The sequence below is a fragment of the Arachis hypogaea genome, chromosome 3 (assembly GCF_003086295.3).
Source record: "Arachis hypogaea cultivar Tifrunner chromosome 3, arahy.Tifrunner.gnm2.J5K5, whole genome shotgun sequence".
In the NCBI taxonomy this organism is placed as follows: Eukaryota; Viridiplantae; Streptophyta; class Magnoliopsida; order Fabales; family Fabaceae; genus Arachis; species Arachis hypogaea.
Window position 1 is genome coordinate 10,992,088 of NC_092038.1, and position 70,852 is coordinate 11,062,939.

General features: G+C 30.3%; 6 protein-coding genes and 1 long non-coding RNA gene across 8 annotated transcripts; 3 read left to right on the forward strand and 4 right to left on the reverse strand.

Moving 5' to 3' along the window:
- The first annotated feature begins 11,896 nt into the window (after positions 1–11,896).
- LOC112789468 (21 kDa protein) lies at positions 11,897–12,858 on the forward strand. The gene has a single exon (XM_025831378.3). The coding sequence runs from the start codon at positions 11,984–11,986 to the stop codon at positions 12,602–12,604; it is 621 nt and encodes a 206-aa protein (XP_025687163.1). The 5' UTR covers positions 11,897–11,983; the 3' UTR covers positions 12,605–12,858.
- Positions 12,859–21,257: 8,399 nt separating this feature from the next.
- On the forward strand, positions 21,258–22,168 carry LOC112769535 (pectinesterase inhibitor 4). The gene has a single exon (XM_025814046.2). The coding sequence runs from the start codon at positions 21,354–21,356 to the stop codon at positions 22,014–22,016; it is 663 nt and encodes a 220-aa protein (XP_025669831.1). The 5' UTR covers positions 21,258–21,353; the 3' UTR covers positions 22,017–22,168.
- Positions 22,169–32,728: 10,560 nt separating this feature from the next.
- Positions 32,729–33,091, forward strand: LOC112769543 (pectinesterase inhibitor 9-like). Its single transcript, XM_025814053.3, has one exon. The coding sequence runs from the start codon at positions 32,729–32,731 to the stop codon at positions 33,089–33,091; it is 363 nt and encodes a 120-aa protein (XP_025669838.2).
- A 7,991-nt stretch (positions 33,092–41,082) lies between these two features.
- LOC112789469 (pentatricopeptide repeat-containing protein At4g25270, chloroplastic) lies at positions 41,083–43,199 on the reverse strand. Its single transcript, XM_025831379.2, has one exon. The coding sequence runs from the start codon at positions 42,878–42,880 to the stop codon at positions 41,297–41,299; it is 1,584 nt and encodes a 527-aa protein (XP_025687164.1). The 5' UTR covers positions 42,881–43,199; the 3' UTR covers positions 41,083–41,296.
- Positions 43,200–43,655: 456 nt separating this feature from the next.
- LOC112789470 (UMP-CMP kinase) lies at positions 43,656–47,002 on the reverse strand. Of its 2 annotated transcripts, none has more exons than XM_025831381.3 (9): positions 46,745–47,002; positions 46,558–46,626; positions 46,224–46,263; positions 45,649–45,766; positions 45,411–45,567; positions 44,959–45,039; positions 44,769–44,876; positions 44,281–44,346; positions 43,656–44,102 (listed from the first exon to the last, which is right to left on the reverse strand). In XM_025831381.3, exons 1-9 carry the CDS (start codon positions 46,817–46,819, stop codon positions 44,082–44,084), a joined length of 735 nt encoding a protein of 244 aa, XP_025687166.1. In that variant the 5' UTR covers positions 46,820–47,002; the 3' UTR covers positions 43,656–44,081. The 2 variants fall into 2 exon arrangements, with proteins under 2 accessions (XP_025687166.1, XP_025687165.1); XM_025831380.3 differs by having other exon boundaries at positions 43,656–44,105; positions 46,745–46,992.
- A 2,037-nt stretch (positions 47,003–49,039) lies between these two features.
- LOC112789472 (probable serine/threonine protein kinase IRE) lies at positions 49,040–56,431 on the reverse strand. The gene is made up of 17 exons (XM_025831386.3): positions 55,992–56,431; positions 55,830–55,897; positions 55,529–55,705; positions 54,062–55,417; positions 53,703–53,875; positions 53,243–53,492; positions 52,880–52,972; positions 52,650–52,790; positions 52,445–52,537; positions 52,134–52,335; positions 51,733–51,818; positions 51,128–51,216; positions 50,470–50,521; positions 50,319–50,375; positions 50,068–50,223; positions 49,834–49,914; positions 49,040–49,668 (listed from the first exon to the last, which is right to left on the reverse strand). Exons 1-17 carry the CDS (start codon positions 56,407–56,409, stop codon positions 49,579–49,581), a joined length of 3,582 nt encoding a protein of 1,193 aa, XP_025687171.1. The 5' UTR covers positions 56,410–56,431; the 3' UTR covers positions 49,040–49,578.
- Positions 56,432–65,868: 9,437 nt separating this feature from the next.
- LOC140183717 (uncharacterized) lies at positions 65,869–67,201 on the reverse strand. The gene is made up of 2 exons (XR_011879533.1): positions 66,855–67,201; positions 65,869–66,165 (listed from the first exon to the last, which is right to left on the reverse strand). It is a non-coding gene; the product is annotated as an uncharacterized lncRNA (long non-coding RNA).
- Positions 67,202–70,852: the final 3,651 nt, after the last annotated feature.

The following is a 70,852-nucleotide window of genomic DNA, read 5'->3' on the forward strand; positions in this document are numbered from 1 at the left end:
TTGTTTTTGATGAGTTTGTTTATAGCACCGTCTGACTTTCTTCTGGTCGGCATGACTATGTTATCATGTATACAAAACTTGACGCAAAAGTATATAGTAGAAACAGTGGTACCAGATATACTTAAAGAAGGTCTATCAGAAATGAAACATAGACTGACAATTTACGAAGAAATATAGTGTAACACCTTACCACATAGAATTTTATGCTTAAGTCATAAAATAGAGGTGGTGAGTTATTACAACCTCTAAAAGTGAAATATTATATAAAATATAATTGAAAGGAAGTTTTATCTAGGAGCCTTTGAAAAAAAATTAAAACAAAAGTCTTAAACTGAAAAACGCAACACTCACGTAAACATTAGCATAACCGAAGCAAGATAAGAGTAAACTAAGCATGGATATATATACAAGAGAGTTCCAAGATACAGATAACAAAGCTTCTGACTCGGCTCGTGAAGATGAACCAGCCATAGCATATAGGCATATATACATATATACAAGAGAACTCAAAATAAGCCCAAAATATAGTTTCCATAACCTGTTTCTCCAAATCAACTTCTAAAAGGGATAAAACATCATGTACATAAATAGTGGAGATAATAAGTATCTACATATTTACTTTAGAGGAAAAAGTAACGTAATCTGAACCCTTGATAATATAAATGGTTCTAATCATTTTAAATAAATAAATAGTAAATAAATGCATTAAAAGAGAATCAAAACGTTAAAAAGAAAAAAACGCGCCACTTTACAAAGATTGCGCGCAGAGTTGAATTTCTGTAAAACTAAATGCGTACAACAATAAAATTTGTATTGAGTAAAAAATAATGAAGAGGACCATACAAACATTGAAGACGACAGTAGATACTGAACCAAAAAATGGTAGTTATAGAGATGATAGAATTACCAAGTGAAACGAATATGTTGGTTCCATCTATGGACACTAAGATGATGGTGTCCCTAATAGAGACGAATTTTGTGTTGTCACCTACTAGAGAAACGACGATAGGATTGCTTAGCAAGTCAAACATGGAGGTGTTGCTCCCTAAAACTAAAATGGTAGATTTATCAAAAAAAAAAAAAACAAATGAGTTGATGATCACAATGATACCACCATGGAAAGGTAATTTTTTATTGAATAATTTCAAATTTCATGGCAATATATTTGATAAAATTTTATTCAATATATTTTTTATATATATTTGCCGAAGATTGTCAATTGATTATTCAGAACATGGAAAAAACTCAAATTGCACAACACAATTCTACATTAATTACTTTTTCTAAGTATGTTTATAACAATTATATTTAGTACTCTTATTTTAATACTCTTATCTTTGTATGTTTATAACAATTATATATATTTAAAATTTTATTATTTATTTTGTTCAGGCCGATCATAGCAAAAAAAAAATACCAAAATTAGGCATGGAATTTGACATGGTACTAGAAGCCATGATAGAATGATGGGTTTTGATGTTCAACAATTGTATGCAAATAAATGCAAGGTTGATAATTTTGTGAGTAGTTTTAGACTTATTTGTGCAAGGTTGATAATTTCGAAAACCAGTCATATGATGCCATCACAAAGAAAGATTTCAGAAGTACAAGCATTGCAAATAGATTTGGCATGGCATAAGACCAAAGGTAACACATGAACTAACAAGTTTACAAGCGGGTGGTAAAGATGTTCTTGGATATACCAAACAAGACCAAAAGAACTATCTTCGAAGCAAACGAAAGCGAGACTTGGCCTATGGTAAAGCAGGTAGTTTATTAAAGTATTTTGATCGACAACTACTTGATAATCCTCGTTTCAATATGCTATACAGTTAGATAATAAAGAGAAAATAACAAATATTTTTTGGGTTGATACAAGAATAGTTATTGATTATGCTATTTTTGGTGATGTAATCACATTTGACACTACATACTGCACAGACAAAGAAAATAGAGTATTGGGTATTTTTTGTGGATTCAATCACGATCGAGAAATATTAATATTTGGCGCTGCTCTTTTGTATGACGAATCAAAAGAATCTTTTATGTGGTTATATTAATCATATTTGGAATCTCACATGCACAAAAAAAAACCTAAAACTATTTTCACTGATCAAGATCCTGCTATGACAAGTGCTTTGGTAGAAAAATGCCTGAAACATATCATGGATTATGTGTCTAGCATATTATGCAAAATGCTATTAGACATAGACATTTAGGGAATAAGTTAAAAGATGGTTCTTTTATCTTGGAAGATTTCAAAGCTTGTATGTATAATTCTGAAGATCAGTTTCAATTTCAAGAGACATGGGATGCATTGCTTTAAAGATACAAAGTGGAAGATAATCCTTGGTTAAAAAGTATTTATAAAGTGAAGGAAAAATAGGCACATTGCTATATGAAGAAGGCGTACACTATTGAAATGCGAAGTACTCAATTTAGTAAAATTTTTAACAATAATTTGAAAGATTTTATGCGGTCAAGTTTAGACATAATACATTTTCTCAAACAATTTGAGCGAGTTGTTGGTGGCAAGCGATATAAGGAGCTACAAGCTGAATAAAATGTAAGACAAAAACTTCCTAGACTTAAGATGATTCACTCGCCATCATTAAAATATGTTGCACAGGTATATACTCCTAGTGCATTTGATTTATTTTAAAATGAGTTTGATTGGAGTTCTGTTGCTTATATTGTTTCTCGTAAAGAGAGCAATCAAATGTCTGAATATTAAGTTGCCATTTTTAAAAAGATGGAGAATACACCGTATCCGGCAATGTGAAAGATATGATAATTACTTGTAGTTTTGGAATGTTTGAAACAATGGGATTCTTATGTTGTCATAGTTTAAAAGTTCTAAATGTTTGGGATGTAAAGTAAATTCTGGATCAATACATTATAAAGAGATAGACTAGAGAAGTAAGAGAGATAATTGTTCATGACTCAGAGAGAAAAGTTGTTCAAAGTGATACTAGAATGGATGCTACAGCACGGTATAAAAATATATGTTCTAAAGCTATCAAATTAGCTGCTCAATCATCAGATTTTGAAGTAACATCTAATTTTGTTGAGCAACTTATAGACGAGGCATATAAGAAGGTAGATTCTTTTTGTAGACACAACCAAGATGATGATGTTTCAAATATTTTGAATGCAAAAAAAAAATCGTTAATAGCTGATGGAGATGCGTTAGAAAGATTACTTGAAAATGTGAAAGGAGAAAAGGTAGAAAAAAACTCAAGAGTTAGATTGAAAAACAATCAAATAAGAGAATGACATTAACAAAGAAACATTCCACCCAAAATTGTCAGATTGTAATATTTTTTATTTCTTATTATTATTTTTTAACGTTTTTAAAATTTTTTGAAGTTCTTCTGTATTATTATTTTTCTTATAAAAGTGTTTACATTGTAAGCTGAAATTTTCACTTCAAATCTTGAAAATCAAGCTGTTTTGCCACTTTATTTATGTCAACACATCACTGATTAATCATGGAATCAAATTATAGCATCAGATAGAGTCAAGTTACAACACCAAATTTAGATAACTAAATAATAGAATGAAAAGCTATTTATTTGAACTTTGCAATTTTTCTCCTAGAATTTATAATGAATGACTTTAAGGAATTTGATATGATTGTTTTGTTTATATTTTTTACTATTTGTCTATTCTGATCATAACATATTTTCTTTCACTTTATCATATTTATTGTTCTACATCAATACAATGAGAATGATAAGTATAAGCTACTTAAATTAGGATTAATAAGTCACACATTTAAATTTAAATTATAACATTAGACATAAAACAAGCATCATAAACACATAAAATTACACAAAAATATAAATAAATTAATTTAATTTATATCAATATAAATTTATTAGAGATCTATTAAACCAACATCACATCATTAGTTACTCTAAACATCCTTTAATTTATTCTCAGTTACATTATTATTTCAAATATGAAAAAAAATTAAGTACATTTATCTAAAAGAGATGGAGTATATTTACATGAGTATTTTTTTTATATTAAAATAAAAAAATTTTTTGACCTATTTTAAATTAATTTATTTTGTTTTTTACCAGACTTTTCAAAAAAATGTTAAGGATTCAAAAAAGATAAAAAATCACTAGTAGTCACCATTAATTTTTTTCATGACAAAATTTTAAATGTGAGTTACAGAAGATAAAAATAAAGAAAAAGATAACGAAGACAACAACAATATCATGGAAGAACATGATAATAAAATATAAAAAGAGAATTAAATGTTGTGAAAAAATAGAATCAGAAATAAAATTTCTCTTTTTTGCGGAAGAAAAAGAAAGAAAAAATGAAATAAAAGAGAAAGAAGATGAAATAAAAAGAAGAAATCATGCTAGTCTTGGAAGGTGCTGCAGTTGTCACACGATCTCCAAAGAATCTTATTAAAAAGTCCTCTTTTAATTTCTTTTAATGTATTTATTTATTATTTATTTATTTAAGATGATCAAAACCATTTATATTATCAAGGATTTAGATTGCATTACTTTTTCCTTTAAAATAAATCAACAACTTCAGAGGAGCCAAACATCAAGCCAAAATAAAGCCCAAAAGTACAAAGATCTTTGCTATCAGAAGCTTCCAGTATGCTTCAGTGAGGTGCCTCACGTCCTGCATCTGAAAACCATAAAAATATGTATGGGGTGAGAATGAGAGATTCTCAACATGGTAACAGTACCCACATCTCTAACATATAATGTCTCGAAAAAGGTGAAGGCGATTCTAGAACTTTCAACATATGATTTATTTAATCTTATAAAACATAATTAAACCAAAAATAGATTAGGCAACTAACTAAGGATCTTCTTCATTTTATCTAATACTCTCTTTCCAACTCCTCCGAACCTCTCAACCGCCACTGGAATCATTTGTTTCAAACACAATTATTACATGCAAGGAAATCACAATTAGGATTCAGATACAGCAGATAAACAGATAGCAAGTAGTTTATGCAATCAGTTAAGCATTCCAAACAAACACACCAAACAAACATATAGATACATATGATGCATGCCTATCCTATGGCTAATGAGTTTCATCTGTTGGTTATATAGCCAACCTGACAAGTCCTGGTAGCTAACCATTGGACTGTCCTTCTGTTGTGCATCCCCAAATCTCATATCATAAACATTCATAATCATATAACACACACCGGTGTATATCCACGGGGATGAGCTCATCCGAAAAGGTCTAATTGTCCAGCCACACTTACGACATAGGGTCAGCAGAGTATTGAGTCTCAACCTGGAGCACGTGATGGCAAGTCATTGCTTTCACCCAGGAAAACTCGTATCTCAGATATTTGGAAGTGCATCAAACTACATAATCAATCAATAATCATACAATCATTATCAGCTGTAATTCATTTATCAATATAGTCCTCTGGCTCAATACATAATCAGCACTTCTGCCATTATCATCGGTGAATTCCTATCATCATCCACAACCATGTTTCATCATTATTTTACCTATTTCTTTACCAACAAGCTACTTTCCTCACAGTTCTAATTATACTTCACTATCCAAATTCACTTACCAGGGTTTAAATAAGAGTTAAAAAGGTTTTGAAAACTGGAGGAATGCATTTAGAAACAAAAATCAATGTTTTGGAAGAATAGGGGCTCGCGTATGCAACCCCTGCTCGCGTACGGGAGGAGTGCAACCCGTAACGAATGCTCGCGTCGCGAGTCATCTTTCGCGTACGCGCCTTTGCAAAAATTTGACCTCTCGCGTACGCGTCACTAGTTTGCATACGTGAACCCCTTAACCTGAGAGTATTGCTCGCGTTGCGTGCCATGTGGTTGCGTACGCAACCAAGGAAAACACCACGTCCGCGTACACGACACACATCCCGCGTATGCGAGCCCTCTGGGCAATGCCCAATGGCCGCGTCGCGCATGTCCCTCGCGCACGCATGTATAGCAGAAGTTTCAAAAAGCTGCTAAGTCCAGGATCTCTATTTTGCACACCAAACTTTGATCCCGCGTAACTTTCTCGTTTTAAAACATTTTTCCTCTATTCGTCAAATGGTGTAAACCTCTCGAACCAATTTTTCTTTTTAGACACGTTTGATAAAAATCGGAGGTTCGGAGACCAAGTTATGTTCCACCAAAGTTGATCAAAAATCATAGTTTTTATTAAAATTTACAAACCTCAACTTTCAAAACATACTAATTTCAAACCTTTCAAAAACCAACCCAAACCTTACCATACAGTATCAAGCACTTCCAATTCATATTTTCAACTTCTTTATTCATCCCCAACCTACCAATTCTCCACTTTCATCAATATCAACTTCAATAATTCAAGTTCAAATAATATTCAAATTCACTAATCATTATGCATATCAACCAATATCATCTACAAAGTTACACACATTATTCATGAGAGCATCAATCACAACTTCCAAAATCACTAACCACATACATAATACTCAAACTCAACCAACAACAACATAAACAATTCAATGCTTATCTTATGGTCAACTAACCTAAGTTTTTACGACACATTATATTTTAATTAAAAGAAATCGAAACCATACCTTGACCGATTTTCCGATAAATCGGGAATACCTCACAGTATACCACACCACAAGTTTGTCAACCTCAGCCCCTCTCCAATGAACCTATCTTCCAAAACTTGATCTCAAGCTTCTATTTTCTCAAATTGACTCCAACCCACAACCAATTTTCAATCTAACATTATAATTACCACTATAATTAATATAGAATTTACTAATGATGAGTTTGGAAAACTCTAAATTAATATTTATATTAGTAATGACTAAAATATTATTAAAATAATTAAATACAAAGTTATTGATTTGATTTTCATTAAACATATTTTGATTAATAATTTTGTGTTGCAGGTTTTAATATGGGCCGAAAATAAAAAGGAAAATTGCAAGCCCAAGTGTTTCATGAATATATTCAGCATTGATGTTTTGTTTGTTATGGCTGAATTATTGTTCTTATTATTGGGCCAGAATTCAAACTATCATAAGCCCAATTCATCTTGCATGCTTGGTCCGAAATCCTAAGGCAATGGGGCACAACATTGTTTTATTAAAAGAAACCCATTCCTTTGATTATGTGTTGCATGCTCCAACGGATATCATTTTTTTTGGAATCTAAATTTTATTAATTGGAGTTATTGCAGTACATGAAAACTATGAGAGAGAAAGTGTGATTGACATGATGGTGATCATCAATGCTACACGCTATTCAATCAAAGGGAAGTAAAAGCAACCCATTTTAATTAATTTATTCAAACACACTTTATTGCTTTTCTTCATCCTCTCTCTTCTCTCTCATCTATTTTTTCTTCTTCCTTCGGTCATTAACCAGGAAGCCATGGAAGCTACTTGGAGCTACCGAAAGGAAGGGAAAGCAAGCCTAAAGACCATCGAGTTGATGGCACGAAAAAGAAAAGGAAAAGTATGTTGTGGCTGAGATTATCACCAAATGTGGTAAGATTTAGTGAGGTAATCTCGGATCCTTCATACTCAAAAAGAAGAAAGAAGATTCGGCCAGCAAGGTGAGATTCTTGAAGCATGGCTTGTCTTTGATTTTGCTCAACCACCACAGGAAGTAGCTAGAGTGGCGAAGTGATGGTTGAGGCAGAGATTGAAGCAGATGAAGTCATCATCATCATGAAGCATCAAGGGCCAGAAATCCATCTTGGAGAGGAAGCCAAGGATGGAGAGCTCGGATTGATGAAGAGTGATGATCAAGAAAGGACTAGAGGTAATTGCATGTTGGGTTTTGCATGGTTATCTCTTCTCTCTCTATGTGGCCGAACCGGTTCTGTTTTTTGAAGGAGGAAGAAGTTGGTTTGGGTGTTGGCTTCAAGTGTGGAGGCTTTCCTCTTCTTTAAAAAGAGAAAACAGTCACTGTTTGGAGCAAGGAGAAAACTTGAGAGTGCAAGGCACAGAGTTCTCAGAGCTACCTGAGCTAACAGATTTCACTTCTCCTTTAATGTATTCTGTTTAGTATTTTTCTGTTTAATTTTTTCATGTCTTGAGTCTCATGGAAAAAGGCAAACAGTGAGGTTTGTAAGAAAAAGCCATAGAGCGAAAAAAGGCAGAGAGTGAAAAATTAAAAGAAAAAGCCATAGATATCTTAGAGTTCCTTTGTACATCTGTGTTGTGTTTCATGATTCTGTGGGAATCCCCTTGTAAGTTGGGTTAGCACTTTACAATTTGTAATCTGGATGATTATAGTGAAATTCCATTATTATTGTGATGGAGACTGGATGTAGGCTGCACTGCACTTAGCAGCTGAACCAGGATATATCTGGGTGTAATCTTCTACCTCTCTTCCTACTTCAATTCTGTTTTTTACTGTTCAGATGAAAAATAAAAAATGTCTCGTGTCAAGTGACGAGACAAAATGAAAATGTCTCGTGGTTAGGGACGAGCTAAAAACAGAGAAGTTTCCTCTAAGTCCAGCAAGTGGTAACAAGCGAAAAGGGGGCTAAGATTCAACCCCCCATTCTCTTAGCCACTGAAACCATCAACTAATTTAACATTAGACAAAAAGTTTGAGGATGCTTACCTAGTCCACAGCTCAAGTGAGCCAAATCCGACAATTTCCGCAAGTTAATTCGAAAAACACCAAACCAACAAAATCTCAACATACACTCTCATAAATTTCAAAAATTAGGGGCAGAGAATCTGACATGGAAAATGAGATTTACCTATGAAATTGTTCTGATGGATTCGTAAAGCTCGACGTGGTGGTTGTGTAGCTGCAAACAGTGCGGCAATCGGAGCTCAGAGTTGGAAGTTATGGCAATTTGATTTGAAGCCAAGGGTTTGGAGTTGATAATCTCCCCCCCCCCCCCCTTTCATGTTTCCCAGCGTGAAAGTGATGAAGAAGAAAGGTAATGAGCTGAAACTCATGTGTTTAAGTATATTCGGCTAGGCCTTGGGCCCAATACGGGCCGGTTTGCTCGATTCGGTTCGTTCGGCCCAATCTTAGGCCAAATTTTTTAAAATTAGTGTCAAAATTCTTGTTTTAATTAGCTCTATCTTATTAAACTATAAAATTTAATTTTCTAGAATAAATATTAATTATTGAGTTAATTATTTACTAATTATTCGAGTTTTATATGTAGCGTGTCCTAGGTTGATATATAAAATGGTAAGATATATAAAAGCGAAGCAATTCAAGTATATAGAGTAGTGTATGCCTTATAAGATGTCATGTCGTATTAAAAATTAAAGTAAAAAAATTATATAAGTAGATTAGGTTATGCGTACCGATTGTGTTACCGTGGTATAATGTCTTATCGATTTGATTTGTTACGGTCATTCGTCTTTCGATTGTTTTCCGAGGTAATTTTGAATTTTTCTTTTTGTACAAAGGATTGCAAATTCAGTTTTGAATTCGTCAGTTAAAACTAAAGCACGGTCATTATTCCCAAGGTGTGGTCATCACCGCACTGTCATTATTACCAGAACTTCTTTAGTCTTCCTCATCACTTTGTTCGTTTTGGTTCACAAGTTCGATTAACTTTTGGATTTATGCTTTCGGTGATTCCTTTATCACTAATAGTTTGGCTATAGTAGGGAGTTATGGAGGTGGATTGTTTTGCTTTTCTACCATTGATTAAAACCTATAAAATAGGGTAAGTCATTGGACAGAAAAGATGATAATTGGGTTAAGTAAATTCGACCTTACGGTGGACGCCAAATGTTCCTGCGTAGTAAGCCGGGCTTGAGGTGTAACTCGTCTTGATCAGGGATTGAGCTCTCGTTCGCCTGAACTGGGAGAGGTATACGTCAACTTCAAGAGAAACGACGGCATTAGGCACCTGCAAAGTCATTTCGACGCTCAAGTTTGTAGGAGTAAAAGATAAGTATAATATTACTCAGAGTGAGTAGCGTCCCTTTTACATAGTTAGAGTTTAGTATTTATAAAGTGTAATCTTCTATAGAGAAATTGAGATATTTACCTGATTTTTCGGTAACTATTTTAGTTTGTTTCCGAGTGAGTTGTTATCAGCGAAATTGTTTCTAAATTGAAGATAAGTCGCGTTTATTATTGTATTTGAATTTCAATTTATAGACATAATTGAACCGAATTATAACTACCGGATGAATTAGCAATAATCCTTGTAACTAATTGTATCTCACATTTTTTTTATTTTTCAGTTTTCTCTAAAAAAACTGTTTATATTTTTCTGCTTTAATTTTTCTCTCAATTCCATCACCTTGTTTACCTCGCTCACCAAGTTTTGATACCTTTTACTAATATTAGGATTGATTTGTTTAACGAAGAAAAAATCTAAAAACTAGTTTAGAAAATTAAAATTGATTAGTTACCAGAATATTATATTAAAATTTTTTTAAGAATTAATATAGGGTATTACTCTAATCTAACATTTTGAAGGAAACGTATAGGGAGGGGAAAAAAAAAGGAAAATGATATATACATCCAAAATACAAGATCAAGTGGACGCACGATTTGAAACACCTTTGTTATTTGGATAATCATAGTCAAAAGGTTGTTCTACATTTTGTTTCTTTCGTAAAATTATGATGTGAAGTCTACTTATTAATATATTCCACCACAATTTTATTCTTCTTCCTATTATTGAAAACATTACAATTTGGTCATAAGCTACCAATGCACAAATAAATAATTATCTACATACTCTGTAATATACATAACCAAAATTATTATACAAATATCATTTTCGTATTTGGATTTGAAACGTGTAAGTTTATACATGATCTTTTGGCGCTCCGAAGCAGGAAGTGCGTCCAAATGTATTCAACTTGACGGATAATATTAAAAATAATACTCGAGTCTAATATGAAAGATCAGAGCAATATTAATGCAGTAAAAATCTTATATTTGATAATTAGTTTTGACACCAAACAAGATTTTGAATATCAACTTTTGTTTTAGTTTTCGATATTTTAGAAACTTCGATCTATAACTTTTAGCAAGGAAAGTAGATGAAATAAAGAAAATAAATGATAAATTTGGATGGTTTAATATGGTGTCCAATAGAATACAATAAACTTTTCTCAAAATAAAATATCCAATAAAAATTAAGTAAAAAAAACTACATTTTATATTAACTGTATAAATAGTTATTCAAAAGAACAAATGTGATTGTACCATAATACAAAATATTTTATACTTTAATGCATTAAAATTAAATTTTATCTTAAAAAATGTATTAAAAAAATATTGAGGGGGCAATGTGATATGTTGCATTCAATTGGGCCTAGGAAGAGGCCCTACCCACATGCAGCATGCAGGTCAGTGTTTTAGCCTTTAATTGAGGGGAGCCAAGAACCCCACCATTGGCCCCAATTATTGAAACCGCACTATGTTCTGCGTTCATAAAAAAAAATCAGAGTATCAATCAGTACCGTACCCCTCTTAATTGAATGCCTTAGTTTCATCTCCAAAAAAAAAAAAAAAAAAAAAACACACACACAAATAATTAAAATTATGAAACCTAACACAAGTGATAGTTATCGGAAAACGTTACGTTTTGTATTTGATCCTTTAATTTTGGGATCATGTATGTAACAATTTTTTTTGAGTTTCTTATTCTCTGAAAGTGAACTTCTGTAAATATATTAATAAATATTCGATAATTTAGTACAAATAAAATTGAAGACTGAGTTGATTGATACAAGTAGCACGATATGGGCCACAAATTGAATAGAATTCTTTAAACAGTGGCTCTAAAATATCTCCCTAATGGTTTAATTAATGTTGTAATATATAGTTAACTAACAAGTAACACGTACAATGAAATCCTAACAACCCAAGATATTTCATTTTCATATACTTGAGTGCTATGCCTATATATATAGCTTCATTCCTTCCCAAATTTTTCCATCAAACAATTAACTACATACATTCTAATTGTGTGTGTGAGAGAGAGAGAGAAGAGAGATACATAAATAATTAAGATGGAATATGCAATGATTCGTTCTTCTAACTCCAAGTGTGTTGCGACAATCCTTCTGGTAATTGTTTTAACCATCATAAATTGTGGTGAAGCGAAAGGGAGAGAATTCCGACAATCAAACACAGTATTCATTAGAAGCTCATGTAGCTCCACAACATACCCAAAACTATGCTACACTTCGCTGGTGAAGCATGCGGCATTCATTCAAACAAACCCTGTTCTTCTAACGGGGACAGCCCTCAATGTCACTCTTTCCTCGGCAAAATCGACCTCGGCCGCCATGTCCACGATGGCGAGGAGCGGCGGCCTGAGTGGGAGAGACGCGGCGGCTATGCAGGACTGCATGGAGGTGCTGGCTGATTCCGTGGAGGAGCTCACAAAATCGATTGGAGAAATGAGTCATTTGAGGACAAGTAATTTTGAAGGAACAATGAGTGATGTTCAAACTTGGGTCAGCGCTGCTTTGACCGATGATACCACCTGCACTGATGGCTTCCAACAGACCCCTAGTTCTGTCGCCGAAGATGTTAAGACCGCCGTCCGTGGCCGCGTCGTCGAGGTGGCGCAACTCACTAGTAATGCCTTGGCTTTGATCAATCAGCTCGCTAATGGCCATCCTTAAGTATACATAGTTTGTGGAAATTAATTATTAAAAGGTGACTATTCACATGGTTAAGATATTGTCACGTATTATGTTAAAGCCTTTAGTTAAATCTCAAACTACCTAATGTTTCTTATATCTTTGTGTAAGTATTAAAATGATGAAGTGAGATGCTGATCTAAGGTTAGCATCATCATGTTGGTTTTGCAGTGTAAGTGTGTGAACTATTAATTAATATAATTTATTGTATATATATATATACAGTGTTCATGCAATCATGCTTAATTGTGAGTTAAGGCTTGAGCAAACGAGTGAATCATATAATGTTATACCTTGTATGTATTGTATAATGCATGTGGTCATGTGGAGTGAAGTTTATTTGATTTCCTTATTTGAGATAAGTATGCATAATTTAAGTCAAGGTGCTCATCAAGAGCTAGATAAAAATAAAAAATGAAAAATAATATTTAAGCTTGATGTCTTGTCTTAATAACAGAGAGGGGGGAAAAGTACAGGAAAGTGATATTTGATATGGAATCTTATTGATTCACCAACGTAAGGTGTATATATACAGTGACATGGTGTGATGTTTTCTTACCTTATGATTGTGCTCTCTTCCATATCATTTTATTTTAATATTTTATAATTAATAAAAAAAAAGAGAACTAATTCTATATGCAACCAATTTATTAACATAGCAGCACTTTTTAAAAACAAATTATTTTAGAATTCTAAAAAGAAAAAGTTTACGAGCCCAACATTTTTATTAAAATTTGGTTAAAAAAATTGAATAATTTTATATTATTAGATATAATTTTATATCATTAAAAATATTAATAATGACTAATTAATAATTACAAATCACAAAACCTGCTGGTTCCTATAACTATTCTTTGTTCTTCTTCTTCTTTTTTTTTAGTTTTTTTATGATTCTTTTTAATAATTTTAAATATTATTTTTTAGGTTTAGATGTGTCTTTTTTATAAGTTTTGGATGTTTTTTTATATATATTTTTTAGATGTATTTTTAGGGTTTGAATTATTTTTTTAAGTTTTAAATATTTTTTTTTTAAATTTTTAGATATTTCTTTTTTTATATTTTGAATGTTCTTTTTCTAACAATTTTTTATGTGTCGTTTTGTTAGGTTTTGATTTTTTTAAAATAATTTAAATATATCTTTTTTATGATAGATTTCAAATGTTTCTTTTGTTAAATTTCGGACATTCTTTTATTTTTTTTAATAATTTTGGATTTTTTATTTTGTTTGGCTTTAGATTCATTTTAATATTTTAAATATTTTTTTATTAAGTTTTAGATATTTTTATTTCAGATGTTCTTTTTCTAATAATTTTAGATATTTTTCGTGATATTTTAGACATTTCTTTTAAGCAGCAATGCAAAAGCAGGGAAACAGCAATAGATGACAAGATACCTGCAAACACGATGACAACATGATAGATACATTCTTAACAAAAACATCTAAAATCTCTAAAATTTAAATATTTGATGAAATGTAGATGTAAAAAACTTCTAAAAGTTAAATATACCTTTGTTTTTAATTATTTGCTTTCATTTATTTTTAATTGCACATTTTCAAAAAAATATTCGATACTTTTAAAATCTTAACATCCAAAATTTGGGTATAAAAAACATTGGATATGATGTCTTTTTTTAATAGTTTTTTTATTTATTTTTTATTGTACATTTAAATGTACAAAACAACTAAACTTTAAAATCTAAAATTGAAGTATAAGAAACATTCGAAATTAAAAAGAGTTTTTATTGTGTTTAAATTTTGATTTATTTTTATCAAATTTTGGATTATTTTTTATAATAATTTTGGATTTTTTGTTAATTAGGTTTTGAATTTTCTTTGTTAAAGATTAAATATTTTTTTAATAATTTTAAATGTTTATTTTCATTTGATTTTAGATATTATTTTTGTAGATTTTAAAATTTTTTTATTTAATTTTAAATTTTTTATTGATTTGATTGTTAGTTAATCAATAATAAATGATTGTTGACGGGTATTGTAATTGATTACTTAGCATGATGGTAATAAAAAATATCAAACAAATATTAGTTCAGTCATATCATGAACAATGTTCATAGATATTTTTGGCGAAACCAAGCGCGTGGGACATTACAAACACTGATTACTAGAGTTCATGGAGCTAGAATTACTATTTTTTATTGCGAATTTTATGTCTAATTTCACACATGAAATACACCTAATTTATGAAAACTTTCAGTTCTTCTGACCTCAATACATCATGATGAATCCACCTTATAAGAAGAAAAAAATGCTAATACATATAAAATTCAAGCACACCTTTTTACTTTATGAATGAACTTGGCTAACACATTAAGATTTGATAAATTTTATAGTATTTTTTATTATGGTGTCTAAATTATTTAATTATTTTATAAATAAAAAATAAAATATATAAAATAAAAATAAAATATTCAAAATTTATTAAATATTTGGAATTCTTGGGCTAGGTCGGGTACGTGTAGCTTTGGGTTCTGATCCCCTCATGAAATTTGTGAGGTAACGAATAAGTGGACTTTGTAGAGGAAGGGGGGTTGAGCCATTAGTTTCTGGTCCTGGTCGGCACAAGTATTCTAGTTGAATTGAATTCTAGATAGTTATCTTATTGCATCGTTTTCATTTCAATAGGATTATAAAACTTTAGAAATACTTATCTAATTCTAACGTATATTTAATGTGTGTTTTAAAAAATTATTTTATTCAAACTTTAATTTAACTATGTATTCGATTGACTTAATATATAATTATTTTAAATGTATAAAAGGTGTGCAAATTGAACTTATATAAAATAATTAAAATATTATTTATATACAAAAATTAATCACTAAAAATAGTTATTATTTATATATAAATATATATATTATTTAATTTATTTATAATATATATTTTATATTAGTAATTAATTTTAGTATATATATAGTATGATTATAATTAAAATAATACATAATAGAAGATAATTTCCTCTAATTTCAGAAAGACGCGAAGACAATTAACTTTTCTATAAGGTTTTATATTTGCAGTAAAATTTATTATTTTTCTTTGATCTTAACTGAAAATTTCATAATTTGATAAAGAGATAAGTAATGACTTTTTTAAATAACATGAATAATAAATTTTAAAATTTACTTAATTCAAATAAAATATACTATATTTTAAATTATTCACCTAAATCTTAATATTATAATAACTATTCGTATATCTAATGAATTAAACATTCAATATATCTATTATTTATATTATTTAATATTTTTATTATCTAACTATATTTTTCCTTTCAGAAATAATAGTGAATTACGAATGCGTTGTCCTTCTATTCAAAATGGCGTTCATATTGATGATAATAAGAGATTGAAGTTGCTTTTAATATAGGTTTATTAGGCATATACGTATAAGGGTGGTGAAAAGCATCCAACTATATTTTGTGTCCAAGATAGTATTATATACACGTCATCGCAAATTATGTGTGGATCGTGTCACAATCATGAGATTAGTTATATTACTATAAGTGTAAATGATCATCAGCAAAATCACTTTGATTTAAAAACCTAAATTTATTGAAGGTTGGTGTTCAGTGTGAGAGTGATAAACATGCATCAAAATCAATCATCATTGTCCTTGTCTTTAATTTGGGATTTGAAAGCCTTATTAGTGAATTAATACCTGCCACCATATGAAGCCACACGATGTGTCGGTCATTTGATATGAGTCTGATGACGTGGAAGACAGCAGGGTAAAGATGTATCTACATCTTTGCATTCTCCTCCAATTGACTACTTACCTGTTTTCCACGTGTGTATATATATTTTAATAATTAAAAACGTTAACATTAGAAATTAAACATCCAGAGTATTGAAAGAGAGGGACGAAAATTGAACCCAATTTATTTAAATGGAAAAAAAAAATATTGGGAAAAAGCAGTTGGGTTGTTTGGCTTCGTTGACATACTAGCTCAAGTTCTTACTTCTTTGATGTTGAAGGATATTAGGGGGAATGCTATTAGCCTCACTTTAGTTTTTAGGTTTTTTTTTTTGGGCTTAGACCCAATTGGTATATCAAAAATAATTATTTCAAATAATTCATATATTTATCCAAATTAAAAAGGCATTTTTACCAGACCAAAAAAAATTAATTTATATTTGTAGTCACTATTTTTTTCTGAAAAAAGTAATTATTATGAAACAAAAAGGATAGCTTAACGAGTCATTATTACTTATTTGTAATGGATTAGAGATGTTAATCAAAGATAGAACTTAATTCCTTGCATTGTTTCAATTAGTATTTCATTAATAATTAGTAGTTAATTAGTGATTTTATTGAAAGCCAGAGCTTAATTTCATGTTTCAAGTAGGCATACATTAGTAATTAAAAAAACATAGAGAGGACCAATTTTTAGTTAATTAATATTAGATAAATTTTTTAATATTAATAATTCTTAAATTTTAATTTAGAAAATTTATAATTTAGATTTATAATTTATAATTCATAATTTAAAGTATAAAATTTAAAATAAATAAAATATTTTAAAAAATTAGTTCATATTCGCTAAAAAAATTAGTTTTCTATCATTACTCTTAATAATGATTAGAAGTTGATTAGTGATTTTCTTAAAAGTGGGAGCTTATTTTTAAATAGGGACGGCAAAACTTTTCGAAGCGTGGAGATTTTCGCAAGAATCATCTTAAAAAAAGATTCGAAGACAATTTTTTTTCGCAAGATAGAAATGGGCCAAAATTTTTTGGAAATAGACATGAAAACTCGAGTGGGAATCCCACCCTATCCCCACTAATCCCCAAATTATTAAATTTATTTAAATATATTTAATAATTATTTTTAATATAAATTTTTTAGTAATCATTTCAGGTACCATGTGTGTGTTGAAAAACCTAAACCTATTTTTAAAAGTGTTTTTTCTTTTCTCCATAACATTAACACTGCGTCGTCCTACTCTCCAATATAGCGTCACAACCATACCCCTCATCACTCCTACTCAGTACTCATCGTGTCATCATCTCCTTATTGTCTCATTGCCTCTAATCCCGGCGTCCTTTTCCCTTTTCATCTAGGGATGGCAATACCACCCGAATCCGCGGGTATTCGGGTACCCACCCCCGCCCCTACCCGCTCGGGACGGGTAATTACCTGCCCCGCATTGGGGCGAATTTTTACATGGGCGAAGGCGGGATCGGGTTTGGGTAATACCCGCCCCGGTATATATAATATATATAATTTTAATATATAATATATGTAATATATGTAAAATAATTAGTAAAATGATTAATAATATTGTATCATATTTAAATTTTTGCTTTAATTTATATTATGTATGTGATGACGGTTATACAAATTTTGAAATCTAATTTTATTTATTGAATTTTAATAATTATAGGTGCAAGGCGGGTACATGCGGGAGCGAGTTAGGGTTTAACTTTTTACTATTCGTAGGTAGGAGTAGGACGGATTCTATGTGAATTATTGTAGGGTGGGACGGAGTCAGGTAGAGCAAAAATCCGCCTCTACCCGCCCCATTGTCACCCCTATTTTTATCGATATTGATTGTGTTCTTGTATGTTATAATAATATTTTTTAATTTTTTAAATTTTTTTATCTTTTCATTAGAACTTTCATATAAACTATTAATATAGGAAGATAAAAAATACGGTCCATATATAAAAAATGAAGATTCATAAAAAATAGAGATAGAAGACAATATTTTTCAGAAACAAAAATAGAGAACAAATTTAAGAATGAGAATACAAAATAAAAAAATATCCCCACTCTTATCCTATTCTTTGTCATCCCTACTTTTAAAAGTAATTAATAACATATTAGTGGTTTAAATAAAAGAACCCTTAATTTTTACCTTTGAAGTATAGCTAGTCTTTCATCTTTGATAAGAAATTAGCGGAATTAGAAGAATTAGGGTGTGATAATCATCAAAATAAAATTTGGGATTTTTTACTTAAATAAAATTTTAAAAGGATTATAATAATATCTATTATATATTATTAATTTTATAATTAAAATATGTTATATGTTATTTTTTTATTATAATTAAAATTATTTTTTTTTAAATTAAAAAGCTTTCTTCTCTTTTTTTTATTTTCTTTATCTCTTTTATTATTCTTTTATCCACTCTATCTCTCTTATATATTATTATCAATGATTAATTATCATTTAATAATCAAAATATGTAATATGATATTTTTTATTATAATTAAAAATAAATTAAAATTAAAATATAACTATATTATATTACTAATTTAACAATTAAAATGTGTTATTTGACACTTTCTCATTAAAATTAAAATAAAAAATATTTTTTAAAATTAATAAATTTCTTTTTTCTATGCATCCTCTTATCTACCTTTCTTTCCTTTTTTATTTCACTTTATCCTTTTTACTTTATACATAGTTTATATTTTATATTTTATATTTTATATTACTAATTTGACAAACTAAAATATATGTGACGAAATATTTTCATTTTAATTAAAATAAAATCTATTTCTTTAAAATTAACAAACTTTTTATCTCCTCCTCCTTCTTTTTCTTTATCTTTTCTCTCTCATTATTTATCTTTCTCTAAAAAAAATTATAAAAAATACATTAATAAAATAATATAATTTAAAAATAAATTCATAAAATTATAAAAAATATATTAAATTTATAATTAAAAACTATCCCGTAATATTATTTACATAAACAAATATTATTATTATTATTATTATTATTATTATTATTATTATTATTACATGTATATTTTTTTAGTTTTTTATTTAGTTTAAAATTTTTATTGCTTATTTTTTTAATTTATATTTTTACTTCTTTTTTTTAAATATTTTAAAGAGAATATTAATGTTGTGATTAATAATTAGAATTAAGATTGAATTATTTCAAAAAAATAATGTTGAGTTAATTTTATAACTATCAATATAATTTTTTATGCTAATATCTAGTTATATATATATAAATTATTATTTTTAAATAACAAACATAAAAATTAATTATTTTAATTTATGCAATAAATGTAACACCTAATCAAACATACAAGTATACACATTAATTAAGTTCTATCAAGTTTTAAATAATGAATGTTAAAATTAATTATTAGTAGAAAATTAAACTATTTTACATAAAAATAATAACTTAAATTTATTATTTAATTTTTTTATCTATAAAAACTTTAATCTTTTTAGCGAATGAATTTTTTTTATGATATTTTTTAAACGTAGTTTAATTTGATAAATTTTTTCTGTTATAATTTATAATGTCAAAAATAAAATTGATGTAATTTTAAAAATTTATATTTTTGTAATATTATTATAAACAAAAATATTATTATATTATCCAAATTGACCTAAAACCAAACTGGTTATATTCTAAATCATGTGTAATAAGTTCAATATTCTTAAACCAGAATGAAACGAGCGTCTGTACTTGAATAGCTCTTATCTTAAAAATCTCGAAACCAATTTAAGATAGAATCAAATAGAGCACTGTAGAGATTGCCGCAATGAGAGTGCTGATTTTAGATGAGTTGAATGCAGAACTAATTAAAGTCTTGTATGTAAATGTAAATGGGCGCACGTTGGTGCTACATTGCTTGCGTATTATATTATTTGACTTCTAAGACTTTTGACACGTGGCATATCCGCATATGTGTCATATTCACATAGAGTGCCGACTCTTCTTTCTTCAACTCTCTTTTTTCCGATACCAATGTTCATTCAGCCCTAAGCACCTGCTAAGCCTCACAATTCCCGTTTTCTCTTCTCTTCTTCCCAAGAGCCATGTTCTTTCATGATAATAAATACTATTAGAATAGTTAAACTATACCAGCAATTTTAATTTATATTGACTAAAACAATATAATAATATTATTGTTAAATTATTGGCCAAAACACAATAAATTATATTGGTGGAAATCCTATATTATACAATAGAAAAGTATAGGGAACCAATGGTCTAAATGTATAATGTGTACAATGGAGGTTTAGGAAGTATTAGAGATATGACCATTAGTGTTACATTGTCCTGTCAGGATGAGTGGGTTCATGACATGGTATTAGAGTTCTAGATCCGAAAGGCCAAGGGTTCGATTCTTGGTGAACTCCAAAATTAACTTAAGTTTTTAGGATGAGATGTTTATTATTTCTGGTATTCGGATGGTTATTCTGGATAGTGTGGGTGATGTTCATTTTATTCATGGACCAAAACTTTAACCCATTGTACACCATTGGCTCTCTAGCACTACCCTTATACAATATATGAAAACAAATAAAAAACGGTTATATACGCTTTATTTCTATTCCCCTTAATCACAGGGCCGGGGCCTTTGTCTTTTTAAAACCTTATGTATGTGCCTACGAAATAAGGGTTGACCAACGAATATATATAAAATTGAATTAACATAGATGTAATAAATTGGCATAAATTATGTTATAGCTTCTGACCAAATTTAAAAGAGAGAAATAATTATGTGCTATAATATGTATATATATCGTTAATTCCAGATCATTAGATACAAGCAATGATAATATTGTTAGTTTATTACTCTTTATTTTATCTATATATAGGAAAATGGGCTGGCTAATTATTTTATAAATAGAATTGAAACTGAAAGGCACTTGCCTATAAATGCGTCAAGTTTAAGACTCTTGAAAGAACATATTCACATGCAATTAGAGTCTGAGAGAGATAATCATCAATCAGAGAGCAATGGATGTGAATGTTGTTTTTCCACGCTCATCAGCTACCATGCATTACCCTGTCTTGTTATTATTAGTTCTTCTCTCTATATCCAATTCTTCTTCTTCAGCTGCTGTTTCTTCTTCTCCTACCAATAATTACCAAAACACCCCTGATAATACACAAACGTATTACTACAAAAGCTACATAAAAAGCTCATGCAACACAACAACATACCCTTCGATTTGCTACAAGAATCTTAACCGTTATGCTTTGTCCATACAAGCAGATCCTTTTCTGCTCTGCAACACTTCACTCGGCCTCGCCTTTAAGGCGGCTCGCTCCGCCTCCTCCACCGTCTCCAAGATCCTCAAGAACAATAGTAGCAGCCTCACGCCGCCGGCCAAAGCCGTGGTTCGTGACTGCTACGGCAACCTCAAAGATTCCGTTGGGCAGATAAAAGATTCTATTTCTGAAATGGGGAACTTGTATGAGAGTAGCGACAAAGATTTCAAGATGAGTAACGTAAAGACATGGGTGAGTGCTGCTATAACGAATTATAATACGTGCTCGGATGGATTTGAAGAACAGAGTGTGGATGGTGATGTTAGAGATAAGATCAATAAGCTTGTTTTGAATGCTGCGAGGATGACTAGTAATGCATTGTATTTCATCAACCACCTCGTATATTGATACTAATTAATTGGACATTAGCCAAGCTAATTATATATGGCTTGCTCTTTTATGAAATTCAACTTTTGAGAATTTTCTCAAGAGTTACGCTGTGTAAATCCGCATGCACCATGTTTGTTCACTTTCATTAATAAAACTATTCTTCATTTGCACTTGGTCATGTTATACCTGTTCTGAATAGAACCATGATAACTGAAAATGCCCAAACTTTGATTTGTTATTTAATTTAAAATTTTTTATATGTATATTAAAAATTAAATACCATGAATTTGTATAAATAATTAAATATATACATTAACAGTGTAAAATATTTTATACAATCATCTAAATATTTAATTATATTTATTTTTAAATAATTATTTACGTAATTAATGTAAAAAAGAAATTTTTTAACTATATGATATTACATAATTAGTATGATATTATATAATTAAATATACGTATAAAACTATTTTATATTATATCAGATTTATATATATAAAAATTTAATTTATTTTTATTTATATTTTGTATTTATACAAATAATTTATTTTATTATAAATTTATTGTATACATATAATATAATTAATTTAGTTAAATTACTTAACATAATAATTTTAGTTATTATTAATTTTGCAAATAATTTTTTTATATTAATATGAATAATAATCACCATTGATGAATAATATTACATATACAATATATTGACAATTAATTTTACTTGAATTTTATATACTTTACACTTTACAGTGTGAACGTTATGTATATTTGTTATATTCTAATTTTCTACTCTGGTCTTATATATCTTAGCGTATTTTATAAAGAGGCTCTTTAATTTGTGTGAATTTTTTTTATAGTTTTTTTATTTTTTTTATTGAATTTATGCTAATTTTGTTTTTAACAAGGATCGGTTGAAATTTAGATTTTTAGATTATACAACTTTTTATACTAATATTATTTTTTTAAAATATATACCCTAGTAAGAAAAAATACATAATTAATTATATTGTAAAAAAAATTTATAACAATGCTCAAAATTTGTCAAATTATCACAGGTATACATTTAAAGTATTTTTTTAGAGTTATATATTTTCCTAAAAGCTAAATATATAGTAGTATAGAGTTATTTAAAAGAAACCGTCTTAACACCGCCGGCAACTCGGCCACAACTTTTTTTTTTTTAAATAAAAGCTATTTAGAATATGTAAAAATCACGTATCAATATACATAACTGAGTTTCACACCCGTTTATTAATATCATGTCCGTGTTAGAAATCATTTTTCCACTTATATGTATACTTATTTAATTTTATGCCTATATATATATCAATTAAAAATTTCGTTTTGCAATCGGCATTATTTTCTTCTATTCTAAAAGAAAGAGGGAAAAAAAAGAAGAGGCTAATTTTAATATCAAATTTTCATTCTATTATAATACTTCACTTCTCTACTAAGCATTAACTAAGATAATATTGTACTGTATATGTGTATGCCAATTTTTTTCCAAACTCAACTTCCATTTTACTTCTTGCCACAAAACATTTTTATAAATAAATTATAAAAATGTGAATTGACATGTACAAAATTTCCGGAAGATACTAGTATTTAATAATGTTGATAAGTAGTGATTTGATTTTTTTTTTTCTTATTATTCAGTACTTTTGCATAATTGTACGTAAATAATACTCTATGTAGGGATTGGGGATTATGTGGTAAGACAAATATCTATTTATCCTTGATATCTGTACAGTGTCTCACTGACTACTCTATCTTTAATATATAATAATAATATAATGAAATGAAAATTAATTTAGTATATGTTCATTGCACACTGGATCCAATAACATATGATAATATATTAAATATGTTATAAATGTTAGTGTTCAAAATACATTATCCAAATTAAATTTAATAGGTCATTAACGGAAAAAAGAAGAAATATTTCTTAGGAGATGTGTTTTGGTTTTGGAGAGGCTTGGACGTGACACATTGCTTAATATGTGATAGCATAGCAAATTAAATTACACGCATACAGTATATAGTTGAATTTGTTAGGTACCAGACAAATGACACAGCAAAATATAGAGATGAAAAATTAGAAATTTGTATAAAATATGAAAACAATTGAATAACTTTCTTTGAGAATTACAACTTCTCTCTCTCACAAGGAGACTACAATAACACTCTCTCTTGACAAAAGGAGAACACACTTCTCTCTATATATATAGAAGAAAACTACTCAAAGAAATATTATGTTATTCTCTTTGGATGACTTGATTGAAATGAATTAAAGAAAAATTCAATTTATAGGTGAGTCTCTTCAATATGAACCATCCATCAATTAGAGGTATATAATTCTTTTCTTTTTCAACCATTAAAATCCTAAGGTTATAAACTAAGATTGTTTATTACCTCTCATTTTATTTAGTTATTATTTATTTATATATTTTCTAAAATTAGCTTTACTAATTTTCACAATCTCCCACTTAAAACTAATTTTGATAAATTTTAAAATTCATGTTGCTCATGTATTCCATAGGCCGTATGAGGATCTACTCCATTCAAACTTTTCTGTGTTGATTGGTTTTGTCATGGCATCTGCTAGGTTATCTTTAGTGTGAATCTTCTGCATATCAACACTTCCTTCTTCTACTACTTCCCGAACAAAGTGATATTGTACTCCAATGTGTTTTGTTCTTGAATGAAAGGCAGGATTCCTTGCAATGTGCAAGGCACTCTGACTATCACAATACACAGAAATCTTCTGTTGTTTGTGCCCGAGTTCTTCTATCAACCTTTGGATCCAAATAGCTTCCTTGCATGCTTGTGTAGCTGCCATATATTCAGCTTCTGTAGTAGATAAAGCTACAACAGTCTGTAATTTAGATAGCCAGCTCACAGCTCCTCCTGCAAGTGTAAACACATAGCCTGTAGTAGATTTTCGTTTATCAAGATCACCTGCAAAGTCTGAGTCGACATATCCATTGACAATGAATTCTGATCCTCCAAAACATAATGCAACATTTGAGGTTCCTTTGATGTATCTCAAGATCCTCTTAACAACATTCCAATGCTCTTTACCCGGATCTGCCATAAATCGACTTACCACCGTAACTGCTTGAGCAATATCTAGCCTTGTACAGATCATGGCATACATAAGGCTTCCCACCGCTGATGCATACGGTACTCGAGACATTTCCATCCTCTCTGCTTCACTACTAGGGCACATACTTGAGGATAATTTGAAATTCATAGGAAGTGGGGTTGAAATTGGCTTACATTCTTGCATATTGAAGCGTTGCAAGATTTTCTTCAAATAATTCTTTTGCGATAGCCAAATCTTCCTATCTTTTTTGTCTCGGTGAATTTGCATCCCTAAAATCTTATTTGCTGGTCCCAAGTCTTTCATATCAAACTCCCTAGCCAACTGTGCCTTCAATTCTTGGATTTGATCTTTGTTGGGACCTACCACCAACATGTCATCCACATACAACAGCAGAATGATGAAATCATTATCACCAGACCTCTTGTAATAAGTACAATGATCTGAACTAAGTCTGTTGTATCCAAGGCTAATAATGAAAGAATCAAATCTCTTGTACCAACACCTTGGCGCCTGCTTTAGACCGTACAGAGATTTAGTTAACCTGCAAACCAAGTTTTCTTTTCCTTTTTCTTCAAAACCTTCTGGTTGGAGCATATATATCTCTTCTTCAAGTTCTCCATGAAGAAAAGCAGTCTTTACGTCTAATTGCTCTAGATGTAAATCAAATGCAGCACATATAGCCAAAACTACTCTAATAGTAGTTAGTCTCACCACTGGAGAAAATATTTCATTGAAGTCAATACCTTCTTTCTGAGCATATCCCTTGACAACCAATCTTGCACGATATCGTTCCACCTGATCATTACTATCTCGTTTGATCTTGTAAACCCATTTGTTACCAATGGCTTTCCGACCTGCTGGAAGTTCAACAAGTTTCCAGGTATGGTTCCTATGTAATGCCTCAATTTCTTCTTGCATTGCTGTCATCCACATAGAAGCATCTGGATTGCGCATAGCCTCCATAAAAGTTGTTGGTTCTCCATCTTCTGTCAAAAGACAATATGCATCATGGTTTGTCAAAACATAATTTGAGTGCCATGATGGTGTTCTTCTTTGTCGAGTGGATCGACGAACTTCTATGTCATTGGCCTCTGCTTCTTGTTCTTCGTGCTGTGGTTCTGCTTCAGAAAGATCACCTTCTCTGCATTTTTCATCTATTTGAACAGTAGTTATATCTTTAACAGTGCTGTCATTTTCTTGTTCCTTTTGCAATTCATCTTCTGTAAATATCACATCTCTACTGACAACTACCTTGCGGGCAGTGGGATCCCACAGGCGATACCCCTTAACTCCGTCAGTATAACCCAAGAATATACATTTTCTAGACTTTGGGTCCAGCTTTGTTCTTTCCTGGGAATTGTACATTACGTACACAGGACAACCAAATATATGTAAAGAAGAATAATTAGGTGGCTTACCTTGCCACATCTCCATTGGTGTCTTCAACCCAATTGCAGTTGATGGTGACCGATTTATCACATAACAGGCAGTTTTAACAGCTTCTGCCCAAAAAGACTTAGCTAAACCTGTAGTTTGCAACATAGCTCGTGCTCTTTCTAGGAGAGTCCGATTCATTCGCTCTGCTACACCATTTTGCTGAGGCGTATATGCAACTGTGAATTGCCGTTGAATACCTGCTTGCTTGCAAAATGTTAGAAAATCGCCATCGACATATTCTCCTCCATTATCTGTCCTTAAACACTTGATCTTCTTTCCAGATTCAAGTTCTAACTTTGCTTTAAACTCTTTGAACATCGCAAACACGTCTGACTTCTTCTTGATCGGGAACACCCATAGCCTCCTAGAGTAATCATCAATAAATGATACAAGATATTTTGCTCCTCCTAGGGACATCTCCGGCGATTCCCACACATCAGAATGAATCAACTCCAATATGTGCTTGCTCCGAGCAGTTGATCTACCAAACGTTAATCTATGTTGTTTGCTTGTAACGCAGTGCTTACAAAACGGTAAGTTTACCGATTTGAGCCCGGGAATGAGATTACGTTCTACAAGAATCTTCAAACCTCGTTCTGACATGTGGCCTAGTTTGCAATGCCATATCATCGTCATTTCTTCTTGGCTTGTTGAAGCAACTGATGCCTCTGCTTCTTGCAAAGTATCTCCCACAAGCATATATAGATTTGCTGCAATCTTTTCTGCTTTTATTACCACAAGAGCTCCTTTAACAACTTTCAAGATCCCACCTTCAATATGGGTCTTGCAGCCAAGTTCATCCAGTTGCCCAATCGACAACAAGTTCTTCTTCAAGCCCTTCACATGTCTTACCCCTTGAAGTGAACGAATAGAACCATCAAACATTTTTATTTTGACAGTACCTATTCCAACAATTTCTAAAGCATGATCGTTTCCCATAAACACAGATCCTTTTAAGACAGGTTCATATGTACAAAACCAATCACGATGAGGAGTCATGTGCCATGTTGCTCCTGAATCAACAATCCAAACATCAGTGAGCTGTTTGCTGCCTTTAGAACCAATTGTTGCTTCGCCATACAGGATTTCTCCATCATCAGAGGTACTCGCAACACATCCTTGAGAACTTGATCCTTCTGTAACCTTCTCTATACTCTTCTTATTCCAACAATCTTTCTTGAAGTGCCCTCTTTTACCACAATTGTAGCATTTGATCTGCTTCTTACTTTGTGACTTTGGTCTACTTTGACTCCCACTGGAACCACGCTCCATTGATCTTCCTCTTGTCATCAACAAAGCCTCTGCTTGTTTTGAGCTCTCTAATCTATCTTCCTTATTCTTGCGCCTAGATTCTTCTTCAAGAACCGCAGTAGCCATGTCATCAAAAGAAAGATAATCAGTCAAAACATTATTAGTTAAGTTAATGATTAGCTGATCATATGAATCTGGTAGACTTTGAAGTAAGAGCTCTGCACGTTCATTTTCCGCTATGGTATATTCCAACGATGAGAGTTGGGAAAATAGCGTATTTAGATTGTTGATGTGATCCGTTGCCGATGTGGACTCACTCATTCGAAGAGTATAAAGTCTTCTCTTCAAGAATATCTTGTTGTGAAGTGACTTGACTTCATATAATTTTGTGAGAGCATCCCAAATTTCCTTTGCTGTCTTTTTCTCTGCTACACTTGATAAAACTGAGTCAGCTAGTGCCAAGTGTAAGTTTGCAACAGCATTGTTGTCCATCTCCTTCCATTTTTCATCTGTAATTCCAGTGGGTCTACCTTCAATTGCTGTCACGCAATTGTCTTTTCTCATAATGGCTTTTATCTTCAATTTCCATATGGAAAAATTACTCCCACTGAATTTTGGAATTTCATACTTTGCTGCCATTTTTTTTTTAGACGGTAACTCGCAGCGGAGAAAAAAAATATATTAATCAGCAACCTTTGGCTCTGATACCACTGTTAGGTACCAGACAAATGACACAGCAAAATATAGAGATGAAAAATTAGAAATTTGTATAAAATATGAAAACAATTGAATAACTTTCTTTGAGAATTACAACTTCTCTCTCTCACAAGGAGACTACAATAACACTCTCTCTTGACAAAAGGAGAACACACTTCTCTCTATATATATAGAAGAAAACTACTCAAAGAAATATTATGTTATTCTCTTTGGATGACTTGATTGAAATGAATTAAAGAAAAATTCAATTTATAGGTGAGTCTCTTCAATATGAACCATCCATCAATTAGAGGTATATAATTCTTTTCTTTTTCAACCATTAAAATCTTAAGGTTATAAACTAAGATTGTTTATTACCTCTCATTTTATTTAGTTATTATTTATTTATATATTTTCTAAAATTAGCTTTACTAATTTTCACATAATTGAAGTTTCAATATATACTACGTTTTGAATCTCAAATTAATATAACATATAATAAAGAGTATGGTTTAGGGTACATTGACTATATTCATTATGAATATACTTAACATTATCTCAATATTAAACAAAGTTTATTTTTTTTAAAATAATTTTGATGTAACTGGTGAATATCTATGTAAAATATACTCACATGAAAAAAAGTTAGCCATCTAGAATTTCTTCTCTTTTTTAAAGAGTAATAGGAAACCAACATTTTTAGTATAAAAAAGAAGAGAAGTTGTCAGTGTCAGTTTAAATATAAAATAAAAAATAATAAAAAGTATATAATTAAATGAATAAAATTATTAGATTAAGGTAGTAGTGATAGCATATCGAAGAATAAACTATTATTTGTATCCATAAAAATTTTAAATGTTGACAAATGTACTAATAAAATAATAAAACTGAAGTTATACTCATAAAAAATCGACTTCTTACTACAAAACTATTTGAACTCTAAAAAACTACTCAAAATTTTAAAAAATTACTTTTTTTTTTACTGTTACGATCATCATTCTCCTGTCTCTCTCTTTCTGTATTTTTTCCATCTGCACTCTCTTTCTCTTTCTCTTTTTGTATTTTCTCTCTTCTCCACCATCTCAACTTTCGTGGATAGGGTTTTTAAGGATAGCTCCTCCTCCGACTACGACCTCAAATCCATCACAAGTAAGGCAATATATACTACCGCCGATGTCACTATTGATTTCCTATCTCCTTTCTCCAAGCACGTGAAATCCTTGCCTGCCGAGTCGTCCTCCTTAACTCAGTCACTCGTCTTGGTTGACTCGCAGAAAAATGGGATTCGACTCGTCCACACACATGGCGTGCGCGGAGGCAGTCTATCAGAACAACTTATCTCTTACGGAGGCGCTCTAAAGCAGATCGGGTTCTTGGAACCATGCGCAAAGTAACCATATATTTCGCTGAAGCCCTCACTTTCTAAATATACGGTGTAAACTCGAAGAACCCAATTCACTACTCGTAGAGAATTCATCACGAACAACTTGGAGAATCTTGACGTCTCGATGCTGAAGTTGAGATGTACTAAGATCGAGACAATGACGATTCTCCATCTCAAGAATGGAATTATTGGAGATGATTCGAGGAAGATGAGATAATGTGATGATGAAATTATGTGACTGCAGTTAAAGATGAAGATGGAGGAGGTGAGGGATAGACTACTGTGTGGTTACGGTTGAAAAGACGACAGTACGAATAGTTGAGATTAGCAACAATGACAGAGATGAGGGTGATGACCGGTGGTTGTTAGAAAGAGAATAAGAGAGAGAATGATAATAGTAATGGTGGAAGAAAGATAACTTAGAATTTTAGATAATTTTTTAGAATTTGAATAATTTTATCATACTAAACTTATTTTTTATGAATTTAATTTTAATTTTATTATTTTGTGAGTATATTTATTAACATTTAAAATTTTTGTGAATATAAATAATTTTTCGCATATTGAAAGAAGAATTGCTTTTATTTCACTATCTTATTTTAATTTGAAGTGTGAAAGCTCTTTCAAACAAAATAGCTGTTATAAAAGGGATAGATGTTGCTTGTGCTAAACTTCTAAAGGCTGTGTCCAGGCATTTAAAAAAAATCTAGTACCTTTAGGATATTACTTCTATACAAAAGTTTTAACTATTAAACGATGATTGATTTTATATTTTCTGTCATATAAAGTATATCTATATTTAAAATATTTTACTTAGCATACATGCATTATATACTATATAAAATTTGATTTTAATATACTAATGATATAAAATATTTTAGACAATTATTAAATTTTATCTTTTTTGGATATCCGTTCAGATTATTAATAAAAAAATTAATTATTTTTATTAATATAATATTATATAATTGAATATATGTATAAAATTATTTTATATTAAAAATTATATAATAATATTATATAACTAATAAATATTATTACTTTAAATTAATATTTAGTCAGTAATAATTTTTATTTATATTTACATAAAATTTGTACAAAAAATATATAATTTATTATATAATTTATATTTATTAAAATTTATACACATAAATTAATAAAATTTATTTATTGAAAATAATGTGATATTCGTATTGATTAAATATTGGTCAAAATTACTAAAAATTATTTACTCCAAAAATATCTGTACATTGTAATTTTAATATTTAAATTTAATAAATTAAATTAATATATACAAAAAAAAAGTAAAAAACGGCCGGCCATAACTATTGAAACGCTAGTATTGATAAATATTAAAGTAGTGATTTCTTTTTATGAATTAACTCTTTTTCATAGTTATAAAACAAAATAAAATAAAAAATTTAAGTGATTAACATTTTTTCTTATTTTTTATGTTATATTTAAATTAATATTAACCAATTATTTCTTTCTACATTAAAAATGTTGAACTCACTTCCTAGAATAAAACTAGCTAGTAGCAATAGTAAACTCTTCTTTTCCCCTTCTCATCCTTTGATTCCAATTTCCTTGCTTATCTTTAATCCAGAGTTCAAACCATATCAGTTATATAACTTATTTGTTTCAGTATATGTTGCCCTTCTACGTTAATTTGTTTCAGTATATGTTGCTCTGTTAGGGAGCTAATAGAATATTTGTACAATGTGTACAATAGACTATATGAGTTATAAAATGAACGTCACTCATACTATCTAGAATAATCATCCGGGTACTAAGGATAATAAACATCTCAGGTCATAAAATCACTCATCCTAAAAAGTTAAGTTAATTTTTATCATGTCATGATATCACTCATCTCAAAAGCTTACGCTAATGAAAAATATAATACTAATGGTTATATCTCTAATACTGAATCGGACATCCCTAAACCTCCATTGTACATATTATATACAAATATTCCATTGGCTCTCTATACTTCCTCTAACTGTTTTTATTATTAATTGTTTCCCTTCACTCTTCATTGACATGCATGCATCAATATTCCCCCTCTATTTATTTAATAATTTTTCAATATAATATTTTATCCAAGAGGATTTACATTGTCACTATAATTAGTTGATAAACTACATGCTTAATCACAATTAATTATTCCATATTTTTGTAGCGTAATATGTACTTGTAAATGCATTTATATATATATATATATATATATATATATATATATATATATATATATATATATATATAAGTCAAGCATGTGCTAGCTACTCCATTTTCCTTCAAATCAGATTGTGATTCATGATGTTACATTCAAAGAAAAGAAACTAAAACAGTATCCATGAAATCATCACCATGTGGCATGTGCTATCCCCTTCTTCCACGCTTTAGATTTGGCTTATCAACATTACAGAATTTTCCAGCAATTTTTAATTACTCATCTTCATCATTTAATTAATTTCCTCATTGATTCTTTTTCCACCACATCATTGCTAAGAACCTCAAATACTCATCATAACAAATTTTCCTTATAAAACCCACCATTACATTCCTTCTAGCTTTGCATTAATACATTAATAATACTAGAGATAATCATCATTATCATCAATAATGTTGAGAATACTTGTATCCATTGCATTAATCTCAACCCTTGTTCATACAACATCATCTTCAAGTTACTCTCCCGCCACACAAAAATCCATAAACACATACAAGAAATTCATAAAGGATGAGTGCAATTCAACCACATACCCTAATTTCTGTTACAACTACTTGTCACACTACGCGTGGCAAGTCAAAACAAACCGCGTCACACTCACAAAAGTAGCCGTTAACATAACGGTAATGATAGCGAAGAGCTCGTTCAGAACGCTGACAAAACTATCCCAATCGACGAGGCTAACAAAAGCGGAGAGTTCGGTGCTGGCGGATTGCCGGGATAACATAGACGACACGGTGGACCGGCTGCAGCAGTCGGCGAAGCAGTTGGCGCGGCTGAACGGAACGAGGACGGTGGAGGAGAGGTTTGAGTGGGATAGCATAAAGACATGGATGAGTGCTGCAATTACGGATGAGTACACTTGTACGGATGGAATTGGTGAAATGAAAGTGAGGGTTTCATTGCAGAAGAAGATCCAATCGAGTATTGCTAATGTTGCTTGGATGAATAGCAATGCTCTCGCTCTTGTTAACAAGATTTCTTACTAGAGATCCATCAATCTTAATTGGATTATTTCAATGAATTCAAATTGGTGAATACTCGTGTTATTTTTATGTAAAGTTGATAGTTAAGAGATGTAATTTAATTAAATATGTTAAATTATCAAATAATTTTTAACTAATAACTTCACATAAATATAACTCATTTACACATGAGTTTCTACCATTCAAGTTATATACATACACTATAGTAGTGTTTTTCTTCGTATATGTGTTTAATGGTTCCTATCAAGTTAATTAATTCTGCTTTTAGTGATTAGTCTTGTTTTGCATGCATAATGTATTGGAGTATATGCGCATCTTGAAAACTCAATTATGCTAACAAAACCAAACCAAACCTATACAACAAAAAGAGAAGGAGGATGATTTTATAAAGACGAATAAAACGTCTTTTTGTAAAAATATTTATGTGTTGTATTATTATTAAATATATTAATTAGCTGATTATTTTTAAATTTTTTAATAAATTAGAATAGAATTGATTTTTTTTAACAATAACAATAAATCTAATTATTATCAGATTCGATCGAACCGACTAATTTATATAATTTACTGGATCATAATTTTTTTAATTTTTTATAAAACAAAAATTAAGGATATATTAATCTTTTTATCAAAAAATTTAAACATAATTTGATTTAAATTGTATAAATTGATTGGATCAAATTAAGTTTAATAATTATAATATGAACAATTGGATTTATTATTGTTGCTATCTATAATAAACCGATTTTATTTTGATTTATTAAAAAATAAATTATTAACCGATTTAATAAAGATGCCATATAAACGTCTTTAAAAAAAGACATTTTTAGTGTGTTTATCGAAGTGGTCTCCACAAGAGAAATGGTAGGGTATTAAAATTTATTGTATTTGATTTTGGTTTTGCTAGATACTTTCATAAACAATGTGAATAATGAGCTTTAAAATTGGTCCAATAAAATAAAAAATACACTACACTTGTACAAAAATCACAAAATCACAAGTGGAGAAGGAAAGTTACCGTATACATAACTGCATTGTTTATTAAACTCATTGTCTACCTATATTTTTTTATTTGATTTTTATTTATTTATTAATTTAATTTTTTTGTCAAATATTTTTAGTTTATTTTATTCTATATTTTTAAATATTAATAGTTAATTAATGACGAAAAACAATAAATTCTAATGATTTTGAATATTTTTCTCCATACAATTTAACCGGATATAATAAGCTAAAATCTTGTTTAAACATGTTTTTAACTGGAGTGAATAAATATTGAATTTAGCCTTATAAATACTGATCCAACCCTGAGTACCCGATTACTTATATATTCAATTAAAAATATAATTTGTAGTGTTGACTTTTGATATTAATTTGTAATTATAATGTTACTTCATTATAATATTTATCTGTAATGATAATTTATAATTTTTTTATTTTGTTTATATTTATCGTATTTTTTTGTTATTTTCTATAATTTTTTATAATTTATTTTTTTTTAAATTTTAATCAAATACCTAATTATCCAAACTCATTCGATTTTATTTTAGTTGAATTGGTTTGAGTCTTAAACAAATGCTGAATTTGATCCAAATTGACACAATTGTATTTTAATTTAGTTCAAGTGTATTTTTCGTGTAAATCCGAATTAACCAACCCCGATTACACCCTAATTAGCGGTATAAGCTCATCATTATATATAAAAGTATTTTTAGACATTTGTACATTAATTAAGAAATTCAAAATCATTTACTAAAATTATGTTGAAAATTACATATACATGAAAAAAAGTTAATAGTTATTATAAATATAATCATTTGGTTTAAATTTTTAAATATTATAACATAATATTAAATTTTTTATAATTTAAAAATATAAAATTTGATTTTTATTATCTCGAACGAAAAAACTTCCAAAACAAAAAAAAAGGGTCCATGTAAAATTTACCTAAACTTAAAAGGGGACAAGCGATTTTATGATTTTATCACAATTGTATAAGGTAAAAATATGAATTATATATTAATAAGGTTTACGCATAATGCACCCTAAGCAGTCCATCTATATGATCGAGTTGTTTGTTCATGGACGAAACGTGAAATCATCTAGGCACACTGCTCCAGGTCACCCATAGAATTTGATGATGACTTATTAAATTCGTGATTGCTCAAAAGGAATTTCTCGAATTTGAGTATCTATACACACATGTAACGCAATATTATATTAATAGAGTATGTGGGAACGAGAAATTTGAGAGTATATGCTCGAATAAGTATTTAAAAAATTTTGTATCGGATATTTTTATTTTTTAAAAATTTTTTATATTAAAATTTTTTAATTTTAAAAAAATTCTGTCATATTTTTTAAGATTTATTCATATAAAAACAACAAATTTAATTAAAATAAAAATTTATATATTTTGTTTTTACAAAATTCAAATATTTTAATAGAATAAAAAAATTAAAGATAAAAACGTACAATACGAAATTTTTAAAAATTTATTTGAATATATACTCGTAATTTTATAAATTAAATTGGCATATGATAGGAATATGTTGGATCTCGCATATTCAATATATATGAAGAGAGAATAGACATCCGATATGATAAATGAGAAAAATTAATGTAGCCAGCTAGAAATAACTACATTTCGATTATATTTTTTAAATAAAAATATAAAAATAAAGAAATTAAAATACTTTTTTGAAATAATGAACATACAATAATTTTCTGTTTTTGAAAAAAAAAATTATGTTTCTACTTTGTTTTTACAATTTCTATAGTAAAAAAAATATATATTTACCATATTTCTGTTTTAAAAACAAAAAATTAAAATACAACTCATAGTTTAGATGGAAAGTATAATAGTGGTGTCATGGAAAAGCATCTGAGAAAATTCTTTGAAAACAATTGAGATTAGTTAATGACATAAGTTAGCTTATTGGTCAAATCCGTCTACTCTCTGGTACCCTATTGGATCAAAATAGTAGGCCACTAACTTAACCTATATGGCTCTATATATAGCACTTGTAATAGCTAAGCCTAATAGGCAAACCATGTGATGAAGTGTGATTAACCAATGCCTTAGCCAAGCTTATTATTAATTATTAGCTTAGCTTGGATATATAGGCCACTTTGTTAAGCCCTTCTCTTTAAGCTTAATTAATACAACCATTCTCTTTAAGTAACTAATTACGTACATTGCTACTCTTGACTTAATATATATTGTCTATTTTATTCAAGGAGATTCGTTTCTTTATTATTAATTTTAATTTTGGGCTATATATAGCTTTCTTATGCCTATTTATGAAATAAGCCTCTTCTCACGTTCATTCATTATTCTTATATCGGACGCAATATATTCGTGTGTGTAATTAATGAGATATTCGAATTTAAAAAAAAAAACAAAAAGTATAACTTAATGCAATGACATTCATTTTGTATTGATCAGCATAGACAAAGGTTCCTTGATCTACGAATCGAATTATTTTCTAAATTTGTCTCTTTCTCAATCAAATTAATTCTTTAAATATTATAAATTAATTATTTTTGTCCTTTTATCATTCAATTAATAATTTTCGTCAACAATTAATATATAGAATATTAATTAACATCATACATGACACCTAACATATTTAATTGGATGCTGAACAAATATATTTATAAAAATTTATTAATTTAGTTTATTTTTTTTCAATTATATAAAGCATAACCCTAATATAGCATAGTAATACTAAATTGATAGATTTTTATAAATATATTTATTTAGTGTTTAATTAGATATATTAAGTGTTATATATGATATGAGTTAATATTCTATCTCAACAATAGATGACAAAAATTGTTAATTAAGTGACTAAAAAATAAAAATGATTAATTTATAATTTTTGAATGACCAATTTAATTGATAAAATTTTTCAAAGACGAATTAAAAAATGAAACATATTTAAGGGACTAATTTGGCTATTACCCAAAAATATAATTTGCTATAACTTGAAGTTACACAACACTCTAGCACAATTCAATGTATGCAGTAAAATATTAAATTAGGAGAATATTTTGAAACACCAATTAGCAAGACTTAATTCTATATGCAAATTTGTATTTTGGTTTTTACTTAATTGCTTATCTTACTTCAACATTGTGTATCACCTTATTTTGAAAGAGGGACAAAGCACCATTTGAAAAGAATCAAAGTATCATTAGGGAATGATCACAAGGTACTAGTTGTTTCGTGGAGAAAAAGCGATAAGATGAGAATAATCAAGCACATGATTAGATGTAATGGTGTGTCAATACATGGAATCTAAAATACTCTGGCTGCAACCACACTTGAGAATTCAGTTATCTGTTTTCTTCCACAGTTACCAATTGTTTTACTTTTATATGATACATATATTCACCTTAAGTTTAGGATCCCAGCCTCATCTTCTTAATAAAACTACAAGTTTGCTGGAAGTAGCAATTTGTTGGTCAATCATAAGCAGACTTCTGTTCTATACAATGTTTTAAGTAAGCCTCAAGTAATTACTTGATTCAACAGTAATATTACAAAATGTCAATGAATTTTGTGACTTCTCATGGGTAAGAAACTATTGATGCTAATTTCTACATACAATGCATCCAAGAAACGTGAATCAAATTCAACAACAATGTATGAAGACACGTTTTTATATATCTATCTTGTGGATGGCAAAGTACACTTAACCACCTAGTAATTCTTTCTAAAAAACACAAACATATAGTCCGTACATAAATGAAATACTATATAGTCCGTACATAAATATTTTTTAATAAATTTATTTAAATTATACCACAAAAAAATATTTTATTCTATGCAAAATAATTTAAAAAAAAGGCTTAAAAGATGTTAGAAGTACTATAAAAATTTGTAATGTCCTAATGACTTAGGACATTAAAGAAATACTCCACATAGTCACTAATAATTTAGAAATTAAAGAAAAAATATTTTTATCATGTATTTACCTAAATCACTAGAATATTACAAACTTTTATTGTACTCATAACATCTTTTAAGCCATTTTTCAAAATTATTTTGTATAGAATAAAATATATTTTTTAATTATTTTGTATGGAATAAAATATTTTCTTTCATTTCTAAATTATTATTGACTATGTAGAGTATTTTATTTAAAATTTGAGTACATGCATGTATTTACCTAAGTTATTATAACATTACAAATTTTTATAGTACTCCTAACATTTTTTAAGCAATTTTTTTTAAATTGTTTTGCATAGGATAAAATATTTTTTGTACTATAATTTAAAAAATTTATTAAAAAAATTTATTAAAAAATATTCATAAACTATTAAAAATGGACAGAAAAGTATTGTATGAAATTCGAATTGATAGCTCATTAATATTTTAAAGAAGTCTCGTAATTAAATATTTTGTTAGTTTTTTTAACGTATGAAATAAAAATATATATTTTTTTAATTTTTTAAAAGCATAATTCGAATTATACCATGAATTATGGTGTGTAATGGTTCGAATTAACGTGTTCCTTATATATTTATCACATCTTTTCTCAATTGCATTCTCTAAGATTTGAACCCTAGACTTTGAAGTGGGGAAGGATGGAAAAATACCACTAGAGCCAAAGCTCATTGGCACCGAATGTCCCCTTAACCAAAGCATGTAGATTGAAAATTCTAAGTGGATGTCTTGAGTGTATAAACCTTGCGATGGCGGCTCAACACTCAACAACCCAGTGTATGGGCAGCTGCATTATGGAATTGGAGATAATGGGCCAGAGTGCTTGGGCCTTTTTTGGACAATGAGTCTGAAATTTGAAACCGTTGTGAACAATAATTTGGACGAGTCATAATAACCAAAGCATTAATTATTTGACCAAAAAAAAAATTAAAGCGTTAGACATAAAATTTTGAATTTCATTTTAAAGGGTAAAGTAATCTATTATCATTTATTTTATATATGAGTTCAAAAAAAAATATGAAAAAAATATTTAATAGTAAAAGATTTTACTTTATCTTTTAAAGTGAAAATCTAAAATTTAGAGGATTCAAATTCAGAAATATATATAGTTACAGGGATGATTATGAGACCAAAAATGGGCAAGGAAAGTAGTATTGATTGAAAGCAAAAGGAAAAAAAAGTCAAGTAAAAGGTAAAAAAAAAAAAAGAAAAAATAATTATTTGACAAAGAATTTATCATATGAGAATATTGTTAGAGTCAAGATGGATAGTAATTAGTGTGTTTTATGATTTTTTCCAGCTACACTTGATGGTTTAGATGAATAAGCGACCTTGCAATGTAGAAGTAGGTCAGTGATGATGAGAATGTACTAATAAATCACAAAATATATGAAATTTGCGTTGTTGACATTATCCACGAAGGGTATAATCAAATAAGGCAATTAAGGAATTAGCTAGAAATATTTAATAAAAAAAAGTAATTCATACATTAATTGAGATAGAAATTGAGTAATTTTAGTGATAAAAATATGTGGACAAAGGATTTAGTCTTTTTGTGGTGCGTAAAGGTTAAGATATACTAAATTGGCCAAAGTATTCATAAAAAGTTAATATGCAAGGAATGAAAGTAATGTAGGTAACATGAGGTTTTGAGAAAAAGCTTGAAAGTGGATCTTGATTGATTCCAACAGAAGTAAAAGATGTAGAATTTGGTCAGTTTTCATGAAAAGTGGAAACGTGAAATATTGGAATGTTATTAATATAAATGTCTAGAGAAAATTATTTTAGTAAGAAAAGTTGTAATTCGTAAGCAATCAATTAAGTACCATAAGTTAGGGAGATTAAAAGAGAATAAGAAGGTTTTTTTCGTCATGAAAGTTTTTGGTTTTTTAAAAAGTAAACTATCAAAATGGTATTGCATAAATACACTGCGAATTCAAAAAAATACTAATAAAAAATAAGTCTTCGAAAAATTTTAAAATACAACATAAAGAACTAGATATTAAATATATATTCTAAAAAAATAATTTTAGAAATCAAATTTTGATACAAATTTTACAATTATTAATTTATTATTAGAAAAAAATATTTTTCCATTCTTAAAATTTGATAATTTTTTGTGAAGTGAATTTTTTTAAAAAAATATTATTGTGAATGACTATATTTTTTTAAATAAAAAATATAAAAATAAAATTTTATTTCATTTTTTTGTGCACCTTCTAAATATTTATTTAAATATTACCATAAAAATTTAGATATAATGAATAAGTCATTTACTAAATATAAAAGTTTTTTTGTTATTTATAAAAAAATAATATTTATTAATTCTTTTTATCGTATTTTTAAATCATTCATGGACTATTTTATTAATAATATATTTCAAGAATTTTTTTGTCAATATTTCGGATATCAAATTAATAATTTACTTTTTTTTTTCGGCAACCAAATTTTTTATCCTCATTAAACATAAACCATCTTTGCCCTCGTTAAATCCATTACATCAAATATTCATGAATACCAGAAAAAAATGAAGCCATATTTTGTTCATGTTTCGCCAGGGCTTAAAACAAACAACCCATCATCTTCAACCAATTTTTGTGCGCGTGTTAAGCTTCATTCCTTCTTTAGCCACATAGTTGCCTCATTTTCACTATCCTTTCGGTACTTCTAACATAAGTCAGGGATATTTTGGATATTTGGTTTCATACAATAAGATAAAATGTCTAATCGATATCGGTACCTATCTGGTATGGCACTATGCCAATAAAGTGACTGTCACATGTGAAAATTTTCTCATTAAAAATAACTCCATTTTTTCTTCTATTTTCTTTCTTTTTATTTACTTTCTTCTTATTTTTTTACTTTTTATTTTTTTTCCTATATCCAAACAAAGTGTAAGATAGATACAAAGATGATTTTTTTTTTTCAATTTATGTATTCTCTCTTAAAAAGTAGAAACAATAGATAAAACTGTTTTTATTTCTGCCCCTAGTGTCTCCATTGTCTTTGTACTTATGTCTTAAGAACAAATTCCAAACACTACCCAGCAAACATTGTTTTTCCCTTGTAATTGATAATAGAGATGAAGACAGACAAAGCCAAGGTATAGTTTTATCAAGCAAGCTATGTGGTGATGCTGTACAGTATACATTATTAAAGAATCCTTACTTAAAATAACCACTTTTGCAGGGGACAAAATGGAATTGAAAGCATGTATTGCACTTTTCAGTTTTAGAATTCTGCTGCATAATTCTTTAATAATCCAGGCCTCTTTCTACCATCATCAATCTAACTCTCTCCATGTCCTCTGATTTGCCTGCCTTTTCGTAGATCTTCATGAGAAGTACAAAATTGTGTTCATTGTCTGGCTCCAAATCAAAAAGCTTGTTTGCAGCAATCTCTCCTATTGTTACGTCTCCGTGTAAAAAGCAAGCATACAACAAAGCTCCCCAGAGAGTTGGACTAGCATTCTCCGAATCCATTCCATTCACTATGATGCTATAAGCCTTTTCAATCATTCCTACTCTTCCACAAAGATTTACCATACAACCATAATGTTCCATAATTGGTTCTATTTTATATTTTTCACACATCAAAGCAAACAACCTCTCTCCATCCTTCACCAAACCCAAATAAGCACAAGCTGATAATAATGAAACAAATGTTACTTTATCAGGTTTTACTCCAGCATGCTCCATTTGATTAAAATAATCTAGAGCCTCTCTTCGTTTGCAATGAGCAGAGATTATAGTGTTCCATGACACAACATCCTTCTCTGGCATCACGTTGAATATCCAACGTGCTTTATCTAACTTGCCATGATTGGAGTACACTCTGATCAAGGAATTAGCAACTGACAAGTTCCACTCAATCCCACGCCGGATCACCCATCCGTGAATTTGGGCCCCAAGAATCAATGATGACACACCAGTAAGAATTTTCGATATGGAAACAGAATCAGGCTCATAACCTTTCAAAAGCATTCTGTGGAAAGTGTTGATTGCATCAACCTCAAGGCCATGATGAATATAAGCTGCAAGCATTGAATTCCACGAAATAGAATCTTTATTGGGCATCTTTTCAAAAATCTTGCGAGCCATGACAATATCACCACACTTAGAATACATATCAAGGAGTGCATTGAGGACAAACCTATCACTGGCAAAACCAGAACGAACCACGTGACGATGCACCTCTTCCCCAACTTCGACCGAACGAATTCCTCCGCACGCTTTGAGAACCCGAGGAAATGTAAACAAGTCGGGTTCAACACCCTCTTCCACCATTTGGAAGTAGAGTGCTATGGCATCATGATAGAGGCCAGCTTGAGCATACCCCGAAATGAGTGAATTCCATGGAAATGCATATTCATCTCTCTTAGGCATTTGATCAAACAGGTCGTGTGCCTCATCCATGTAACCAAAAGAAGCGTATAATCTAAGAAGCTTGGAGGATATACCAACATTTCTGTGCAAAAGGGTGGTTGGGATAAGGCGGTGAAGTCGGATGCCGTGGTGAATGGATTGAAAACGGTAGCATGTTTCTAAGAGAGAAGCATAGATTTCGGGTTCAATAGTGATGCCCTTCTCAAGGGAAGCTTCGAGGTCGTTGAGGACTTGTTCAAGTGCTTGGGATTTTGTTTGGGGATTGGGTTGGCGATTGATGAGAAGTGGGGTTGATTTGGATTTTGGGAAGGAAAAGATGTTATGGTTGGTCTCTGTTTGCCACTTGCTCAGTTTCCTGGTTCTACTTTTGTTGTCGCTCTTCTCCTTCTTCTTGCTCAGAATGCACAACCTTGGAGGGAAGCTTAGTGGTCGGAGAGTAGTGGTTATTATCATTCTAGTTACTGCCTGTGGATAAAACCCAATCACATCACTAACACCCAGTGAGCAATATAGCGGATATGCTCCATCAATATTTCTTAAACTCCATTAACTTGTGTTCTAATTGTGGGAAAATTTAAATGCACACTCTTCAATAGTTATATTTTGAAGTCAATTTCTTAAAAAAAAAAATCCACAGTAATAGAGGGAATTGGATGAGACAAGGAAGATAATTACCATATTCAAGGGACAATATATACACCTTGTTTCAAAAGTTGAAGTACTCAGTAAATTACCTATGTACTCACAGTATTTATTTGTAAATTCAATGATGTTGATCCAAGTAATCTCATATATAACTCATTTTTATTTAATGAATTTTTTTCTTTGTTAAAACAAAAAAGTACATTTTCGGTGACTAACAATTATTTTTTTAAGTAATTAATAGAAGAGGAAAATTTTGAAATTTTTATTTAATTAGTAATTGAAAACTTTTAATTTTTAGTCGCACAACTTTCTCTCTTGATTCTTTTTATCAGTATTTTTAGAACACTCTTCATTGAATGTGTAATAGGCTAATAGCAAGGGATGCAAGTTTGCACTCCCATGGTATAATGATTTAATTCCATTATGCTACTGAATGCCATACTAATTTTTCCCAAGTATTGCAGCACTTCCATTCTATATTGAACCAAAATCAGACAAGTTCGTCTAACTTATAAATCAACGATGATAAGAAAAATAGAAGAAAGAAAGATTAAAAGTTTAGAACAAGTCCAACACCACAAAAAACTGTCAAACTTGTTTCAAATTCTGTGTTAACAAAACCCCAAAGGGTTTCAACAAAGTATTTGTCATCAAATTACAAAAGATCAAATGCTATGTTAACCAAAAAATAGATCTGCGCACTTGGCAATTCCTTTGCTGTTGGAGACAGTTTTGCTCCATCCGCCATACTCTCGGTGGCATGAGCAGTTTATTGCATGTAAGAAAAACTTGGAACATAAAGAAAAAAGGCAAGAAGAGCTATCTACTGTGAATGGTTGGCATGTAAATGTCAATACTTTGAGTCAACTGTTTTAAAGGGACTGAAATTCCAGTGCTTATCAGCCAAGGAACTTGAATCACAGCCGATTCAGCTGGAAGTATATATGATCCTTTGTAAAACCCAAATTTCAATACACTGTGCAATGTTTCCAAATTCCAACCCATTCAATCAGCTTCTATTGAGAGCCTTCTGCTGTATAGATGATACAAGTCATTGGCAAACAAATAAATGGTTATGGCTGTCAAATAAGTGCAGTCAATTATTAATTGCTTATTTGGATATACTAGTAAGCATGACCATGAAACAGCCATAATTCTATCAGGAATATGATAATGTAATGTAAAAGAAATAACAACAAAAGACATACCTCACATGCCTTAAAAACTGGCCTAACTTGCTCAAATATTTCATCTACTGTTCCAACTGCATTAATCTGCAGAGATTAGCTTGTCACTATAACAAACATGTTCATCATATAGCATGCAATCACATAACAAAACCAAAACCAGTGGATTAAGTGTTTTTAATAAAGCGACATAAAATCCTTTGTATAGAACCTATATTTTCTTTCCTTCTTTCCAAAACCTTCAATTGCATATTGAATGTACAAACATACAGGTTAACCATAGGTTCAGTCCTCACTTCAGTCAAACCCATAGAAGACTTGCTTTTGAATTTTTCCACTTGGACAAATTCAAATAGAAAATTTGAAGCAGCAACAAACACTTCAAAAGTAAGTAAATAAAAGATCTCAACCAAAAGGCAACAGTAGTTTAAGTTTTAGTGTGTTCGTGACATACTAAAGAAGACCAGTTCTCCTAAATTTAATTAAGTACTGAAACCACATAGAATTACCCTGTGAACTTTCCCTTTCTTTGCATAGTAATCAATGACAGGAAGATTTAATGCTTCAAATACTTTAAGACGTTTCTTGATTGTATCTATATTGTCATCTATTCGCCCCTGACATAAAAGGAGCACCAGATATCAGACAGTATTTTCATATCAGGAGTGTATATTCAATTTCTAAGAATTTGACTAGAACCTGATTACGGCTCAATACTCGTTTCACCATCACATCTTCTGGACAATCGAAGAAAAGTACTACATCTGGTTCTGCTCCAGACTGCGTATGGAACAGTGAGTGCTTATTACATAGAAAAATTAATAATGGATGGCCTCCCACCTAGTGGGGCCTAGAAGGCAGTATATGGCTATATGCGTATTAAAAGGCTTATCCCCCGCAAGTAGGGAGCTTCTTTTTAGAATTTGAATCTGAGACATCTAGGTCTTTTGCCATTTAAAAGAGTTCTCCCTTATAAAACACTGCTCAGTAATCAATATTGCCATTTGCAAACAAGGTAGAGAATGTATTACAAATTTCCAGTAAGTTAAATATATAAGTTCAAGTAAAATAGGTGCTGACACAAAAATAACTCAATACGAACTTCCTTCAATGCAAGTTTAAGTGATAAAAAGATTGAAAGTCAAACTCACAATTTTTTCAAAAGCAATGCGGTTCTCCTCGCTTCTGGGGAAACCATCAATAAGGAACTTATGGTTGTCACTAGATTCCATCTCTTTTAGAATCAATTTGACAGTCACTTCTGAGGGAACAATCCTTCCTTCTTTAATTGTATTCAGAATCATTGAGCTGTTTTGCCATTTTAATTGTTAATATCCCAAAGACTCACAAATGAAACAGATAAATAAGAATAGGATAAGACAATATTACCCATATTCGCTATTGGAAACCATCTCCCTTCTCAGAAGATCTCCAGCGCTTAGATGCTTAAATCCAAAGGTTTCAACAATTTTAATACATTGAGTACCTTTTCCACTACCAGGGCCACCTTAGGACATAAGAACAACATTTTAAATCACATATTTGAAGCAAACATATATCTGAAAAGAAAAAAAGTAGCAAGAAAAAATTTAGCATCATTATTTCATTAATAACTTAAATTATCATGAGGAAAGAAAAAATTATTTACTTTGATCCACTGCCAATTCTCTTTGTAAACTTTCACAAATCACTTCCATATTGGCTAAACAGTCGATAAGATTTTCCAGATGTAAAGTCAAATAATTGATTGAACAACATAAAACATCTAGAACTCTAAGCTCCAACTATTAACCATGTAGCTGCAACAACATGATACCCTTCGATATTATTCTTGGTTTCTTACAAAGTGAAATCCAATTACGCCACTGTCATCCTGGTTATGTTCATTACTTGGATAATACACTTAAAACCTCAGATATAACTCCCAAAATTAAATTTGAAGACAAATAAGGCACAATCATTACCTAAAACAAATGTTATAAAGGGACACCTTCCATCCTTTTCCTGCATCAAAGGAAAAAGGAGATCAGTTTTTGTTAATGATACAGTGAGGTTAAGTGATCGGGAGTCGACATTGGCACTCCAATTTTGTTAGTGACTCTAAATTTGATAAGATTCTGTGATAGATAAGCTTTAGATTAAGAGTAAAATCTCCTAAATAGAGTAATATTATCAATTTGGAGTGGAAATATCCACTCTCTAAGTGATCTATTCAGTGGAAATGAAAAATTGAAAGTCATTAACGTACAAAGTAAAAGACTGAAAAGAAAGAGTATATGTACGGAAATGGAATCAGACCTGCAAGGGTGCTACGGTGGCAAATCTTGAGACGGCGGAGGCAGAGGCGGCATTGTGTTTAGTAGCTTGCTGAACTCAAAAGACAAATTGAAAGTAGGTCAACGTCAGAAGAATGCATCAATCAGAATCATTTCATGTTCAATTTTATTGAATGAAAAAATGAAAAAGGATGAAGAGAATAGAGTGCCTGGAGATGGAGGCGTTTGAAGAAGATGGAGGATTTGAGAGAAGAGAAGGAAGTGGCGGTTACTTTTCTCCACATTGTTTGTTTGTTGAGCTTCTCAGATGAAATTCGAACGGAACGAAAGGGGGAAGTGGGGAAGGGGTATTACATCAAACAGGTAGCGTGCAAGGCACAGTGGGCGGCAATAATGGTAATGGACAATGCAAACTGCGTTCACCTGAATTGGGTGCGAGTACTAGTTAGAATAGCACGTTCCGTCCCTTCCGCCCTCTCTTTTATTTAATAAGTTTTCGAAATTAATAATAATAATTCAACATTGCTATTTCTGAAATTCATTTAAAAAAAACATTATTTTAAACTTAGGAAAATTTATTAAGATTTTCATTTATTTTGGAATGCTAACTTCATATGAACATACAAAATACAAGTCATTGTGGTTAATTTTGTTATTGCAACTAATTAAAAGTAGAAATGTTTAAGATTCGATTTAAAATCTGATCTAAATTTAAAGTTTATTTTATCAAGTTTGGATTTATCAATTTTATCCTATGTAATCTTTTAGCCAAGTTCAAATAATGTTTTGATTGAATATTGTCCTGCCTGAAGTTATGATTGTATAACTAAAATATATGCTTTATAGAAAAAATAATAATAAAATATTATATTTTATATTTCAATTAATATTGTTATATTATATAATGTTATATTTTAAAATGAATTATTTTAGTATAAATAATATATCATATTTATTAAATTTAATTTTTAAAAATAAAATTTTATCATTTTGTTATATAAAAATTTATAAAATTATATATAAATCAAATTCATTTAATCCAATTTATTTTAAATTAATTTAGGATCCAAATCCTTAAAATAGACCAAATACAATATTAAAATTAAATCTCAATCTAATTAAATCAGTCGCACCTCGCACCCGAGTCCATCTTATCTATCTACACCCCTAATCAAAAGTGGTAGAGTGGTGCCCCAGGAGCGTTGATAAGATTCTACCTGTTAGAAGGTACAGACACAGACACAGACACGGGGCTAGGAGGAATTCCCGCAGCTTTGTTTGAGCAGTGTTAATCGAATCTGATCTTAAATATCATGCAACATGTCATCCGTCCATTAATCAAGCCATATAACATTATTGGCCTATTATGAGCGAGGAAGCAAGCAGGTCAATAATGAGATGGTGTATGTCTAGTCTGGGATAGAAGGCAACAGGGGCCAGGGGGTTTCACTTTCTCATTCCTCAAAATTCGTAAAACCATGTGGCTGCACCAAGATGCTTCCAATTTGGAAAAGTTGAATGGAATTAATTCCTGAAATGAAATCATATTAGCATCGCCCCTTAGCCTGCATTGAATATATGCTCTACTACTTCTGCCTATAAAATGGAAGAAAACTAACTTCACTTTTCGCCTCCTCGCTTTATGCTTTAGCTTTAAGTGGTATTACGTATTAAGGAAGGAAGCTTTATTCATGAAGAAGAGTGATATATAATACTCAAAACATGTGTTATGATATTAGCCCAATTAAGCTAAGTAGAAGTGAACTAGTTATGGTAGAATTTAGAAAATGAAAACTGCTTATTAAGTGCAAAGTAAAGAAATTAAATTCGAATATTTGTTTCCTTTTTATGTAAGGAGCGATTAAGTAATTAGAGTAGTGTAATTATATTATTTTCTAATATAAGTGTTAAGTGATTTTACTTTTACTAATTAGACTTAATTATGAACTATAATATCATAACAGAATGATGATCCTTTTTTTAGAACGCTTCTGCAATTACATATTACCATTTGAAACTACATTAGATAAAAGACACACTGTATATTTATATTTAAAAATATACAATTTAAAGACATAATTTCAAACATGAATTTGAGTGAGTTATTGTTAAATTTTATTCTGCCTTCCGCGTGCTTTCTTTTCTTCTTGATGACCATGCATGCCAATCCTCAAACAAGAAATCTGGCAAGCTTTCCCCTCCCACGGGCAGGCAGGCATGCAGCTAGCTTCTTTGCTTTAGTTTTAATGCATTTCAGACGCGTATCACTCTAATCTAATGCATGCCAGAGCTTTATCTTTATTTTACGCGCGAGGGGAAGAAGATGAGATAAGAGAAGGACCTCTATCTCAGTCGAAAAAGATGCCTTCCACCAAAACCTGCACGCACGACAGTACTCTTCTCACCCATTATGACCACGACACATAAACTTCCATTTTATTATATCAGTCGAAGAAGGCACTCACTAGTCACGCGGGGCTGGGGGGAGATTAACACTTGGGACAAAAACAAATAAATACGTAAATTCATTAATTCATCACCTTTTTTCTTTTTAGTTTTAGTGTTCAAGTTTTACGAGGAAGGGCATGTTCAAAGCTTCCTATTATGTATGTACAAAGAATCAAGCTGCCTAAAACCTCCACAAAGAGATGCAATTGCCACAACAAAACCTTTACCAAAACTCATACACCTATTTCTAAACTTATATATACCTAATACTTTATTCGGGGTTCAAACTAGCTTCGCTCCTGGCTTCTTTCTCCCCTTTTTCCTTCACCTAGAAAGCATTAGGTGTATGGTCATACTTAAGATTTTCGGTGTAACTGTACCCTTCTACCTTCCAAAAGCACTCTGAGCAAGAGATAAAATCTTATTAACAGTCTCACTCGGTTCAAATCCTAAAAGAGCTTCTACACCGAAAGATGACAACAAACAAGTAGAACAACTTCTTGGGCCACATCACATTGCATCCAACATGAGACCAATAATACCCTCGTAGTCACACGAAGAAGGTAGGAGAAAATTACCACCCTATCTGGTGTTGTCATGAAACTGATGGATTGGAGTTATCGGGCGATTCTTTGGAGTTCTTAATCACCAGATCATAATTGATAGATGCTAGCTGAGACAAGTTCTGCAAAAGAGATAATGGTGGAAGAGAAAATATTTTCGTTCATCATAAATGTATTGTGCATTGTAAAAGCAATAAACTATTTGCCACTACAAAATGCATAGTTTACATAAGATCTTGAATCAAATTATATTGACCAAAGTGAATACCAGGCTCGACCAATCTCACCTTAAATGAGAAATTGCTAAAGGAGTATTGCACCTCAAGAGGAGGAGCACTGAAATCTGCCAAACTACCACATTGATCACCCTGATAAACAAGTATTTCATTAGAAAACATCATGGCCAGAAGGTTGACAATTTAGTGCTACTACATTTAATAGATTATATCAGCTGAAATGTTTTTTAACACCCAGTTAGAAGTTCAATTTAAAAGGGTAGCAATATTTGACAATATTCTTACATCTTCATCTAATAAGTCGCTGCCAGAGGTGCTGCTTGTTTCACTAATGTCATCAAAGTCACTACCCCCAGTACAATGTTCATCCTCTGGATTCCAAATGTACCGGCTCATAAAATAACTTGTATCAAGAGCTTCAGCTGATGGTATGAACATAGCCTGAAACCAATTAAGATAGATCCCAAGTGTGATGATTCCAAAAGATACAGCAAAAACATATATAAAAGCTCTATAATAAACTAATAGATGTCAACCTTCTGCCTTGCTAAAGTATCCCAATTAATATCCTTGAAGAACGAGTGGCGTTTAACCTTCCATCAAAATTAAAGTTGTCATGGTCACATTTTTGTGCAGTATTTCAGTGTGCAAGTACCCTACTGCTTTTATGAGCAATAAATAACTTACCTCTGTAGCTCCTGTTGCACCTAACCTTTGGACTGGATTTTCATTCAATAATCTGAAAGAGACATACTGTCAGCCACATCCAACATGACATGAAACTTGAATATGTCGAGTTGAATGGAGAAGATTTCATTGATCAAAGACATGATTCATATTAGATCCTTGAGGGGATCTTAAAAGTGCAAAACATTATAAGCAGTTGAATGAACCATATACTGTCAAGTTCACTCAAACTGACATATTATGTGAACTTGGAAAGCATTTATTCTTATCGATTTCCAATTTGCATGTCAGAGTCTATTTGAAAATACAATATTAGTAGTGTTAATTGTTAAAATGGACAATCATCAACTTTTACTTTTGTCACAATTTACATTTATTCGTTTGGTTAATCCCCTCTAGATACATGCCTATGGTTAAAGCGACATAAAACATGACCAAAAAAAAAAAGTGGCATTAAACAATGGGATGTGTGCATTCACAGCTATAAATTCCTCATCAGCATTCTTTAATTTACCCTTTTTCTTCTTTATGATATACCTTTCCAGATTTTATGCAGGTAAAGATTACAATGAGTAACTGTTCAATAGGATACTACTTTGATAGCATTGTCATGTTGAAACACCCAAAAAATGCATAATTTTACTTAAATAATACTTACTTGTTAATCAAATCATATGCTTCAAAGCTGATCTCCTCAGGAACCTTGGGCCATTGTATATCTCTGTTGATTATGTTATCAAAAATTTGCTGCCCAAAGAAAAAAAAAAGGAGAAAAAATTGCATAATGATCCATCCATATTCACATATATGGAAAAAAAAAGTAATCGAAAGTTATTAGTCCCTTTTAAGTTCCAATAAATGCAAAGCAAAATATTTAATCAAGTTAAAAATCCATATAAGTTAACCATATAATAGACAGTAACCCAATGTCTTGATAAAAAAAGGCTGTAGCAACAGCATCCTATGGTTACTATGTGTTGGTTCTGTTCACATATTAAAACAAAGTGTAAAAAATATCTTGCAGAGTCACCCAATTGGTAGTTTTTGAAGTATAAAAATATCTTGCACCATAACCATATTAAAACTAAGTGTAAAAAAATAAGGAGAGCATTAATTTGGCAAATTAAAAAAAAAAGGAGACAAAACTTAAGAGAAAGGCTGCCTGCTATCATTTAGAAATGCGGAAGAGGAGAAGAAAAGGGAATGTCATGTATCAACTCCTTTCATAGTCCTTAGAATCGGAAACATATCACAAAATCCTACCTGGGGATGTTCTGCATTGAATGGTGGAATACCCACAATAAGCTCATAAAGAATCACACCCACGGACCACCAATCTGCAGTTGCACCTGAGAGGAGAGCATGCAAATATACGGATGTAAGTCAAACAAAACGAGATAAAGAAAAAAAGTAAATAAAATGGTGACGCTAACTTCAAACCATTTTTGCATGTGAAATGATGTTTGGTTATCACAATATAGGGCATTCTATGGAAAATGGACAAAAAAAATAACTTGACCTTTTTACCCTAAATCCATTCCAACTTTTATTTATTTCTCTGTTATGCCCATGAAACGTATACATTCTTTTAACGTGCAAATAACATATCTCTTTTTATATAATTTGTATTGTTTAATTGATGGATAAAGACATAAAGTGCCAACCATGTCCCATCCCAAGAAGTATTTCTGGTGCCAAATAATCTGGGGTGCCAACTATTGAATGCTTTCGACGTCCTTCCCTTTTAGAATAATGTTGAGGTTTTAGTTCATCATCTCCTAGAAAACCATTATTGTAAAATGATTGTGCTGATAAGTCATCTGTGCTGTTGATAAGACCAACTTTAGAGAGTCCAAAATCAGTCAACTGTAATCGAAGGTATTAGACAAATATTAGAGGCAGCAAATATTATTCTTGTTGGAGCATCTTAAGATGACAAGTTGAAACATGTAGTGATATACTCTTGAGTGCTAACCTTAATGTGACCATCTTGACCAATCAACAAGTTATCTGGCTTCAAATCTCTGTGAATCACATTTAAGGTATGCAAATACTCCAATGCAAGAACCTGTAGAATGAATAAGGAAAATAGAAAAATAAAGAACATAAGCACGGTTCTGCGAGAACTTATAGATATTCACAAGCAAAAGCCAACAAATTACAAAGGTTAATATGCTTACAACTTCTGCAATATAGACACGAGCCATATCTTCATCTAAGCAACCTAAATTTCTTAACAGAGAATAAAGATCTCCACCATTCAAATACTCCATAACCAGATAGAGATTTTCTCTACATGTGAAAGAGTAGAAAAATCGGACCTGTTCATCATAAATTCATGAACATCATATTAGTATTACCAATATGCAACAATTTCACATATTGATGCCACATTGCAAGTCCTGCTCACCACAAAAGGATTTCGAACAGATATGAGGATGTCTCGCTCAGCCAAAATACTTTGAACTGCATTTTTACGTATCATATCTGCCTTTTTCAAAACCTGCAAAAGTGAAAATTGAAAAGAAGTTTGTAACTTCTTTTTGTTTCTCTTTTTGTTGATTTGGCAAGAAGACTTTCTAATAATGTCTCTACTGAACGATAGCCAGTTGGCAATGCCAGACTGAAAAAAATAATCTTATGGTTCTAAACTTCAGCATATATGTTGTTACGAGGTACAATTCAACAAAAGGATTTATGGCATCATCTTATCTCAACTTTCTCTAACTTCCTTTTTGCAAAGCCAACAGGTCTACACAGTTAGGAAGCTAACCTTTATAGCAAATAAATCACCAGTTGCCCTTTTCCGGGCAAGAAAAACTCGTCCAAATGCACCTCTACTTATTGGCTTTATTATTTCAAAGTCTTCTATAGAGGTTCGGTCCTTGGAACAAGGATTAATTGGACTAGCACGAAGGCTACGTACAACTTCATCTTCCACTGCACTCTCTTCTTCAGCCATGATATTTGACGAGTCTACCTTTTCATCTTCTATCTGCCCACAAAGAGATATATATTTCTCCCTGTAAAATGAAGTTGCAATTTTGCAAGGCAAGGTTTAAGCATGCTGAAGGCAAAAGGAAACAAATAAAAAATAATAAAGGGGTAAAGTTATATTGAGCATTCCCGCAATAATGGTTTTAATGAATGCTAGAAATATCTAGTAGGCCCTTTTGAAATCACGAAATGTATGTTTGTACTAGAAATCCAACAGAAAAGTTGCAAGTGCTCACTGTAGAAGTTTCTCTATACGTCGTCCAAAAGTCTCCAGAATGAGGCCATCTACTTTTCTGTCTTGAATCGCATATTTCAGGTCTTCTAAGCGATCAAGCATAATCTCCAAAGAACTGTAGTCACAGGCATTCACATTTGCAACAGAACGAGCTATTTCCACTAGCTTATTAATCTGTCATTTGACAGTTTACTAATCAACCCCAAATTTGTACGTATATACTTAGTAGAAGAAATCCATGAATTACAAAACTTTTATGTATAAAGGTGATACATGTTCTTAGTTAATGTAATAAAATGTAATGTTTCTATGCATCACAATATATTCAATACAGAATAAAACTGACAGCCATATGTATACCTGGTCGTAACTCTCATATTCAGATATTGCTATTCTTCCACTTAATAACACTTCTATCTGACTGGTTCGTGGTGTTATCAAAGGGGATCTTGGTGTCAAGCTTCCAGTTGAAGATATTTTTGTCCCATGATCAGATTTTAAGTAGATATGCGGTTCACACGATATTTCGGATGGGAGGTGCACATCATCCATAACAAATGTATTGTCAGTTTCATTGGTAGAGTCAAGCATGTCTTCAGAGCATCTAGAAGAGATGTTATTTCTTTCTAAAGTTAACTCACTGAACTCTTCATGCACACTTGATGTAGACATTCTAGAAACCTCAAAACTGTCTCCTGCAATTTCGGTACTTTGGGTGCTTTTAGGTGTCCAGGATTCCAATATCTTTTCAATAGTATCAGAAACTCTTTCAAGCCGTTCATTTACAGTTAAGCCTTTCAAATCACATCTATCAACAATTGTGCATATTCGAGAATGCTCCTCCACATGTACAATTGGTATTTCAACCTCACAAATTCTGCAGATCATTGAATCTTCATATGTTAGATTTTGTTGATCTCCCCAGAATCCCCAAGAACCCTTTCGTGTCCTTGATGATGACACAGAATGTTCAGGTTGACATGACATAGCATCCAAATTTTCAGAATTCTGTTCTTTGACCAGCGAATGATCCATATCACCTTTTGAGGGGAAATCTCCATCATCTTCATCCTTTTGCTTTTTGTCAATAGCTGCTGGAAACCTTTTCCAAGAAGCCATCCTATAGCTATTTGGAGTGGAACTATTTTTTGTTGTACTATCCTCCTCCGCATTGCCACTCATAACTCTTTGTTCGTTAGCTTGAGATTTCGTAGTCTTTAATTTGTTTTTCTCTTTTCCTTTTGACTTTTTCCGCAGGTCAGCCATGTCATGTCCACCAATTGGAGCATCAGCATTTTGCTGTGCAGCCTGCAACAGCTCCTCTGGATATACACCAAGATCGCTGAGCTGGTGAAGACCCAGAATGTGATCTTGTTCATAGCCACTTTCCTTGTGGAATTGCACAAGACGGGTGCAACGAGTGAGGATAAAAAGTAGGCGTGTGTGAGCTTGCTTGAGGATCCCCACAGGTAAATCTTGACGTTTGTCATCTAAATTTTGAACAATAGTTTCACACTTGACCCAAAATTCGGTAGCTGACATCTTTGAACATTGTCGAGCAACAATCAAGAGATCCTCCAAGCTCTCTGCCCATTCAGGATGAGACCCTGAAATTTTTTCAAGAATACCCACCAAATCTCCAGCAAAAGCACCCAAGTCCGAATCAACTTCTTCCTTCAATTTTTCGAACTTAACTCTAATTGCCACCATGACTTCCTACAGAAATATCTCATACAAATGTGTTGAGAAATTCATGTATTTTCAAAATCAATAAAACAACTAATAATAATGTGATAGTTTCAAGACGATAGATAAGGAATAATGTACCTCCATATGGCCTAATGCACGGTGTTTCCAAATTGGAAAAGGTCGAACACCTTTGGAGTTGAGTTCATGGGAAAAGCTTTTGATATCAGGTTGTGTCCTTCTGCGGCCACTTGTTGCACGCAGGATTGCCTGAAAACGTGGGGAATTCATTTCTTTGGCAAAAGCTGCATGATTACCCTGTTCCAACACACAACCTAATTAAGCTAAAACCTAGCTAAATTCCTCTAACTAATCTCTCGTTGAACCACGCCCAAAAACAATTACATACAATTCAAGATACAAATTAATTATTATACATCACCTCCAGAACAGGAAGCAGCTGAGAATGAGCCTTCAACGATTTGGATTGACTCCAATGAACTTTCTCCCCTAAAAAACAACAATTAGGAATTTATCAAAAGAGAAAGAATGTTGTCGAATAATCCAATCAAAATAACGGAAATGGATGTGTACGGAAACGTACATGGTTCCTTAGTAGGTTTGGTTGTAGGAATGTGGTCAATGTTTGAGACGACGTCGTTTGTGAGAAAGGAAGAGGCGCCAACGGAGGAGCAATGGCGGAGAGGGGAAGAAGAAGAGCGAGTGCGAATTTGATTAAGCCCTAAAGAAGACGCGAGAAGAATGGAGGGTTCTCCGGAATCGCAATCCTGCATGTCTTTCTGCACCTTGCTTTGTTTTTGTTGTTGTTCTTGCTTCTCCTGCTGCAGCTTCTGCTGCTGCTTTTTATGTTCTTCCTCGGCCAATCTATTTGCTTCGGCCTTAGATTTGGACTTCCTTCGGAACGGAATCGGAGGAATCTTCTGAAGCCTGAACTTGGCGGAAGAGGAAGAGGAAGAGGAGGAGGGGTCGGCGTGGCGTGGTGGCGTAGGTGTTGACGTCATGGCATTCTGAGTGATGAGAGAGAAAGTGAGAGAGAGTTAGGGGAAAGTGAGTGATTGAATGATTGATCGATGGAAGGGTGAGGGAATGGATCGTGGTGAGAGTTTTTCGCGGGAAAATTAAGAGGGAGAGATGTACGGAGGGAAGTTCGTTAGAGAATAACGAATACGATGTCTGATTTGTCAACGTGCTTCGCGGGAACCATGTAATGCGATGTATTAGCCTTCTTCCTATATTACGTGTCTATATATGTGCCTATTTATTTGTTTCTCCTTCTCACACTTGCATGTATCATGCTTGACAAATAGGATCATCCCATTTTGCTATTTATAGAATGCTTACAATTGTTCTTGTTAGGTTAGATTCTATGGAATGTTATTTTCAACATTTTCCTAGAATATCCATTGTCTAATCATCTTCTTGAGGAGTTCTTTAGAGAACCAAATTTTTAGTTAGGCTTCTTTTTACGATTTTGTTGTGCGACTAATTTTTTTTTTAGTTGAATGAGCCCAAATATTTAAAAGAAATGGAATTCTCATTCACATGATTGAAATGTGTATGGAGTGATCCAATATTTAAAACTTAAAAAGTAATCATTAATTCATTATATTTAGTAGATAGATACACAGTGATCAATAAGTAGTAACCCTGATTTGGATAACAAGGAATCAAGGATGAAGGAGTCTTAAATTTGTATCTCATATTTTAGTCATTGGTCAACTTGTCTAAAAATGGAAATCCAAAGAAGTTATATATACTAACTCCTCAACAGTCAACTATTTTTTTATTATTTTTAAGAAATTAATTTTTATATTTTTATTTTTAAAATTATAAATTTAAATAAAATAATTTTATAAATTTAAAATAAATAATATTTAAAATTAAATATAAAAATTTATAAATTATTTAAATTTTAGAACATATAAAATTTATAAATTTAAATTAAATAAAATATTTAAAAATTTTATTATATCATTATTATTATGTATAACAAAATTAAAACAAACATTTATAAATTAATTATTTATAAACATTATATAAGTTTATTTATTTGTTTTTTCAATAGTTAGGATTGAGACTCGAATTCGAAACCTCTAGGTAAAAATAAAAAGACTATATCATTTGAGTTATAAAGCAAAAATAAAACATTATATTCAAAGCATTCTTTATCTTTATGAATAATTCTAAATTTTATATTCAATTTATTAAATTATCTTTAATTTTATTACTTTTTTCAAATTATTAATTTATACTTTTATTATATTCCTTCATTGTATCATACATTATTATTTTTTTTAGTATTATTCTCTATACGCATATCTGTCATTGTCTCAGCACAACTGTTATATTGCCTTATTCTTTTTTTTTTCTCCACCCACCTTTTCTTCACCCGATTGTAATTAATTATCACCAAGTATTATTATCACAATTTTCAATCTGATCTATCACTTTGATCTATAATCATCCATTATGTTAACTTTTATGAGTTGTTAAAGTGTTATTAAAAAAAATTATTTTTGTCTCTTTTGAATATCAAGATATATAAAAATAATAGTTTTTTTTTATTGACGTGCGTGTTAAGTAATTTTATTGTTCTATTAATAAAAAATTTAAGACATAAAGCATTAAAAAATTTTGTTTAAATTATCAAATTTAATGTTAGTAATTCTAAAAAATAATATCAAAATATATTAATTTTAACTAATATAATAAAAATAGTATATTATTGTAAATTTTTAACTAATAATTATAAATTTGTACAAAAGGTTGTTATTACTTTTCATATTTGACTGTTATTATATAAGTTTTACGTTTGCTTTATTATGCACATTAATTAAACTATAATTTATTATGTTATTTGTATATTTTGAAATAATGCGATCGTACTATAAGGATGACATTAGTTTTTATAACTAATACGAATCTTTTTACTATTTTATTTGCCATTTAAATACTATCCATAAAAAAATAATTACTTAAAGTAAAACATTATATAAAGAAAGATAGAAAACTTTTGAATTTATCATTTTGGTTTGTTTCTTAATTCTCACTTGATATTACTCAAATTTAATAGGTTGATGGTGGTGATTCTTTTTGTTAATTTAAAAATTTTAACACCCTCTCTCTCTTTCTCTCTCTTAATTTTATTAAATAATTTTTTTAGGTTAAAATATTTTTAACTTCCTTTATAATAAGTATTTTTTAAATTATCTAATGCATAAAATATCACATCTTTTCATTTGATCTTACGCTCTCAGGCTCTCTTTCTCTCTCCTCTTTCAGACTCTTACCCAAACCTAGTCCCACACAGCCACACTCCCACTGTCTCAGTACTCTTAGTCTCACCTCACTTCCGATCGGCTCCACTTCCATCACCGGCGTTCACTCCACTGTCATCAGTGTTCGTTTATGGTCGCATCTCTTTTCCATCGTCTCATAAGTTTGTTGTTTGACTCGTTTCCTCCAGTTGTACGATTGTCGTCTCCTCCATCAACGCAATGGGCGGTGGTTGTCTTCTCCATAAGCGCGGTAATTGTCTCCTCTATCAGCGACTCAGCATGTTTGTCGTCTCCTCCAACGACGCGATCATCTCCTCCAGCGGCGAGGTCGTCTCCTCCAGGCTCCAGCAGCTTGGTTGTCTCTTCTATCGGCGGTGGTCGTCTCCTCCAGCGGCTCCTTCATCTTTATTGTCTCCATGTATTCAACTCATCAGGTAATTTAATTTAAATTTTTAAATAATAAATTACCAGAATAAATTAAATATTATTTGTACATAAATACTTTTAAAGTACTAGAATCATTGTGTTATTGTGTAATAATTTATATTATTTCTTTCAAATTATTCTAATATGTTTTACTAATTTTCTCACTTGCTGTTTCTTAATAGAAATGAATGGTTGCTTATATAGTGGCAATTGAAACTTGCTATTTTAGTATGCTGAATTGTTGATTTAATGTGTTGTTTTACTAAGTGCTGTTTTATTAATTTTAGTGGGTTGTTTTATGAATTTTTTATGTCTTGTTCTTAATTTTTTAGTTGTATCTTTAACTTAAAATAATTAAATTTAAATCTTATGTTATTATTATTTTTTTGTTATTCAAGAGAATTTTTATTGATAATATTTTAGGAATAAATAGACTTAAATAGGTGAAAAATAAATTCTTGCATACTTTTTTTTTATAAAAACAGGCCAACAAGATCTTAAAACAATTTTTTTGAATTACACAAATATATTCGATATCTAACCTCAAAAAATATAAATAACATATCCGATCCGATGAATGTAATGTGAATTAGATAGAATTTTAAATTATATCTAATCAAATTTGTATGCAGTCCTACGAAATTGGATTTTGTGGGTGTCGCTGGTTTTCTCTTATCAACTATGACCATGAGTGTGTGTAGATGAGCTCCCAAAAAGAGCTACTAGGAATAATATTTTCATGTTAAAGCTAACTTTGCCTAAAGCAATATGAATTAGTCTAATGGTTCTAAAAATCGAATCAATCATAAAATTGTTCTAATTACTAGTTTATTGATTTAATTAATTCGATCGTGGTTCAATTGAAAAAATTATTTTATAATAAAATAATAAATAAAATATAAATAAATATACTAAAATATAATTATAATCTAATATAAACTTTAAAATATCATCCAAATTAAAAATATTACATAAACTACAATGTTATAATTTTTTGTAAATATAAATTCAAAAATCAAATAACAAAAAAATTATTAATATGTTATACCTGTGTTTAATATCTCATTTCTTGAGTGGATCATAGCAGTAGTGTGATTCAAACAGAAGCATTCTGAAGACAGGAATTAAATGCACCAAAATGAGTGGTATTTAAAATTTTCATTATTATGTTATAATTTTTTGTAAATATAAATTCAAAAATCAAATAACAAAAAAATTATTAATATGTTATACCTGTGTTTAATATCTCATTTCTTGAGTGGATCATAGCAGTAGTGTGATTCAAACAGAAGCATTCTGAAGACAGGAATTAAATGCACCAAAATGAGTGGTATTTAAAATTTTCATTATTATTATATAGGGATGGAATTTAGTTAAGACAATGGGGGCATAACTTCCCAAATTTTTATTAAAAAATTAGTAGTATTTCTTAAAAAATAGTTCAATTGGTTCAAATATTTTACTATAACTTAAAATATCAAAGTTCAATTTTCATCTCTTGTTTTTATTGCACAATAGTTTTTAATTTAAAATATTTAAACCTTGTTGGATTTGGACTGAACTGAGTGTATTCGTATCTCGCAACTCTCTATTCAATAAGCAATATTCCATCTACTTTTGAGTTCAAATATAAAAAATTAGGTATTTTTTATTTATGTAATTTAATATTATTTTATATTTTATTGTTTATTTAATTTAATTTTTTATATGATAAAAAATATTAGAATATTCAATAAGTATTGATATTATTGTATTTGTATAAATTGATAAAAAAATTCAATAAATATTATAAATTTTAATATTTGTTCTTCTAACTTCTTTTTTACATATTTTACAGGATATATATTTAAATTTTCATATAAAATAATCATGAACAATAAAATAATTGATGCATTTTTAGGAAGAAGGCTAATATTCAAGAAGGAAAACATATAACTTTTACAATATCAACACATGTAGATAGTTCTTCTACTTTAATGAATCGCGAAAAAAGTGAGATATAACATTCAAAAGTTCAAAGTGTTGCATCTGATAAGTTTGACCTTAATTTTTTGGAACGAGACTCTGAAAATCGGTTTTAAATTTGGCAATATCACCAAAGTCAGAGAGATGAGATTAGATGAGCTTATCTTAAATGAAATTTATATCAAAAACATCTTGATAATTATCTTCTATCTGACCTCCCTCCCAAAATTTTATTTCAAACTCCGCCACTGGTTACATACAATTATTTTTCAGTTTGAACAGAAAACACCTACTTTTCAACAAGCTAAAAATTTACGTAATGATACATCCTATATATAATATAATTTCATATGGCAGTAATAAAAAGATTACCATCAAATCCTATCTACTACTACTATAATATATAGTGTGAACGTCTCGAAAACAATGTAGGTACTAGTTTAGTAACAAGAGTATGTTCATAGGAAAATTGAACAACAATCAAATAAGCAAATCAGTAGTCTTGTGTTCACAAAAATTACGCTATAAAGTGACCAAACAGAGTACAGTAACGTAGCACTATTAGAACAATAATGAACTAAAAGGAGGTTCAGAAGTTTCCCTTTCCCACGTAAGCTTTTTTCTCCCTCCTCTTTGAGTTTTCATATGTTATCATCGTCTTTATAAAGAAAACAAAATTCAAGAACGAAACATATATGTTAGTGGGTGAGTTCTAGCCTGGGACTGGCAGAATGAGCCTTTTCATGAGGTTAGTACGGAGTGGATTGTTGTCCACTATCAGGTGCTACACGTGTAAAGGTATGTGTATTACTGTATGATTTTGTAACCTAACAAATATAATTTTGGTGTTGTATAAAAATTGTTATTCTTCCCCAACACATGATGCAATGCATAAATAATAAAGTTTGAGATGCTAGTGTCAGAATATTCATACATACCAATTTTTAGGTTTTATGGACTAAACTATTTGTTTGTTTTTTTTTTCTTTTTTTTTAATGCAGGCCTTTCAGGCCTTGGAATTTTATAACTCTTCTTAATGCAGATCATTATTTTTGGTGGCCCCTTTTTGATGTCGCTTCTTCTTCTCATGAAGAGAAAGTGTCAAGTTACAGTGTTCAATGACGGCAATAATAATACTAATGCTAATAGTAGGTAATATAGCTGTTAGTACTTTTAATTACTATTAAAAATGTAATTACAAATTCTTATTTCACATAATTAAAATCCAATGATTACAAATTGTATTAAAAATTGAATAAAAGTACAAGAACTGATAAAATAGTTAAATGTTAATATAAATAAGTTATTAATATTTATAAAATTATTATTTGAAAAAATAAAATTAAAAAAATTTAAACCAATAAAATTTATTGTAGAAGGCTAGTCGATAACAATGTAATAGTTGGATTTGTTTTCAGTAAAATTGTTGTAGGAGTGTGATTATGTGCTGAAACTATTTTAAAAATGTAATAGCTGGATATCACTTTTAATTTTCTGAAATTTTAATAATTTTTGAAAATAGAAAATTTTTTTAGATTGATGTTTTCATTTACTTAAACAATAAATTTACTGTGACTCTATTTTTTTTTTCGGACAAACTATGACTCTTTTTTTTTTATATTAAGGACAAACTATGACTCTATTATTAAGTATCTCGTAAAAATATATTGGGTTATTTTTTATGAGGTCCATTTGGTCCATTTATGTTTGTAGAACAAAAAATAGATACTTTATATAAAAAAAATTATTTAAGGTCTTTGTATGAATATTATTTTTAATGAAAAAAAATAAAACAAAAGCCAAAACAACTTAGAAACCGTGTCAGACGGTACTAGCTTCATGGGGAGGCTCATTCTGCCAGCCCCAGACTAGAACCCACCTATGTTAGTGGAGCCATGTGACCTTGCATTTTTTATTTAGTCAGTGCTATTGTGCTGAAGCTAAATTTTTTATGCAGATGAGGAAGATGCGTGGACCGTTGGAGCGCTTGACGCCTGGCAGTGCCATGTTGACACGCGTAAACAGAGACTCGGAAAGTCAGAAGGAGCAGAGATTGTCGGAGTGGGTTAATTAGAGGTGTTAGATTATGAGTTAATGAAAGTGGGTAATATGTTGGGCTTTTTTAGTAATGGTGGGCTATGTGTAGTCCTATTTATGAATATGAAAGAAAGTTAAATTCTTTTATTTGTTGGCTATAATTGGACGTTTATATTTTTGTAGATTGATAGCCTTTATACGAGATTAACAAAAAAAAAAAAGTGTTTAAGATTGCAGATTAAAATAAGTATGAATTTTGAGAATATAAAATTATATGATAAGAATATAAACTAAAAGATAAGACTAATAGTATTATTAGTGTGAAATTATAAAATTTGAAATAAATAAAGGTAGTAGAATAAATTTCAGAATTTGAAATTATTAAAAAATAAAAAAACTTAAAATTTGAAATTATTTTAAATTTGAAACTATTGGTAATTAATGTTGTAGAATAAATTTTAAAATAAGTAATTTTAATTAAACAAGTAAACAAATGTACTACTATAAGGGTTATTTATTTAGTATTTTATATTGGATTAAATATTCAGGTTTTATAATTAAGGATTTATAGTTTACGATTAGGTTAGAATTGGGGTATTTTGGATTTGGAATTTGGGTTTAGGATATGTCCTTAAGAGTTTAGTGTTTAGAGTTTAGAATTTAAAGATGTAAAATTTAAAGTCTAATGTTTAGGGTTTAAAATTTAATAATGTATATTTAGTTTTTTTTAATTAGTTTAAAAATTTAAATTAGTGAATATTAATTTAAAATTGATAAGTATTTAGTATAAATTAAATGATTTGAAAATAAATACTCTAAAAGATTTGATATTGCAATTTAAATATACGATTAGACTGTGTTTAGTTAATTAAAACATATGTAGACATTATTGTGTTTAGTTAATTTTTAACTATTCTATAATGATAATAATAAATAGTTAATTTTATTTGATTCAAATTAATATATTTTTGAATAATTTATTTAATTTAAAATAATGCAAAGATTTTAAATTTTGAAGTGAAAGTTAACATACGCATATATTTTTTTATTTTTAAAGTTGATCGCTGGTTGAAGTGAAAATTAACGTATGTGGATTGAATATGCGGATAACTATATAAAATTCGCAATCCAATTTTATTAGTTTACGGATGGAATTGATATCCGTAATTTTTGAAAATATCCGATCCATAAACACTTCTAATTAACACAAATTTTTTGGGGTAATTACTTGACTTCTCACCGACCAATCTTGCACTCTGCTGCTTTTACTCACTTGTTGTCGTCTCATGCCACTTCAAAGGTAACACGTGTTCATCAAATAGTCTGTCTAACTTATTTTAGAACTACTGAGAAAAAATTATTTAAACACGGTAGCATAGCCATTATTATTATTGTTGTTGTTGTTGTTGTTGTTGTTGTATGGTTTTATAGCTTCTTGTTTAGATTTAAAATGTTACGGATTTAAAGTTTAGAATTAGAGACTAAAATTTATGAACAAATTGAAAGGCTTTGAGTTGAATTTTAGAGTTTAGTGTTTAAAGGTGATTTTTATTTAGTATTTTTTATTGAGTATTCAGTGTGTTAGGATTTGTAGTTTAGATTATGATCGAGCCAATTTGGATTCGTGGTTAGGATTTAGAATATATAGTTGAGGATTTAGGATTGAGAAGTTATGTGTTAGGGTCGAAGGTTTTAGATATACAACTTGTGATGTAGTGTTTACAGTTTATGTTGAAGAGTTTAGGGTTTAATGATGTGTATTTAGTTTTTTTTAAAAATTACTTTTAAAATTTTAAATTAGTGAATATTAATTTAAAGAGGACAAAATCTAGTATAAATTAAATTATTTAAAAAAAATTTTTATTCTAAATTAGTGAGTATTTTTTAATTTTAAAATTTTCCTTTATTTTTGTACAATTTGACAATGATTTGAATTTAGAAAAATCAAAAATGAAAATATTGTTAAAATATAAAACATTGTGGTCTTTTTTAAAATTTTGCAATATTTTAAAGTTAATAAATATTGTATAGTTATAGTCACAAAAAAATATTATATAATTATTAGAAAGAATTATAAGTGTCATCTATTTGAAAAGTATAATGTCTAAATTATTTATAAATATGAGACAACGTTCAACTCGTCTCTTAAAATTTTAATTATGTGTTTTCATTCGGTACAATTTAGAAATTATGATTTTAGTATTTATTATGTAAGGTTTTTAATGATTGAATTATATGTGTTTTGTAGGATATAGAGTTTAAACTTGAGAGTTGAGACTTTAAGATTTTGGATTTTTAATTTATAACAAGTCAATTATGTTTATTATTTTGTAGTTAGGTGTAAAACATGATATATAATTTTGTAATTTGTAATTTTATAACTATTGTTATTATTATTTTATCATTATTTATTTTCTCGGACCTTACCTTTTTTTATGTTAACACCCAATATTTATTGGACCTCAAAAAATGTCATACCACATATTTCTTAGACCCCTAAAAAAAATCCAACAACAAATTAATCATTATTAACAAAATATTTCTGCATCTATATTATTATCTACCTCCATCACTCACTGAACACGTGGCAAGAGTTATCGAAAATCATTAAGACAACCTTCACACGCGTCAACTCCTAAAATGCACCACATACCTTCACCACCTGCTGAAAAATTTCATCTTGGGTACCGTAGTATAACTTTTTTTTTTTATTTAATCATAAAACAAATTCAACTCAATTGAAGAAAAAATACATACAAAGAAAAAGAGTTCTGTAACTTAGCTATAATATAAAAATTACACTATTAAAATAAAATAGTAATGTCATCAAATATAAATAAACTTAGCTATAATATAAAAATTACACTATTAAAATAAAATAGTAATGTCATCAAATATAAATAAAAGCTTACTTTATCTAAATGGACAACTTAATAATAGTATTTGGAGCCATATGAAAATATAAAAAGCAAAACAATATACCAAAAATCTTTGGAGCCATTTGACAATATCCAAGGCCCAGCAATATGCATTCACTCTTTCTCCAGTTCTCTGTCCCAATAATATAATTTTTCATGATCCAATTGTCTTACAAATTTGATACATTTTTACTACTTATCTTCAGAAATCAAATAAAAATTTACTAAAATTATTTATGCCCTTCAAATTATCTCCATATTTATGCCGCAACGAAACTTATCTCACATATGCAATAATTAGCACTTTAGCAATTTCTTATGATTATTGTTCTTTAAAAATCATTCTTCTTTTTTAGAATAATTTTTATTTAAAAAATAGTTTTTGTTGAAGTGATAAATTACTGTAATTATGGGAATAGAAGAGCAAGAATGAATAATAATTCAGTAATACAGACAATTCAATTTATCATCAAGCAGTAACTCAATAATAACAGAATCATCAAAATTGAAATTTATCAGTAAGCAAAGACTGTGGTATTATTATCAACAACACAATGGCACACCAAACAACATCATATCAGAATCAAATTAATCAATAATCACAACACATTCAATCATTAATAATCGGTAAATTAAAATAATAAAATCACAACACATTGACACACAAAATAACAGCATAGCAGAACCAAAGCTAATCAATAAACGAGTAATCATTCACCAAAAATTAAAAATACAATCACAAGCTTCGAACCATAGAGCATAAAAAAGTAAAAAATAAAAAGACTAAGAATAAAGTGAAGAACAAGCGACCGAACCACTGACCGTTGAAGATGACGCCGACAGATCGTTGATTGACAGATGACGCCGACCAAACGCCGGTGAGAAGATGAAGACGACGGATGGGCCAGGGTTTGCGGAAGAAGAGAGCATGGGTTGGAGACTTGGGGGAAGTGGCTACACGGACAGATGGCGGCAGTGGATCGATGGACCGGCGGTGGCAGCAACTAGGGTTGGAGGAGGGGGAGTGATTCAGAGGTCTGAAGCTTGAGTGAGAGAATGATATGTGAAGACTAAAGAATGAGATGTGCAGCTAGGGTTGGATCGTCTAAACGTATAAGCAAAAAACGACGCCATTTTTACCAAACTAGCGGGTTCTTGGCCGATTCACCAGTTCTTCACTGGTTTTCATTTTGACATTTTTGTATGTTTGACCGAACCGTTAATGTCGTCGGTTTATGGTTGGACTGATCCAACCGGCCGGTACGGTCCAATTTTTAGAACCATATGGTTAACTCATTAGTTCGCTTAGACAAGTGACGGAAGTTTGTGTAACACTCTACTACACAAAGTCTTACGCTATAGTCGTAAATCAAAGGTGGTAGGGCATTATGACACATTAAAGCAAAAATACATGCATAGAATTCGAAAGATAATAATATAACTAGAAGCCTGTGAAAAAAGGATAAACAAAAATGATCAATTATTCCTACTTAATTTGAGAAAAAATTCCATTGATCTACTACCGTGCAAATGGGCCACCCCGCCCCCATGCCACCTCGCCTAGTGGGGTGGTCCTGAATTCTTCCTCCGTCCTGCCTAACGTTGGGTTGGCGATCTTAACCTTCCAATTTTCTTTTTTTTTTTAATTAATAAATGATGGTTATCAGCGGCTAAGAGAATGGGGGTTGAATCGTAGCTTCTTTTTCTGCTGAATCTTACTTTTGCCTTTTCAAAGGAACTTAGGAGATATTTTTACTTTTGTCTCGTAACGAGTTGAGAGACATTTTCATTTTGTCTCCTGAGTAACAGAACCAGAGGTCAAGAAGAGAAGAATAAGTAACACACAGATATATCTTGGTTCAACTACCTAGTACAATGTAGTCTAGATCCAGTCTCCATCTCAATCATGATGAAACTTCACTATCTATTTTACAAGATTACATACACTGATATTTTCTTAGGATCTACCCAATCCTATATGGGACAAATCCAGATTCTAACCCAATCTGAATTTGACTAGGACTCAACCTAAGCAAAAGTGCTAACCCAACTTGCAAGAGAGTCCCCACAGAATCATGATACAAAATAGAAAGATGTACAAAGAACCTCTGAGACATCTTATGACTTTTTCTCACTTTTTAACTCATTGCCTTTTACCTCTCATTAGTTTTTTTCCTACAAACCTCACCATGTTTGCCTTTTTCAATGAGACTCAGACAGACTAAACTGAGAAAAAGAATTCTAAATGAACAACATGAAGGAAAAGAACTCAATCAACTTAGGTAGCTATGAGAATTGAACTCAGTGTTTTTTTACTTACTCTCCTTGCCTTTAAACCTTTGCCGTTCACCTTTATTATAGAAAAGTGAAGCTTCCAAGGTTGAATCACGTTCAACCCTAATGTTGTCTTCTTCTCCATCATTAGAGCTTGCAGCGACTCAACAGTAAGGAGAGAGAGATCCGAATCTGTTGCATGCAACTTACTCATTCTCTCTCATCTTTTTTCTTCTAGCATCTTCAATCTTGACCGTAGAGCTTTGCTTTGGCTTCAAGTTTTGGTTTTGAGCGTTGATGAGCTTCTTATCACATTGGACTTCACTTTTTTCATTGATGCTTGTTCAGTTCTTGGTGTTTATCTAATTCTCCCTGGTTCTTTGGTGTAGCACAAATGAAGAAAACACCTTTTGAAGATGCTCTGACTGGATGCTGTCTTTCTTTTATCGTAGTTTTGAAACTTGTTTAAACTTGGTAATAAGCTTTTTGTCCTTCAACCCACAAAGCTACTGCACTTTTCTTTTTCTTTCTTTCTTCCTTGATGGACGACATAACCGAAGTGAAAGAGAGGAGAGAGAAGAGAGGACTTTTGGCTTTCGGTGAAAGTTTCAATAAAATTAATTGGAATGAATTTGGGGTTCAAGTAACTGAGATTAGGAATAGGTAACCATTCGAGGCCTGTGAATTTTTGGACTCATTTATTTATTTCCTCATATTTGGTTCATGGACTTGTGATTGGGCTTGGCTTATTTATAATGAACCACATTGTATGGATTTGATTATTAGTTCCTTGGGCCATGTTTCCAAAATTACTTTCCTGCATACAAGCACACCATAATCATATAAACAATTTATAATTCTCTAATAATATTTGTTCATCATTTTAATCAAATATTAGTTTTCCAAACTCAACAATAAATAATTGAATATTAAACAATATATATAATTTCACAACTATTTTAATAAATTTATAATTTTTAAGACATAAAAAAATTATAATTTCAAAATTCACAAGCATTAAAGTCTTTATAATTCTAAATATGTAATAAACATAATTATCAACCAAAATTTTTAAAACAAAATAATAAAACCAACATTGTAAAAAATAAAACAAATATTATCCAAAACATATAATTAAACGTTCTTAAGTATCTAATCAATTAAACATAGAACATATCCAAATTATAACTTATAACATTTTTAATTAAAAAAATTATGGGCCCGCCAGAAAATTCTGCTCGGCCCCGCCAAAGTTTGCAGATTAGACGGATTTTTTAGTTATGACAATTTTAAATTTACAGTCCGACCCACCTTTTTTGACTAGTTAAGCAGGCCGACCCAATAGATTTTAGTCCATTTTATCACCCCTGCGTGTAATGGTGTAATGCATTTGATACTTGAAAGGTTGAGTCACAAAAATTCAGTTTTGCTTGTCCTTTTAACCATGTTATGCAAACTTAGCATATCATCTATTACTTTCTTTCCAAGAAAGGGTAAATTTGATTTCAACCATTTTTACTCTCTTATTTTTTTGTTCAATTTTTTTTTGAAATAAAAAGCTCAACACAACAAAGTGGAGTATCAATGAAAAAGTAATAAACAGATAAAATAAAATATTTTCTAATCATCTTTGGTAAAAGCCATCAACAATCCAAAAGATCAAATATCACTCCACTCTTTGTAACTCCTAATCGATTTGTTGACTACTCCTACAACACCCGTTTCTTGATTTCTGATAATTCTGTCATTCCTTTTTACCCAAGTGCAACCAAACTCATAAACATTCTATCAATTCGACTGCACGATTTACTCCTGAACCACATAAACTTACTGTCATTCAACTCTATATCCACCAGTTCCATATTGCTCTTAACACACTAGCATCTTTCTTTTTTTCCAACTGCACAACCTTATTGAAGACACCATGTAGCAAAGAGGAACTTGACATATTTCCAATAAAAAAAAACTCAACTATTCCCACACAACAAGCTTCTCTTCCCTTGTATACGCACCATACACCTAGCAAACCGCACAAATGAAAATTATTGTTTGTCAATTTTCCTTCTATACACAACAATCTCTCCTCTTTATAACAATTACTCAACCTAAACATCATATCATCTCACATTATTAATAAACCTCCAAAAGCACCTTCCGATCCCACAAATTCCAAACCCACCGTATCATTATCCCAAAATTATACCACATCAAACTTAGTAATCACCTCTTTCTTTGTCTCTATTAATCCTAACATATTCACATTATTTTTACGCTTAAATTTTTTACCATTTTCCACTTTTCAACACCTCCTAAACCCCTCATATTCCACGAACTAAAATCATTTAAAAACTTTATTACAAACCTTATTCCGGTTTTTTGGGCATCTCCTTCTTGATTTCTCTTTCTGTTTTATTTGCCTTTTTTGTGCCAATACTTCATTCTGAACTTGAAGAATAGTCATAATGTCCTCATCCTCATCATATAAAACAGCTCCTGATTCGACCGCCAGATCTCAAGCAGCCCTATTTTCAGCCATATCTTTATCC

Excerpts from the sequence above, each read along its gene's own strand:
- LOC112789468 (XM_025831378.3), top strand. The coding sequence starts at position 11,984 with ATGGAATATGCAATGATTCGTTCTTCTAACTCCAAGTGTGTTGCGACA.
- LOC112769543 (XM_025814053.3), top strand. The coding sequence starts at position 32,729 with ATGATAGCGAAGAGCTCGTTCAGAACGCTGACAAAACTATCCCAATCG.
- LOC112789472 (XM_025831386.3), bottom strand. The coding sequence starts at position 56,409 with ATGACGTCAACACCTACGCCACCACGCCACGCCGACCCCTCCTCCTCT. Across the intron at positions 53,876-54,061 it reads AATATGAGAGTTACGACCAG|ATTAATAAGCTAGTGGAAAT; the intron begins GTATACATATGG and ends GTCAAATGACAG. Across the intron at positions 52,791-52,879 it reads CTGTTCGAAATCCTTTTGTG|GTCCGATTTTTCTACTCTTT; the intron begins GTGAGCAGGACT and ends TATGATGAACAG.
- LOC112769535 (XM_025814046.2), top strand. The coding sequence starts at position 21,354 with ATGGATGTGAATGTTGTTTTTCCACGCTCATCAGCTACCATGCATTAC.
- LOC112789470 (XM_025831380.3), bottom strand. The coding sequence starts at position 46,819 with ATGTGGAGAAAAGTAACCGCCACTTCCTTCTCTTCTCTCAAATCCTCC. Across the intron at positions 45,767-46,223 it reads CTTTATAACATTTGTTTTAG|GTGGCCCTGGTAGTGGAAAA; the intron begins GTAATGATTGTG and ends TTATGTCCTAAG. Across the intron at positions 45,040-45,410 it reads GCATTGCTTTTGAAAAAATT|TCTGGAGCAGAACCAGATGT; the intron begins GTGAGTTTGACT and ends TTCCATACGCAG.
- LOC112789469 (XM_025831379.2), bottom strand. The coding sequence starts at position 42,880 with ATGATAATAACCACTACTCTCCGACCACTAAGCTTCCCTCCAAGGTTG.